Below are 72,089 nucleotides of genomic sequence, written 5' to 3' on the forward strand. Positions count from 1 at the left end.
GGACATTGAACCCTTGGACACTACCTCACTTTTTTTAATATGCAGTATTTCTGATTTTTGCACATTTTAATCTATTCAATATACATATATTGTAATTGTTTTATTTATTCATTATTATTATTATTATTATTGTTATTATTATTATTATTATTATTATTATTATTATTATTATTATTGTAGATAGATAGATACTTTATTCATCCCCATGGGGAAATTCAACATTTTTTCCAATGTCCCATACACTTGCAGCAAAACTAATTACATACAATACTTAACTCAGTAAAAATATGATATGCATCTAAATCACTCTCTCAAAAAGCATTAATAATAGCTTTTAAAAAGTTCTTAAGTAGTTTACTTAAATACATTAAATACAATCAACCCCGGCACTTTAACATATCTTACTCCTGGCGGTTGAATTGTAAAGCCTAATGGCATTGGGGAGTATTGACCTCTTCATCCTGTCTGAGGAGCATTGCATTGATAGCAACCTGTCGCTGAAACTGCTTCTCTGTCTCTGGATGGTGCTATGTAGAGGATGTTCAGGGTTTTCCAAGTATTTTTTCTTCTATATTATGTATTGCATTGAACCACTGCTGCTAATTTAACAAATTTCACGACACATGCCGGTGATAATAAACCTAATCCTGATTCTGATTCTGTACATTTTGATGTTTCAATATATACTGTACATGACAACTAAAGCTAAAACAAACTCATTTTCTGTGGGAGGCATTACTAGTGAAGCCCCAAGGATCCACAAACTATCTCCCAGATGCCCTATAAATGGTCAAAGACAGTGAATGTACTCTCAAGTGAAAATCCTACCAACAGTGTCAGATGCTGGTCACTTGACGATTGTCCCACTATGCACTTGCTAGCACTCTCATGTCCCGATGAAGGGTCTTGGCCTGAAACGTTGATTGTCCATTTCCCTCAATAGATACTGCCTGACCTGCTGAGTTTCTCCAGCATTTTGTGTGTGTTAGTCTGGATTTCCAGCACCTGCAGACTCCTGCTTTTCTCTGAAAATCAGAGCTTCCATTTAGTGTTCACTAACACACTTAGCACTGTCAGCCATATCACAGAACAGGCGCACTTCACAGAGCACATTCAATCCTGAAACCTCATCACATCACCTGAACATGCCACACAACACACCAGGTGACACATTAGCAACAGCTAATAAAATTAGGACGGGCATATTACTGAGTGCTCACTTTCACTGGAGATTCAGGAAGTACTGCCGAGGAACTCTACCGCCCATCCACAACCTCTTTGAGCCACTACCATCAGGAAGCGGGTACAGAAACACCAGGAAGATGACTGGCAGACTGGGTGACAGCGTCTTCCCTCAAGCCCTGAGAGTAATGAATACCCTGCTACCACAAGAACAGCGAGCTGTTTACTGTTAACTGTTTAACTGTGCTGCATACTACATGCATTTTGAATTATATTTTTTTAATGTATTTCTGATATATGTTCTGTGGGTGCACCTTGGTTTGGAGGAGTGTTGTTTCAGTCTATTAAAACAAAAACCTCACACCATCTTTAAGGTTCTACCCCCTGGTGGTTAATCTGATCAACCATTCTGATTAGACACCCCCACCCCCTCCATCTATTACTACAAACATTGTCAACCACTGTTTATAATGCTGTTTACATTGTAAATATATGATGGTATTTTCTGTACCTGTACACATTTTAATCCATGTCTATACTTTACCCTCTATTTTATATGTATTTAACTCATATAATTGTTGAATTTTGTTGTCTTTTTATTGCATTTTGCTCCAAATCACCACAACAAAATCATAATACCTGTAAATGTATAGAGTGAATAAAGTTGATGCTTGATCCTTGAGCAGGGGTTATTAACTTTTTTGGGAAAGATTTTACATCTAACTGAAATTTAGCATTTCCTTGAATTATGAATGTAGCCACCTTTTAAAAAATAATTTGATAACTTTATTTTCAATATAATTGATGTCTTTTGTAATCCTGTGTATTTTATTTCAATGTATTATTCTCAGAAGGGACCATAGGCTTCAAAGGACTGCCAAAGAGGACCATGGCACGATGATCCTGTCCCAGAGCAACGTTTATATTGTCCATGTCTAGCCATCAGGCAAAAATCATCGAAAATGATTGTATTCCTTTTATGCCTCTCAATATTTCGGCACATTTTGTTCTACTGAAATACCAACATCACTTTCCCACAAGCAAATATTCTAGATGATTTGAAATTCCTCATCACAGTGGGAGAAATACCCGGCAGGCCAGACCATCATTTTGGCAAGAAAATGTCTGGATTAATGTCTTAGGTGGAACTTCTGCTCGAACCAGGCGAACAGTTTCAGGATTTTCTGTTTTGACATCATACTTTCAAAATTTATCGTATTTTAGTTTTTACAAAATAGCACAGAACTGTTTATATAAATAGCAAACTGCCAAACATTACTTTGAAGAATATTATATTGTTTATATATTATATAAATGTATACAATTTATGCCAAAACATGGAATTTAGCTCAAAATCTTTATGCTCCTTCGAAAATGTGAAATTATGCAAATTGCCCTAATCCTTTAAAGCTATACTCTGTAAATTGGAAGATAACAGTGTGCAAATGCTCATTAAAATACAGATTACATGACATCTGTAACACAGCTAAGCACCTCTATAATGTATTCTTTGAAGATTTAGAATGCCTTTTCCTCCCTGTTGCCCTTCATCCTATACAGTAACTACAATTACAAAGAGAAAACTGCGCAAATATAGTATTTGTACTCTGAAAAGGCTGTTACAGCAGAATATTGACTGAAATTCTGATCATCTTATTCAGGTAGAAAATGTTTTATTTGTTGATTTTAAAATATTTTTTAAAAATAACAAGGAAATACTTTAATTTCTTTGACTTGCTTGTGGATATGTCTGGTAATTACCCAGTATTTCCCTACTAATAGTTTGATGTGCAAATGAGCACTGACATGTCATCCTACCCTCCATCACAATCATTATTTGTCAGTCAAATCAGGATATCAAATCTGAGTCAGGTTTAATATCAGTGGAATATGTTGTGAAATTTGTTAACTATGTGGAAACAATAAATGATAATAGAGAGATAAAGAAAACTGAATTACAATAAGTAGACATAAAACAATTAAATTAAATAAGTAGCGCAAAAATAGAAAATTTAAAAATCAGTGAGGTAGTGATCATGGGTTCATTGTCCATTGAGAAATCTGAAAGCAGAGGAGAAGAAGCTGTTCCTGAATCATTGAGTGTGTGTGTCTTCAGGCTTCTGTACCTCCTTCCTGATGGCAGAGGGGAAGAAGCTGTTCCTGAATCACTGAGTGTGTGTCTTCAGGCTTCTGTACCCTCCTACCTGATGGCAGAGGGGAAGAAGCTGTTCCTGAATCATTGAGTGTGTGTCTTCAGGCTTCTGTACCTCCTTCCTGATGGCAGAGGGGAAGAAGCTGTTCCTGAATCATTGAGTGTGTGTCTTCAGGCTTCTGTACCTCCTTCCTGATGGCAGAGGGGAAGAAGCTGTTCCTGAATCACTGAGTGTGTGTCTTCAGGCTTCTGTACCTCCTTCCTGATGGCAGAGGGGAAGAAGCTGTTCCTGAATCATTGAGTGTGTGTCTTCAGGCTTCTGTACCTCCTTCCTGATGGCAGAGGGGAAGAAGCTGTTCCTGAATCACTGAGTGTGTGTCTTTGGGCTTCTGTACCTCCTTCCTGAAAGTAGCAATAAGAAAAAGGCATGTCCTGGGTGGTGGAGGTCCTTAACGATGGACGGTGTCTTTCAGAAGCATCACTCCTTGAAGATGACCTGGATACTATGCAGCTAGTGCCTATGATTGAGCTGGCTAATTTTATAACTCTTTGCAGCTTACTTTGATCCTGTCCAATAGCCCACTACCCCCATACCGGACTGTGATGCAGTCAGTTAGAATAGTTCCATACACTTGAGAATATTTAAAAACATCAGTAAGTGCTCTGACACAGTCTGACCAATGATAATATTTCTACTCCTGCATGATTTGTAAATAACATATCAACCAAACTCTTTACCTTTAGGGATATTGGTTAAATTCTGCAGTGATGTTTCATTCAGTTAAATTACTTTGTGCATAAAGATTAGAAACTAACAATTAACAATAATAATTAAATGTAGTGGATACAACCCAGTCCTTCCCAGGTAAAGTCCTCCCACCATTGAGCAGATCTTCATGAAATGCTGTTGCAAAAAAGCAGCATCCATTATCAGGGACAATCATCATCCAGGACATGCTCTCTTCTCACTGCTGCCATCAGGAAGAAAGTACAGGAGCCTCAGGACTCACACTACCAGGTTCAGGAACAGTTACTATCCCTCAGCCAACCAGCTGTTGAACCAAAGAGGATAATTTTGCTCAATTTCACTTGCCCCATCATTGAAATGTTCCCACAACCAATGGACTCACTTTCAAGGACTCTTCATCTCATGTTTCAATATCTATTGCTTATTTATTTATTATTATTGTTTCTTCTTATTCTATTTGCACAGTTTGTGGTCTTCTGCACACATGATGAATACCCTAGTTGGGTGGTTTTTTATTGATTTTGTTGTGGTTGTTATTCTATAGATTTGCAGAGTATGCACACAAGAAAATGAATCTCAGGGTAGTATATGGTGACATATATGTACTTTAATAATAAAATCTGTTTTGAACTTTGAACTTCTTCAATGTACAAACTAGCAACATCAAATATTATAAGATCATAACACCATGAGATACAGGAGCAGAAGTCGACTATTTGGCCCGTCGATTCTGCACCACCATTCCATCATGGCAGGTTTATTATCCCTCTCAACCCCATTCTCCTGCCTTCTCCCTGTAACCTTTGAGTCCCTGATTAATTAAGAACCTATCAAGTGAATAAATATATCCAATGACTTGGCTTGCACAGTTATCCGTGGCAATGAGTTCCACAGATTCACCTCCTTCAAGCTGAAGAAATATTTCCTCATCTCTGTTCTAAATGGACATCCCTCTATTCTGAGGCTCTTCCTTTTGGTCCTTAACTCCTCCCCACATCCACTTTATCCATTCCTTTCAATATTCGATCGGTTGCAATGAGCTCTCCCTCATTCTTCTAAATTCCAGTGAGTACTGGCCCGGAGCCATTAAACACTCTCATTCTTGTGAACCTCTGCAATGCCAGCACGACTTTTATTGGACAGAAATCGGAATGAATAATATATTTGTTTGCAATATCCACCTTCCACCAGGATATTCATTTTAATGGTCTTTAACCATGATTTTTCTTGGCAAATTTTTCTACACAAATGGTCTGCCTTTGCCTTCTTCTGGACAGCATCTTTACAAGATGGGTGACCCCAGCCATTATCAATACTCTTCAGAGATTGTCTGCCTGGCATCAGTGGTCACATAACTAGTACCTGTGATATGCACCAGCTGCTCATACAACCATCTACCTCTTGCTCCCATAGCTTCGCATGACCCTGTTTAGGGAGGTTAAGTAGGTGCTATACCTTGCCCAAGGTTAGTGGATGGGAGGAGCACCTTACACCTCCTTTTGTAGAGACGTATCCCTACCCTGCCAAACCACACAGGGCAATACTCAGTCACATTGGTGGAAAGAAAGGGTTTATTGACAAACTGAAAGACATTGATGGGAAGTGAGGTTGAATGATAAAATCCAGCAGTGATATTGTAGGATAGAAACCTGAATGTCTAAACTTATTACTAGTGACAGGAGATACAAGTCCCAATGATAAAGTCTAGCAGTGGCCATGGTGTATATAAAACACAGGGACAGTGATGGGGACACAGTCTTGTGGCAGTGATTGGAGATATAAACCTGAGAGAAGAATGAATTTGGTCAATGCCAGGAGCACAAACCTGTCTCACAGTAAATTGGTGATACACCCAATTTAATGTTATATTGTCACTGTGAAAGAAAATCAAGACAGCTGTCACTACCACCAATGCCGATCACTTTCACTCCCAAATGTCAATAATGAGTGAAAAGAATTCCAGACAACATCCTGTGACAAAATACATAACGAGACATGAAGAGGGAAAACAAGCCTATAAAATGATTCGGGTTATTCTGGCTACCTACTAAGGCCCCCATACACTCAGTGACCACTTTATAAGTCACCTCCTGTACCTAAAAAAGTGGCTACTGAGTACATGTTCATGGTGTTCTGCTGCTGTAGCCCATCCACTTCAGGGATTCGACATGTTATGCACTGAGAGATGCTCTTCTGCAAGCTACTGTTGTAACGTGTGGTTATTTGAGTTACTGTCACTTCCCTGTCAGCTTGAATCAGTCTGGTCATCCTCCTCTGATCTCTTTCATTAACAAGACATTTTCACCCACAGAACTGCTACTCGCTAGATGTTTCTTTAATTTTTGCACCATTCTCAGTAAACTTTGCATGAAAACCCCTGGAAATCAGCAGTTTCTGAGATATTCAAACCACCCTGTTTGGCACCAACATTCCATGGTCAAAATCACTTAGGTCACATTTCTTCCCCATTCTGATGTTTGGTCTGAACAACTATTGAAATTCCTGACCATTGCTGTGTGCTTTTATGCAGTGAGTTGCTGCCAGATGATTGGCTGATTAGATATTTGCATTAATAAGCTGGTACACAGGAGTACCAAGTAAAATAGACACTGAGTGTAGTTTGTGAGCACAGGGCACATGCCTAGAGGCCAGAGCCCTTGAAGCTCGCAATAAGCTCCCCAACCAGGGAGCCTAGAATAAGGCATTTCAAAGTTCAAAGTTCAAATTTCAAAGTCTATTTATTATTAAACTTGGAGAGAGAGAAAGAGAGAACTTGATGAACATTGATCAGACTCCAAGAGCTCCGTGGTTTACTGCAGATCCTACTTCATATATTCTTAAAGGATTTGACCATTTAACTTCAATGTGACAATGGGAAAAGCAGGACGTAAGTAATAAACAGTAGAAGTGGACCGGCATGTAGCACAGCAGATACTTACCGTAGATTCCGGATTTTAAGCCGCTACTTTTTTCCCACATTTTGAACAGCTTTGAACTTTGCGGCCTTTAATACGGAGCGGCTAATGCATGATTTTTTTTCATGCCGCCTCGTAAACATTTTGCCTCGTAACAGTAGACCAATAAAATTGATGAGTAGTTCACAGAGGTCCAATGAAATTGTACGATAAATCAAGCGCACTTTCACAATTAAATTATTGTAAATCAGTCATTTGTACTCACCCTCATCAACATGGAAAACACTCGAAGAAAAGCATTGTGCTGCCTTTATGGCAGTTATTTAGTTTATAATATTTTCGCTTAGTAATTCATTTTCTAGTTAAAGTTAGAAGAGTTTTAACTATATTTGTTTTCTGTACTACATCGCGGGATGCTATGACGTCACACCCGGTTTCGCCGCGTCTTGTGGGAAAACGCCGGTTTGCGATAAACAGGACAGTGGGGGGGAGCGGCATTACGCGAGCGGAGCGGCGGAGCCAAAACGCTGCTTTTAAGTTAAAGGCGATCAATAACTTTTCCTGGTAGGCTGCAGTATATATATTTTTTACCAGTCGTTAGGAGATATTGGAATGTTGTTCAGTAAAGAAGTATACGCAATGTATATTTAAAAGTAGCCGCGTTACGGGCACGGTTCGAAAAAAAGCATTTGCAATATGTATTTGTTTTTGTTACCATATGGATTTAATTAAAAGTTAAAAAATCCTCACGTGTAATATCTTTCTGTGTAAATATCTCATATTACAACGTGGGACACCTGCGGCCGAAAATCCGGTGCGGCCGAAAATCCGGTGCGGCCTAAAATCCGGTGCGGCCTAAAATCCGGTGCGGCCTTTACAAGTAAAAAATTGATTTTATTTCTAAAATTAGAGCCAGCGGCTTTTAATCAGGTGCGCCCTGTAGTCCGGAATCTACGGTACTTACTTACTGTCCATTCCACTGCTGCTATTTAGGCCAGCAATGAAGGTCCTCCATCTCTGCCTGTGCAAATTGGCCAAAGTCAATTTTGGTTTTGGTTGTGGCTGCATACAGGTTTCCACTACTGTCAGCCGTGCAAGTCCCAGATGGAGACTCAGGAATACCATTGCACTCAGATATAGAAGGATTCTTCATTGCTGTTTCAGTAATGGTTTTGTTTGACCAGTCAGGGTTGTTAGTTCTGAGCTGAACCCCCAAAACTAGAAGACCGGTAGACCACCTTAGTCTGGCCTCTACCCTTTGACCTGTTTGATACAAGTGACCCTACCAAGAACCAAATCATAAAGGTTTGACACCAGCCAAACGGTTTCTCCGGGTCATTGAGGCACACAAGCCTCCAAACCATGACAAGGTTGGGCTTCTCTTGGAGGTAGGGTAGCAGTTAGTGCAACTCTATATGGTGCCTGTGTTCTCTGATTGGAGATCAATTGCTTCTGCTGTCTGTAAGGAGTTTGTACATTCTCCCTGTGAATGCACAGATTTCCCCTGCGTGCTTCAGTTTCCTTCCACAGTCCAGACAAGTGTGGGTTAGGCTTAGTGAATCAGAATCAGGTTTATTATCACCCGCATGTGACGTGAAATTTGTTAACTTAGTAGCAGCAGTTCAATGGAATACATAATCTAGCAGAGAGGGAAAAAAATAATAAATAAAATAAAACATAATAATAAATAAACAAGTAAATCAATTACATATATTGAATAGATTATATTAAAAAGTGTGAAAATAGAAATACTGTAAATTTTAAAAAAGTAAGTTAGTGTCCAAAGCTTCAAAGTCCATTTAGGAATCAGATGGCAGAGGGGAAGAAGCTGTTTCTGAATCGCTGAATGTGTGCCTTCAGGCTTCTGTATCTCCTACCTGATGGTAACAGTGAGAAAAGGGCATGCCCTGGGTGCTGGAGGTCCTTAATAATGGACGCTGCCTTTCTGAGACATTGATCCCTAAAGATGTCCTGCATACTTTGTAGGCGAGTACCCAAGATGGATCTGAATAGATTTACAACCTTCTGCAGCTTCTTTCAGTCCTCTGCAGTAGCCCCTCCATACCAGACAGTGATGCAGCCTGTCAGACTGCCCTCCACGGTACAATTATAGAAGTTTTTGAGTGTATTTGTTGACATACCAAATCGCTTCAAACTTCTAATAAAGCATAGCTGCTGTCTTGCCTTCTTTATAACTACATCAATATGTTGGGACCAGGTTAGATCCTCAGAGATCTTGACACCGAGGAACCTGAAGCTGCTCACTCTCTCCACTTCTGATCCCCCTTTGATCCCCCTTCCCCTGTCAGGAAGCAGCCTGGTTGAGGAAAGTGCCTGGTGTGAAAAGTGCTAGTCTTTGGCTCGAGAGTCTTCGGCGAGGAGGCTGAGGGAGAAGACTACGCCGCAATTGGAGAGGGTGAAGACATGACCGCTAAGCTGATTCAGTGTGCTACGTGCATGATGTGGGAGGTCAGGGACACTGATGGTGCCCCCGGCTGCTACAGCTGTGGAAAGTGTGTCCAGATTCAGCTTCTGAAGGAGCATGTTGCAGCACTGAAGAAAGAACTGGATGACCTCAGGTTTATCCGCGAAAATGAGAATTTTCTGGACAGGACCTACAGTGAGGTTGTTACACTGAGGATACCGGAAGAGAGAAGGGGGGCAACGATGAGGAAGGAAAGGATGCTTGAAGTACAGGAGACCACAGGGGATGTACCTCTCGTAAACAGGTTCACCATTTTGGAAGCTGTCAGGACAGAAGATACTGCCAGTCTGCGAGCTGTCAGGACAGAAGATACTGCCAGCCTGCGAGCCGACAATTGGTACTGAAGCAGAGCTGAGGAGTCAGACATCAGGAAGAGCCGTGGAAGTAGGGGACTCCATAGTGAGAGGTACGGAAAGGGGTTTCTGTGGCAACAGACGAGATTTAAGGATGGTGTGTTGCCTCCCTGGTGCTAGGATCCAGGACATCACGGACCAATTGCAGGGAATCCTCAAGGGTGAAGGTGAACAGCCAGAAGTGGTAGTGCATGTCGGCACAAATGACATCGGAAAGAAGAGGAAGGACATTCTGCAGCGGGACTTCAGAGAAGTCGGAAGAAGGCTGAAAAGCAGGACTTCCAGGGTGGTTATCTCCAGTTTGCTTCCAGTTCCTCGTGCTGGAGAGGGCAGGAAAAGGGAGATAATGGATCTGAATGTGTGGCTGAGGAACTGGTGCAGGAAATAAGGATTTACATTCTTGGACCACCGGGGTATGTTTTGGGGTAGGGATAAATTGTACAAAATGGACAGGTTGCACCTTAATAGGCGGGGGACCAGCATTCTGGCAGACAGGTTTGCCACTGCAACACGAATGTGTATAAACTAAGTAGTGGGGGGGAGGGGATGAACTGGAAATATAAAGATGGAGTTAAAGGGAAAGTGAAAATAAGAAAAGTTAAAAAGGACAACAGAATCACTGGAGCAGAAACTTCAAGAAGAGATCATACAGTATGGTCAAATGAAATAGGAATTGATATGAAAGGAGAGGGGAGTAACGAATTAAAAGTATTATATATGAATGCACAAAGTATAAAGAATAAAGTAGATGAGCTTGAGGCTCAGTTGGAAATTGGCAAGTACAATGTTGTGGGAATAACAGAGACATGGCTTCAAGCGGACAGGGCCTGGGAAATGAATATTCAAGGGTATACGTCCTATCGAAAGGACAGACTGATGGGCAGAAGGGGTGGGGTGGCTCTGTTGGTGAGGAATGATATTCAGTCCCTTGCGAGGGGGGCCATAGAATCAGGGGATATAGAGTCAGTATGGATAGAACTGAGAAATTCTAAGGGTAGAAAGACCCTAATGGGAGTTACCTACAGGCCCCCAAACAGTAGTCTGGATGTAGGGTGTAAGTTGAATGAAGAGCTAAAATTGGCATGTTGCAAAGGTAATGATACAGTTGACATGGGGGATTTCAACATGCAGATAGACTGGGAGAATCAGGATGGTACTGGACTCCAAGAAAGGGAGTTTGTGGAGTGCCTCCGAGTTGGATTCTTAGAACGGCTTGTACTGGAGCCTACCAGGGAGAAGGCAATTCTAGATTTAGTGTTGTGCAATGAACCGGATTTAATCAGGGACCTCGAGGTAAGGGAACCATTAGGAGGTAGTGACCATAATATGATATGTTTTAACCTACAATTTGAGAAGGAGAAGGGAAAATCAGATGTGTCAGTATTACAGATGAACAAAGGGAACTATGGAGCTATGAGGGAGGAGCTGGCCAAAGTTCAATGGAACAATACCCTAGCAGGGAAGACAGTGGAACAACAATGGCAGGTATTTCTGGGAATAACGCAAAAGATGCAGGATCGGTTCATTCCAAAGAGGAAGAAAGATCCTAAGGGGAGTAAGGGGCGGCCGTGGCTGACAAGGGAAGTAAAGGACAGTATAAAAATAAAAGAGAAGAAGTATAACATAGCAAAGATGAGCTGGAAACTGAGAGGACTAGGAAGCTTTTAAAGAGCAACAGAAGATAACAAAAAAGGCAATATGTGGAGAAAAAATGAGGTAGGAAGGTAAACTAGTCACGAATATAAAGGAGGATAGTAAAAGCTTCTTTAGGTATGTGAATAGCAAAAAAATAGTTAAGACCAAAATTGGGCCATTGAAGACAGAAATGGGTGAATTTATTATGGGGAACAAGGAAATGGCAGATGAGTTGAACAGGTCCTTTGGATCTGTCTTCACTAACAAAGACACAAACAATCTCCCAGATGTAATAGAGGCCAAGGGAACTAAGGTAATGGATGAACTGAAGGAAATTTATATTAGGCAAGAAACGGTGTAGGATAGACTGTTGGGTCTGAAGGCTGATAAGTCCCTGGGACCTGATGGTCTGCATCCCAGGGTACTTAAGGAGGTGGCTCTAGAAATCGTGGACGCATTGGTAATCATTTTCCAATGTTCTATAGATTCAGGATCAGTTCCTGCAGATTGGAGGGTGGCTAATGTTGTCCCACTTTTCAAGAAAGGAAGGAGAGAGAAAATAGGGAATTATAGACCGGTTAGCCTGATGTCAGTAGTGGGAAAGATGCTGGAGTCAATTATAAAATTACGACACATTTGGATAGTAGTAGAAGGATCAGTCTGAGTCAGCATGGATTTATGAAGGGAAAATCATGCTTGACTAATCTTCTGGAGTTTTTTGAGGATGTAACTATGAAAATGGACAAGGGAGAGCCAGTGGATGTAGTGTACCTGCACTTTCAGAAAGCTTTTGATAAAGTCCCACATAGGAGATTAGTGGGCAAAATTAGGGCACATGGTTTTGGGGGCAGAGAACTGACATAGATTGAACATTGGCTGGCTGACAGGAAACAAAGAGTAGCGATTAACGGGTCCCTTTCGGAATGGCAGGCTGTGACCAGTGGGATACCGCAAGGTTTGGTGCTGGGACTGCAGCTGTTTACAATATACGTTAATGAATTAGATGAAGGGATTAAAAGTAACATTAGCAAATTTGCCGATGACACAAAGCTGGGTGGCAGTGTGAAATGTCAGGAGGATGTTATGAGATTGCAGGGTGACTTGGACAGGCTAGGTGCATGGGCAGCTGCAAGGCAGATGCAGTTTAATGTGGATAAATGTGAGGTTATCCACTTTGGTGGCAAGAACAGGAAGTCAGATTACTATCTAAATGGAGTCAAGTTAGGAAAAAGGGAAGTACAACAAGATCTAGGTGTTCTTGTACATCAGTCAATGAAAGCAAGCATGCAGGTACAGCAGGCAGTGAAGACAGCTAATGGCATGCTGACCTTTATAACAAGAGGAATTGAGTATAGGAGTAAAGAGGTCCTTCTGCAGCTGTACAGGGCCTTGGTGAGACCACACCTGGAGTATAGTGTGCAGTTTTGGTCTCCAAATTTGAGGAAGGACATTCTTGTTATTGAGGGAGTGCAGCGTAGGTTCACAAGGTTAATTCCCAGAATGGCAGGACTGTCGTATGTTGAAAGATTGGAGCGACTGGGCTTGTATACACTGGAATTTAGAAGGATGAGAGGGGATCTGATTGAAACATATAAGATTATTAAGGGATTGAACATACTGGAGGCAGGAAGCATGTTCCCACTGATGGGTGAGTCCAGAACTCGAGGCCACAGTTTAAGAATAAGAGGTAGGCCATTTAGAACAGAGATGCGGAAAAACTTTTTCACCCAGAGAGTGGTGGATATGTGGAATGCTCTGCCCCAGAAGGCAGTGGAGGCCAAGTCTCAGGATGCTTTCAAGAGAGAGTTAGATAGAGCTCTTATAGATAGTGGGGTCAAGGGATATGGGGAGAGGGCAGGAACAGGGTACTGATTGTGTATGATCAGCCATGATCACAGTGAATGGTGGTGCTGGCTAGAAGGGCCAAATGGCCTACTCCTGCAGCTACTGTCTATTGTCTATTGATCGGTATGTATTCGTTCGTCTTACCCTTCCTGAAGTCCACAATCAGCTGTTTCGTCTTACTGATGTTGAGTGCCAGGTTATTGCTGTGGCGCCATTCCACTAGTTGGCATATCTCACTCCTGTACGCCCTCTTGTCACTACCTGAGATTCTACCAACAATGGTTGTATCGTCAGCAAATTTGTAGATGGCATTTGAGCCATGCCTAGCCCCACAGTGATGTGTATACAGAGAGTAGAGCAGTGGGCTAAGTGTGGATCATCAACGAAGAGGAAATGTTGTGGGCATTTGATGCTGCCTCTGGAAACATGGTGACACTTGCAGGCTGCCATCAGCACAATAGTTGACACAAACTTCACATTTCACGGTAAGTTTCAATGTTTTGATGCACATGCAACAAATAAAACTAATCTCTTTTCAATCTATCTCACCTCTGTTACCATGGAGATATATAGGGCAGAAACCAGCCCTTTGGATCAAGCTGTTTATGCTGGTCAATGAGAACCCATCCATCCTGATCCCACCTCCCAGCTCCTGACCTGTATCCTCCCCCCCTCGGCAGTTATCCGTTGTGTTTGACAGTGACAGGAACTCTGTGCGGGAGAGGGAAGAACCCAATGCACCGAGGCAGTTCCACTTGCTGCACCTTGCAAGTCTGGGTCCAGTGGTACGAACAAATGTCTCACTGGGCTGTCCCTTGGTTGCAGCGGATGACCGTGATGTCTTCTGTGCCCCTGTTGCAGAACTGGTTCAGCCTGCCTGTCCAAGTATTGTACTGGGGTGTGGCTGCTGTTGCATGCATAACAGTTACTTCAGAGTAAAGTCAAAGTAAAATCTGTTATCAAAGTTCAAAGTACATGTATGAGCAAAGTATGTGTAAATTATACAGTCTTGAGATTCGTCTGCTTACAGGCAGCCACAAGGCAAGAAACCCAAAAGAACCTAATTTTTAAAAAGTCCAACACCCAATGAGAGAGAGATCATGCAAACAATAAAAGCAAGCAACATCATTCAGAGTGAAAATGAGTCCGCAGACATGAAGCCCACAGCACCAAGAGCAGGTCCACAGCAACCAGAGCAGGCCCACAGCACCAAGAGCAGGCCCACAGCAACCAGAGCAGGCCCACAGCACCAAGAGCAGGCCCACAGCACCAAGTGCAGGCCCACAGCAACCAGAGCAGGCCCACAGCACCAAGAGCAGGCCCACAGCAACCAGAGCAGGCCCACAGCACCAAGAACAGGCCCACAGCACCAAGAGCAGGCCCACAGCACCAAGAGCAGGCCCACAGCAACCAGAGCAGGCCCACAGCACCAAAAGCAGGCCCACAGCTTCAGGCTCAGTTCATCACACAATAAATTTCACAGAAACGAAGTCCAATGCAGGATTAAGCCCCGAGAGAGTTGAATAAATGTCACAGAGCAAGGAGCTTTGCCTGACCCTTGTTTCCGATCCTTACACCTTGCTCAAAGTTTCAATTGTCCAAACATGCGTCATTCTCCGCACTAGGATCCATGCCCCACTGCTCAGGTTGGCTTTTATGGTTTTTTTCCTCGCCATACACAGTGGAATATTACAGTTATTTAATAATGGGGATGATAAATGTGTATATATTTTTGTGTACTGTATTTAATGTTGATACTTCTGTTTATTATGTAATACGATTGTAATTACATTTTTGGATGTATCATATTCTAATTCATGTGTAGTCTTTAGTTAACTTTGTTGGTAAGTAAAAATGTTATGTCCTAGTGAAAAGAGGGACTGATCGCCCTCAGTAGGGGAGAGAGAGAGAAGGGCTGTCAGTTGTTCACACTGGACAAGAATATGTGAGTGAGTGAGTGAGTGAGTGAGTGAGTGAGTGAGTGAGGCCTCCGTTGGTCAGTGATGATCATGGGTGTTACTCCCCAGCTGTCTAGATACTGTTTGTAAGCCTGGGCAGTACGATATGGAGAGTAAGCTGTTGCCCATGTAGCAAGCTCCCCCCTCACCATGCCTCTGATGAATCCAAAGGAACAGCGGAGACCGCTACAGTTTGGTACCAGCAGTGTTGCAGGAGTTGCCAGTTGGCATTGAATTCAGTGTAGAACTGCCTCAGGGACTCCAGCTCTGGATTTTTCTCTGGGGGTTTACTCCCGAAGCCTTCCCAATGAGTGAGTATAGCTACGAGGCAAAGAACATAAGAAATAGGAGCAGGAGTTGGCCATCTGGCCTGTTGAGCCTGCTCTGTACTCAATAAGATCACGGCTGATCTGGCCATGGACTCATCTCCACCTACCTGCCTTTTCCCCATGACACTTAATTTTCCTACTATGCAAAAATCTATCCAACCTTGTCTTAAATATATCTACTGAGGTAATCTCCAAGGCATAGAGGTTTGAGATCAGAGTTTTCCTCCTCCAAGATGAGCTGCCAACACTGGCTGACAAGACTCATCTGCCTGAAGTGATTGGTTTTAAGACATAACCATGAATAAAAATAATTTAATATATATAAGATGCTAGGCCTGTACATGCTAGATCCTTGCAGTTTCCACCCAGCAAACCCACTTCCAACTCATGGATTTCAGCAAGGCATTTGACAAAGTACCCTATGCGAGGCTTATTGAGAAAGTAAGGAGGCATGGGATCCAAGGGGACATTGCTTTGTGGATCCAGAATTGGCTTGCCCACCGAAGGCAAAGAGTGGTTGTAGACAGGTCATATTCTGCATGGAGGTCGGTGACCAGTGGTGTGCCTCATGGATCTGATCTGGGACCCTTACTCTTCATCATTTTTATAAATAACCTGGATGAGGAAGTGGAGGGATGGGTTAGTAAGTTTGTTGATGACACAAAGGTTGGAGGTGTTGTGCATAGTGTGGAGGGCTGTCAGAGGTTACAGCGGGACATTGATAGGATGTAAAACTGGGCTGAGAAGTGGCAGATGGAGTTCAACCCAGATAAGTGTGAGGTGGTTCATTTTGGTAGGTCAAATATGATGACAGAATATAGTATTAATGATAAGACTCTTGGCAGTGTGGAGGATCAGAGGGATCTTGGGGTCTGAGTCCATAGGACACTCAAAGCTGCTGCGCAGGTTGACTCTGTGGTTAAGAAAACATTGGTCTTCATCAATCGTGGGATTGAGTTTAGGAGCTGAGAGGTAATGTTGCAGCTATATAGGACCCTAGTCAGACCCCACTTGGAATACTGTGCTCAGTTCTCGTTACCTCATTATAGGAAGGTTGTGGAAACCATAGAAAGGGTACAGAGGAGATTTACAAGGATGTTGCCTGGATTTGTGAGCATGCCTTATGAGAATAGGTTGAGTGAACTCGGCCTTTTCTCCTTGGACCGACGGAGGATGAGAGGTGACCTGATAGAGGTGTACAAGATGATGAGAGGCATTGATCGTGTAGATAGTCAGAGGCTTTTTCCCAGGGCTGAAATGGCTAGCACGAGAGGCATAGTTTTAAGGTGCTTGGAAGCAGGTACAGAGGAGATGTCAGGGGTAAGTGGTGAGTGTGTGGAATGGCTGCGGATGCCAATGGTGGAGGTGGATATGATAGGGTCTTTTATGAGACTCCTGGATAGGTACAAAGAGCTCAGAAAAATAGAGGGCTATGGGTAACCCTAGGTAATTACTAAGGTAAGGACATGTTTGTCACAGTTTTGTGGGCTGAAGGGCCTGTATTGTGCTGTAGGTTTCTATATTCCTTTGTTTCTATGTTTCATCTCCTTCAGCCTGTTTAAACCCAGCTCTCTTTCAATGTCCTTGTTCACTCATTGAACCGACCAACTTCAACCAGTTGTCTTGTTGTGTTAAGTGTCTGTTCTCTCTTGTTTTGTGGCCCCTTGTGGCTTGTTATCATTAAAATGATCCCTCACAACTTTATTGTCTTGGCTGCTCTGCAGTTGAGTCAAGCCTCTTCTACATTCCCTGACATCAGGGGAAAGTAAAGAGGAAATGTTTTTTAAAAAATCAGTCAAAATCTAATTGAATTGCGAACTGGATTTGTGCAACTGAATGGACAATTAGGAATAAGCAATGAATGCTGGAAATCCACAGTGGATGGTCTCAAACCTGGCTCTGAAAGAAGGAGGGTTGGGCATGGTGCTACCAAACTCATCCCATAAAAACCTAGAGCTACAGAAATCCCAACAGAAGCTCCAAAGACCTCATCCCTGGGAGAGGAAGGATCTTCAAAGGTGGGCTACGTGTATGGCTAACTTGACAAACTGGACCTGGACAGAGGACTCTGGCAAGCTGATGTTGGCGCCTATGCCTCAGTAAGGGTGATGGGCTAAAGAAGAATGAATGAACGCTAGCCTTGTCAAGGTTGCTCACACCTCATTAATGAATAAAGTGACCTATTGCTGTTTCTATCAATCCGGTTAAGTATATTATTCTATAATTTACCATTATATTTCAAAGGATATTATTTCTGCATTACATATGTAAATGCTTTTTTTCTTAAGTGGATCTTCCATTGTTCAACTGACCCACCTTCTTGGGCAAATGAGATTCTAATTATGATTGATGTCTTGTTGACCTGCAATTCTCTCTGGTTTTTTTCTTCAGCAGGAACGAAGACAAACAGATTGTGGTAAGTGAATCTGCTGCCATCTGACAAGACCCGCTGTATTCAATAAACTCATCTGAAAAAAACAGGTTACGTGTGGCAGTTGTCTGCTTTAATCTTACTCTAATTCATTTCCATTCCAATTGACTTTTACTGAGTACTAATAAACTCCGATTCAGTCATTATGCCGTACTGAATTCTAGGGATAATTTGTCTACTCTCTCCTGTCCTACCTGAAGTATGGACCGTTTCAAGACCACATACTTTTTTAATCTGCTATTTTCAAAACTAGTGTGAATTTTGTCAAACTCATTTGATTCTTTAAATTTTAAACTTCAAAATTGGGGTTCAGGTCCAACAGAAAGGATTATTGTTTAGATATTTAAGTAATAATATTTATCAAGACCAAATGCTAGTCATAGGAGACAAACAATACTTTGAAGAACACTCAGAGAGTTTTCTGGATTTAAAAGGCAGTTGTGTAGAAATTCAAAATCAGAATTAGCTTTATTTTCACTGACGTATGTAGTCGGGGGTAAGGTGCTCCTTCCCTCTGCTAGCTTACATCCCGGCCACCCGCACCCCCCCCCCCTCACAATCAGGGTCTTGTGAAGCCATGGAAGCAGCTGGTGCATATCACAAATCCTGGTTATGTGACCACCGACACCAGGCAGACAATCTCTGGAGTATTGGTAATGGTTGGAGTCACCCATCTTGTAAAGACAGTGTCCAGAAGAAGGCAATGGCAAATCACTTGTGTAGAAAAATATGCCTAGAACAGCCATGGCTATACATGAACCATGATTGTTCATGTCATAGGACAAGGCACATAATAAACAACCGAATGACATGTCATGAAATGAGTTGTTTTGCTGCAGCAGTACAATACATAAAATAAAAATTACTGTAAGTTACAAACTGAATAGTGCTAAGTAATTTGGAGGTCATGTTCACAGATTCACTGACTGTTCAGAAATCTGATGGTGAAGAGAAAGATGATGTTTCGAAAACATTGAGCATGGATCTTCAGGCTTCTGTACCTCCTTTCCGATGGTAGTAATAAGAAGATGGCCCCTCCCATATAGAGGGGGTCTTTAGTGATGGATACCCTGTTTCTGAGGCACCGCCTTTTCAAGATGTCCTTGATGATGGGGAAGGTTGTGCCTGTGGTGGAGATGGCTGAGTCTACAACCCTTTGCAGTCTCTTTCAATTCTCCACGTTTGGAGCCTCCATACCGGGCAGAGTCTCAGCCCAAGATCTCAACTGTTTATTCCTCTCCACAGATGCTGCCAGAACTCCTGAGTTTCTCCAGCATTTTGTGCATGTTGATCAAAATTTCCAGCACCTGAAGAAACTCGTGTTTATGAGGAATCCATGTTTCACATCAAAGGATATGTCAGCAAGTTTACATTGCCCACCCCTCACATCCAGCAAGGAGAGATTTACCAGCTACACGGATTAGAATAATATAAAAGGATTAACAAGATTTCTGACAGATTTAATTTCTTTTTTTTGCAAATGCTGAGGCTGTTAGTTCATCCAGTGTCTGTAAATGAGCTGACCCAATGCATTTGGTTTACCTTTCAAATTCAGATCCAGGCAATCAGCAATTAAGCTCTTTGGAGCAAAATATCAAGGTGATGATTGTAGCTCATATGCAGCCCTTGAATAGGATCTGCATATTCTTAACAATCTCTAAATGTATACCTGTATTATTTTTCAAAGAACTAATATAATATTAGCTTTTGAAGAATAAATCACAGGATATTTATGAAATAATCTAAAATGGGTGTTAGCAAATCAAAAACTTTGTGTTTATGTGTGTAAGCGTTTCTGCCTGTGTGCATGTGTGAGTGTGTATCTGTGTCTGTGTGTGATAAAACCATAAGAAATAGGAGCAGACTTAGGCCATCAAGGCTGATCCTGGATCTCACTCAACCCATATCTCTTGATGCCCTGATCTATCAGCTTCTGCTTTGAGAATACCCATGAACTTTGCTCCACTGCAGTCTGTCGTAGAGCATTCCACAAATTCACTGCACTTTGGCTAAAAAACTTCCTCCTTACTTCTGTTCTAAAAGGTTGTCCCTCAATTTTGAGGCTGTGCCGGATACTACCACCATAGGAAACATCTTCTCCACATCCAATCTATCTAGTCCTTTCAACATTTGGTAGATTTCAATGAGATTCCCATGCATTCTTCCAAGATCAAGTGAGTACAGGAACCTCTTTCAAGACTCTGGACTGTCGTCCATCTGGTCCAGGTGACTTATCCACCTTCAGACCTTTCAGCTTGCCAGCACATTTCCCTTGTATAGCAATGACACTCACGGACCTCTGGCAAACAGCTGCTGTCTTCCACAGTAAAGACTGAAGCAAAGTACTTATTAAGTTAATCTACCACTTCTTTGTTCCCCCATTACTAACTCACTAGCAACACACACAAAATGCTGGTGGAACGCAGCAGGCCAGGCAGTATCTATAGGAAGAAGTACAGTCGATGTTTCAGGCTGAGACCCTTTGTCAGGACTAACTTGGCATGATTAACTTATTATTATTTAATTATTTATGGTTTTATATTGCTATATTTCTTCACTATTCTTGGTTGGTGCGGCTGTAACAAAACCCAATTTCCCTTGGGATCAATAAAGTATGTCTATCTGTCTGTTTGAAAGGAAAGATAATAAGAGATTTGAAAGTGGGAGGGGGAGGGGGAGGGGGAGGGGGAAATCCAAGATGATAGGAGAAGACAGGAGGGGGAGGGATAAAGCTAAGAGCTGAAAAGTTGATTGGCAAAAGGGATACACAGCTGGAGAAAGGAAAGGATCATGGGACGGGAGGGAGCACCAGAGGGAGATGGAGAGCAGGCAAGGAGTGACTGTGAGAGGGACAGAGAGAGAAAAAAGAGAGAAAAAAAGGTGGGGGAATAATAAATAAATAAGGATGTTCCCCCTGCCATATTAGCTTAAACCACTCCCAACAGCTCTGGTAAACCTGCTCGTATGGATATTGGTCCCATTCATATTCAAGTGCAACTTGTCCCTTTTGTACAGGTCACAACTGCCCCGGAAGAGGTCCTAATAATCCAGAAATCTGAATCCCTACCCCCCGCTTCAGTACTTCAGCCACGCTTTTATCAGCCATCTTATTCTATTCCTGTCTTCCCTGTCGTGTGACACAGGCAGCAATCCTGAGATTACGACCCTTGAGGTCCTGCTTCTCAGCTTCCTTCCTAACTCCCTGTATTCTGTTTTCAGGATCTCTTCTCTTTTTCTGCCTATGCTGTTGGTACCAATTTGTACCACGACTTCTGGCTGCTCACCCTCCCTTTCCAGAGTACTGTGGACATATCCAGAAATATCATGAATCTGGCACTTGGGAAGAAAACTACCATCCACATTTCCTTTTTGAGTCCACAGAATCGTCCATCTGTCCCCCTGACTATGGAGTTCCCTTATCTTTCGCCATCCTCTTCGGTTGTCTTCCCTTCAGAGCCACAGGGCTAGACTTAGTGCCAGAGGCAAGGGTGCTCTTTTTCTCCCCAAGTAGGTCATTCCCCCATCAGTACTCAAAATGGAGTACCTATTGTTGAGAGGGGCGGCCTTAGGGGTGCTCTCCTCTGTCTGACATTCTCCCTTCCCTCTCCTGACAGTCACCCATTTATCTCTCTCCTGTAGCCTTGGGGTGACTACTGACCTGTACCTCCTGTCTATCACCTCTTCACTTTCCCTAACAAGCCAAAGTCCTCGAGCTGCAGTTCCAATTCCCTAACTCGGTCTCTATGGAGTTGCATCTCGATGCACCGGGTGCAGATGTGGCCATCGGGGAGGCTGGTGTCTCCTGGAAAGTGTGTGTGTGTGTGTGTGTGTGTGTGTGTGTGTGTGTGTGTGTGTGTGTGTGTGTGTGTGTGTGTGTGTGTGTGTGTGTGTGTGTGTGTGTGTGTGTGTGTGTGTGTGTGTGTGTGTGTGTGTGTGTGTTAGTGTTAGTGTCGATTTCCTTCCTTTTCCACATTCTTACACAAAGCTGAAATGAACCTCTTTGCCAGTGGTTTTCTGGACAAACATAATAGTGTCCTTCTGTTTCCCCCCAGTATGAGAAATTTATCTTCTAAGATCTTGTGGAAGTCAGTGAATTGTGGTAAATATCACAGCACTACCGCTGATGGCAAATGTGAAGATCATTGTGGTCCGAATGTTTTTATTTAATTTCCAAAGAGAATCACTCTTTGTTTATGAGACAAGTAAATTCATCAGTTAATTTAGAAATACTTGTCACAATGATAATTAGACATTAATTGAAAGACGACTTGCATTTAAGAATTTAAGATTTCCTGAAGCACTTTAAAGCCAATGAGGCTCTGTGAATTCACCATTGTAATATCGAAAATGGATATGCATTCACTTTTCTTAAGCACTACCTTTCTTTTAATTGCATGCATTATAAATTAACAAGATTTAAAATGTGCAGACCATAGAACAGTTCAGTAATTACTTTGAAATTATGCTTCTGTAAACCTGCACAGTACTTAATTCTGCTGTGTGTATGCCAGGAAACGACTTCAAGATCCAAGATTCACCATTCAAATTTATTTATCACATGTGGACCGAGAGATAAAGTGAAATAGATCGATTGCATCAATAACCAACACATCGAAGGATGTTCTGGGCACAGGCCACAAGCGTTGCCACACATTCGAAGTTCAAAGTTCAATGTAAATTTGTTATTTCCGTATGCTATCCTGAGATCCATTTTCTTGCAGGCATTCATAAAGAAATACAATTGAAACAATGGAAAACTACACACAAGGACTGACAGCCATTGTGCAAAGTACCTCACTAATATAGCATGTCCACAATGCTCAACAGAACAACACAGAACTCAACAAGCAACAAAACAAAACTAGCCAAACAAGCCCCCATTCCTCCCATCCTCCCATCCATGGACATACACAGTCCTCAAGCCCAGGACATGCCTCTGGCCTCCAGCCTCAGTATACACTGATGAGGAAATGCATTGTGCATAATACTATTACTTAAGTAAATATAATGGATAACAACAGGAAATGGAAATATTCCTAAATTCTCCTGCCTTTTTATTTTGGGGTCTCTGCCGTTCCTTTCCAATCCTGATGAAGGGTCCCAGCCCAAAACACCAACTGTTCATTCCTCTCTATAAATGCTGCCTGACCTGCTGATTTGCTCCAGCATTTTGTGTGTGCTGCTCTAGGTTTCCAGCATCTGCAGAATCTCTTGGTCTTTGAACAAACTGCTGATACTTTTTTACATGAACTCTGAGGGTGAATTTCATAGGTCCCATTTTCAGTGGCCTCAGACTGGAAAATTAGTTGCTTGAACACCTATTTCCGTGATTTCCTGATAGGTGATGTCTACTGAAATAATGAGGTTATACTTCTGCATTCTCAGCCATGGTTTAATGCCTGAATCCCACTGGTTTTTGATTTTATGACTTTGGGCTAAGTTCTACCTTTAGTACAAGTCTCATCCATCAGGACCGACACAACACAGTACTGTAGAAAAGGCACTAGTAGGCCACAAACAGCAGGAAGGAATGCCCTGTGGTTATCTTGGATGAACAAGTGAGCTGCTTTTTCATAAACCTGTTGTGCTTTGTGCATTATTTGGTTCTGGCTGGATAGTTTCTGCTCCTGACACAATAGCACTCTGGCTCCACAATAAAGCCATCAGTTTTACCACATTGTCACGAATCCCAAAGTGCATTTTTGGCAAGTGCTTGACAGAATCAGTGTACCAAATTTTCTGTGGGGGAGACTTTTTGATTTCTACCGGGTCTTTGTTCTATAATTGCAGCAGCACATCTCTGACCTAATCTCAGGCCTCTCTGTGCTTGAGCTACTGGGAACTCATTACCATATATTAAAATTAGCGCCAATGGCATTGGAGTCCCCAGCTCCCAGAGTTTGTTCTCCCATTGCACCAATGGTAATTAATGATGAGTTAAAAGAAGCAAATCTGTTGCCACGATCAGCTGAGAAGAGTGCAATTGCTTTCCTTTAGAGCCTGGAGCTGAGAGAAACTTCCAAAAGAAATGACATGCTTTTTCTTTACCTATATTTCACTAGGCTCACAAATATCCAGCACGTTTGATTTTTGAGATCAGCAGATATATTTTATCATGACTAATTGTAACAATAAAGAGAGATCCATGTGGGCTACCTCAGTATCACCTGTTCGGACGATAGCACAATGAACATTCCCAATAGATTCTGGCTCACGGAAGAACAAATTAAATCCATAGCTGCTTATCCCACTGAGAAAACTTAAAACACTGGAGGAGCTATTTGATTTGGGCCTCTCAGCATTTGTTTACTCTCTTGTACCTGCCGCTTCCACTTTCTACAAAACTGCTCTGTGCCGCTTCGCAGCAGGGGGTTGTAGACTCAGCCGGTTCCACAATAGGTACTAGCCTCCCCACCATTGAGGACATGCTTCAAAAAGCATTGCCTCAAAATGCTTCAATCCATCATCAAGATCCCCTGTCTCTCAGGACATGCTCTCTTCTTATTACAGCCATCAGAAAGGAGGTACAGCAGGGGTTCCCAATCTTTTTTATGCCATGGAGGCCTGTCATTAACTAAGCGGTCCATGGACCCCAGGTTGGGAAATCCTGAGGTACAGGAACCTGAAGACACACACTTAATGTTTCAGGAACAGCTTCTTCCCGTCCACCATCAGATTTCTGAACAGACCATGAACCCCTGAACACTACCTTAATATTTTTGCTCTTTGTTCCACTTATTTAATTTATATATATATTTCTTACTAAAGTTGTAGCTCATTTGAAAAATATTGCATAGTACTATTGGCATAAAACACGACATATATCAGTGATAGTAAATCTGATTCTGATTCTGGATACGTATGATTAAAACTGGCTCCTCCCACACACTTCAGCAGTTCACAACCTAGAATTTCACAGGCTTAATAATTCCGTATAAAGATTGCAATGTGTACAGTAGTGGTGTCCATAATTGAATACAGAGTCATAATTCACAAGAGATTCTGCAGATGCTGGAAATCCAGAACAAAAGCACACACCGAATACTGGAGGAACTCTGAAAGTCAGGCAGCATCTATGGAAACGAATAAATAGTTGACTTTTTGGGTTAAGACCCTTCACCAGGACTGGAAGGAAAGAGGGAAGAAGCCAAAATATAAAGGTGGGGGGAGAGGGAGGAGGCTGGCTGGAAGGTGATAGGTGAAGCCGGGTGGGTGGGAAAGATAAAGAAATGGAGAAGAAAGAATCTGATAGGAGAGGAGAGTGGACCATGGAAGAAAGGAAAGAAGCAGGGGTACTGGGGGAGGTAATAGGCAGGTGAGAAAAAGAGATAAGAGACCAGTGTGGGAAATAGAAGAAGAGAGAAGGAAGAGAAAATGAAAAGATGAACGAATAAGTAAATAAATAAATCATCCATAATGTCTTGAAAGTGACATCATAGGTAGATAGGGTTGTAAAGAGAACTTCGGGCACATTAACTTTCATAAATTGAGTACAGGAGTTGGGAATTTAAGATGAAATTGTATAAGACATTGGTGAGACCTAATTTGGAGCATTGTGTGCAATTTTGGTCACTAACCTAGAGGAAAGATATCAATAAGATTGAAAGAGTACAGAGAAAATATGCAAAGCTGTTGTAGACTGGTCATATTTGGTTGTAGATGGGTCATATTCTGCATGGAGGTTGGTGACCAATGGAGTGTCTCAGGGATCTGTTCTGGGACCCTTACTCTTCATGATTTTTATAAATTACCTGGATGAGGAAGTGGAGGGATGCATTAGTAAGTTTGCTGATGACACAAAGGTTGGGGGTGTTGTGGATAGTGTGGAGGGCTGTCAGAGGTTACAGCAGGACATTGATAGGATGCAAAACTGGGCTGAGAAGTGACAGATGGAGTTCAACCCAGATAAGTGTAAAGTGGTTCATTTTGGTAGGTCAAATATGATGGCAGAATATAGTGTTAATGGTAAGACTCTTGGTAGTGTGGAGGATCAAAAGGAACTTGGGGTCTGAGTCTATAGGACGCTTAAAGCAGCTGTGCAGGTTGACTCTGTTGTTAAGAAGGCGTACGGTGTATTGGCCTTCATCAATTGTGGAATTGAATTTAGGAGCCGAGAGGTAATGTTGCAGCTGTATAGGACCCTGGTCAGACCCCACTTGGAGTACTGTGCTCAGTTCTGGTCGCCTCACTACAAGAAGGATGTGGAAGCCATAGAAACGGTGCAGAGGAGATTTACAAGGATGTTGCCTGGATTGGGGAGCATGCCTTATGAGAATAGGTTTAGTGAACTCGGCCTTTTCTCCTCGGAGCGACGGATGATGACAGGTGACCTAATAGAGGTGTATAAGATGATGAGAGGCATTGATCGTGTGGTTAGTCAGAGGCTTTTTCCCAGGTCTGAAATGGTTGCCACAAGAGGACACAGGTTTAAGGTGCTGGGGAGTAGGTACAGAGGAGATGTCAGGGGTAAGTGTTTTACTCAGAGAATGGTGAGTGCATGGAATGGGCTGCTGGCAACGGTGGTGGAGGCGGATACGATAGGGTCTTTTAAGAGACTTCTGGATAGGTACATGGAGGAGGAGGGTTGGGCATGGGGCTAGCAACTCCATCCAGTAAAAAACCAGAGCTATGGAAATGCCAACAAACTCCAAGGACCTCATACCTGGTAGAGGAAAGATCAATGCTCAGAAGAACTATGAAGTCATGTAGTGAAAGTGGAAGCCACAGAGCTGATCAAATTTGAGCCCAGGACAGGGGGCTCTGGTGAACTGCTGCCAGCTGCCTGTGCTCAGTAGGGTTGACGGGCTTAAGGAGAAGAGATGAAGTCACAAGGATCTTTATCTCCTTCCTGTACTCTATCTTGTCATTATTTGAGATATGGCCCATTGTGGAGGTCACATGTGCAAACCTGTAGATAGATGAAGATAGAGCAGAATCTAGCCACACAGTCAGGAGTGTACAGGGAGTAGGGTAAGGAGCTGACGACTCAGCCTTGTAGGGCAACAGTGTTGAGGATAGTAACATGACTACATTGTAATTATGAAACAACTTATATATGAAACATCGATATATAAGGTAGCTTCCAAAATGATCTCATCTCAAAATAGTAAAATAACAATCATTTTAATGAGGCTTTGAGAAATCATAATTTTCAATTAGATCGGTCAGCAGCTACGCAGAGATCTTCCATTCCATGGAATCTAATGACTATTCCCTCTAAGAGGACCACAAACTTGTCATGGTGCTTGAAGGTTTGCATGCCTCAATGCCATGCTGGCTGGAGTCAGGGCTTTATGCCTTGGTTCTTTGTAGGGTCACCCGTACCGAAAAGGTCGAAGTGCAGGGGCCAGACTGAGTATGCTCTCCTCGTCCTCCAGGTTTGAGGGTTCAGCTCAGGGCTTACAACCCTGACTGGTAAAACAAAACTGCAATGAAGAATCCTTCTACATCAGACTATTATGGTCTTCCTGTGTCTCCACCCAGGACTTGCCTGGCTGACCGCGGTGAAAACTGAGAGGGAGCCCTGGACACTGCAAGACCAAGACCAAGAGCAGAATAGATTTTGGCCAAGGACAAACAGAGATGAAGGACCTTCATTGCTACCCTAAACACCAGCAAGCTGTAAAGGACAGTGAGTAAGTAATTAAGTAATGACTTTTCATCTCCATTTTACAATTTATTAAATGCACAGTTTCTCAAATCTAATGAGGTAACGTTATCTAGAAAGACAATCTCCAAATGTCCTTTAGTTAAAAAAATAAGGCACTCAGAATTATTCAGTGTACACAAAACCATATTATGTCTTATGATTAATCACAAATGGTGTGAATGTCTCTTTGGTAATTCAAGGCAGCACCCGACACACAATGACTAATACTATACACTGCTTTGTTTCCCTTATGAGGTACTCAGCTGCATGTCAGTGCTCCCAGTGCATATTAATGGCTTTAAAATTAAAGGGTCATACTTTTTTTCTGCACTGCACGTCACCCAGGGATTTGCGTAGCTCTGGTCTAAAGTGTCACACTACTTGCTTCAACAATGTTTGATATTCACCAAAGGGACAGAAAATAGACCTGGTTCCACAGGTGGGCAGGTTTGGCAGCAGAGTTGAAAATTACACTTCTTAAAACAAAATGATGTCAATGTTCACATTTAAGTCTGCAGTGGAAGTTTGTTCCTTCTAGAAACATAAAGGACAGCAACGATGTCAGACTAGGACCACCACAGAACAATCAGATTCTTAACCAGCACATACAAAATGGTGGAGGAACTTAGCAGGTCAGGCAGCATTGGTGCAGGAAAATAAACTGTTGATGTTTCAGGCTGCGACTCTTCAGCAGGACTGAAAAGAAAAGGGTTAGAAACCAGAATAAGAAGGTGGGGGAGGGAAAGGTGTTGCAAGCTGGCAGGTGACAGGTGAGACCAGGTGAGGGGAAAGGTAGCTGGGTGCTGGGAAGGGAGTTGAAGTAAGAAGCTGGGCAGTGATAGATGGAAGAGGTAAAGGGCCTGAACAAGAAGGCTAAAGTACTAATCTGGGCTTAATGGCAGTGTCCACATCTCTTAACCGGAGAGTTGTAGCTTCAAATACCACAGTAGCATAATAGTTAGCATGATGTTATTACAGCTTGAGGCATTGGAGTTTTAAGTTCAATTCCAGCACAGTCTGTAATGAGTTTGCATGTTCTCCCTGTGACTGCATGGGTTTTCTCTGCTGCTTCGGTTTCCTCACACATACCAGTTAGTAGGTTAATTGGTCTTTGTAGATTGTCCTGTGATTAGGCTGGGTTTAAATTCGGGGTTGCTGGGCAGAAGGGCCTTTTCCACACTGTATCTCTAAATAACAAAATAAAACCTTTCTCCCATGAGATTAGACTAACACCACAGTGCAATACACTGTTTAGTCAGAAGCATCATTCATAGCTAAGAAATTAGGCCTGAGGTAATGTAAAAATTCAATAACATTTTAACACAAAGAATTGTAGGGGAATTCTTGCAATTTCTTTCTGAACAGTTATCCACAACCTTCATTATTCAAACAAATTATTCAGTTAATCATTTCACTGATATTTGTGGGACGTTGCCAGTAAAACAGAATGGGGGCCACATTCACCTACACAAAAGTGATGACTTCAGTTCATGAACCACAGAAAATAGAAAAATACGGCCCACAATTTTATGCTGATCTTTTCTCTTCTCTAAGATCAATTTAACCCTTCCTTCCTACATGGCCCTCCATTTTTTTCTATTATTTATGTGCTTCTCAAAGAGTCTCTTATAGGTCCCTAATGTATCTGTCTCTACCACCAACCCTTGCAGGGCATTCCAAACACCCACCACTCTCTGTGTCAAACAATTACATCTATTTAATTTACTCATGTCATTTATTTCAAGTTCATTTCTATGAAATGCTTTGTGAAAGACATAATATAATTACCACATAGCATAAGACGCAGGAGCAGAATTATGTTGAGTGAACTTGGCCTTTTCTCCTTGGAGCGACGGATGATGAGAGGTGACCTGATAGAGATGTATAAGATGATGAGAGGCATTGATTGTGTGGGTAGTCAGAGGCTTTTCCCCAGGGCTAAAATGGTTAACATGAGAGGGCACAGTTTTATGGTGTTTGGAATGCTTGGAAGTAGGTACAGAGGAGATGTCAGGGGTAAGTTTTTTACCCAGAGAATGGTGAGTGGTGGAGCTTAGAAAAATATAGGGCTATGGGTAACCTTAGGTAATTTCTAAAGTAAGTACATGTTCGGCACAACATTGTGGGCTGAAGGGCCTGTGTTGTGCTGTTTCTATTCAGCCCATCAAGTCTGCTTTGCATCATTGGCTCTATTTGGGAACAGTGGATATGCATTTTATGAATAAAATTAAGAGAGTCATAGAGAAGTACAGCACAGAATCAGTGCTTTGGCCCATCTAGTCTATGCTAAACCACTTAAACTGCTGACTTCCATTGACCTGCACCAGGACCATAGCCCATACTCCTACCATCCATGTACTTATCCAAACTTCTCTTAAAGGCTGAAATTGAACTCGCATGCACCACTTGTGCCGGCAGCTCATTCCACAATCTCACCACCCTCTGAGTGAAGAAGTTTCCCCTCATGTTCCCCTTAAACTTTTAAACTTTTCATTATCATTAACCCATGACTTCTAGTTTGAGTACCATCCAACTTCAGTGGAAGGAAACCTACTTGCATTTACCCTATCTATGCCCCTCACAATTTTGTATTCCTCCATCAAATCTCCTCTCAGTCTTCTACATTCTAAGGAAGAAAGTCCTAACCTAGTTAATCTTTCCTCATAACTCAAATCCTCCAGACCCAGCAACATCATTGAAAATTTTCTCTGTACTCTTTCAATCTTATTTACTTCTTTCCTGTAGGTAGGTAATCAAAACTGTGCACAATACACCAAATTAGGCCTCACAAGAAGAGTCAGAGCCGTCTCTATTTCCTGAGGAGACTGAGGTCCTTTAACATCTGCCGGACGATGCTGAGGATGTTCTACGAGTCTGTGGTGGCCAGTGCTATTATGTTTGCTGTTGTGTGCTGGGGCAGCAGGCTGAGGGTAGCAGACACCAACAGAATCAACAAACTCATTCGTAAGGCCAGTGATGTTGTGGGGGTGGAACTGGACTCTTTGACAGTGGTGTCTGAAAAGAGGATGCTGTCCAAGTTGCATGCCATCTTGGACAATGTCTCCCATCCACTCCATAATGTACTGGTTAGGCACAGGAGTACATTCAGCCAGAGACTCATTCCACCGAGATGTAACACTGAGCGTCATAGGAAGTCATTCCTGCCTGCGGCCATCAAACTTTACAACTCCTCCCTCGGAGTGCCAGACACCCTGAGCCAATAGGCTGGTCCTGGACTTATTTCCACTTGGAATAATTTACTTATTATTATTTAATTATTTATGGTTTTATATTGCAATATTTCTACACTATTCTTGGTTGGTGTGACTGTAACAAAACCCAATTTCCCTCGGGATCAATAAAGTATGTCTGTCTGTCTGTCTGACTATTTTCAACTCAACATCCCATCTCCTGTGCTCAATACATTGATTTATGAAGGTAATGTACCAACATCTTTCATCATGACCTGATGTAAATGTGATGCCACTTTCAATTAAGTATGGACCTGCAATGTTCTACCATTCACTGTGTAAGACCTACCCTGGATGGTCCTACTGAAGTGCACTACTTCGCACTAAACTGCATTAAATTCTATCTGCCATTTTTCAGCCCATTTTTCCAGCTGATGCAGATTCCTCTGCAAGAAATGATAGCCTTCCTTGCTGACTTATACACCTCCAATGTTGGTGACATCTGCAGATTTGCTAATCTACTTAACCACATTATCATCTAGATCTTTGATATAGTTGTCAAACAATAACAGGCCCTACATGGATCCCTGCGGCACACCACTTGTCACAGGCCTCCAGTCAGAGAGGCAACCCTCTACTACCACTCTCTGTTTTCTCCCACATAGTCAATGTCTAACTCAACTTACTACCGCATCCTGAATGTTGAGGAACCGAACCTTCTGACCAACCTCCCATGCAGAACCTTGTCAAATGCCTCTCTAAAGTCCATGGAGGCAACATTCATTGCCATGCCTTCATCCACTTTCCTGATAACTTCCTTAAAAAAACTCTATAAGATTGGTTACACATGAACTACCACACACAAAGCCATGGAGACTACCCTTAATCAGTCCATGTCTATCCAAATACTTAAATGTCCAGTGCCTTGGAATATCTTTCTGTAACTTTCCCATAAAGGATGCCAGATCCACTGGCCCACAATTTTGTGGTTTATGTTTGGAAACTTTCTTCAACAGCAGTACAACGTTGGCTATCCTCCAGTCCTCTGGTACCTCTCCTGTTGCTAAGGATAATTTAAATATCTCTGCTAGTGCCCTGGCAATTTCTGCACGCCTGCTGTAGGGTCTGAGGGAACTCCTTGTCGGGCCCTGGGGTTTGCCTCAGGGTAGCGAACACCTCCTTCTCTGTAATCTGTAGCTCACTTCTCTGGATTCTGTGTATGTCTTCTGTGTAAATACAGATGCGAAAAAATGATTTAAGATCTCTTCCAAGTCTTTTGGCTCCACACTTTGATTACCATTCTGATCTTCCAGAGGACCAATCTTGTCACTGGCAATACTTTTGTTCTGAACATATCTGTAGAATCCCTAAGAATTCTGCTTCACTTTGTCTGCCCAAGCAACTTCATGCCTTCTTCTAGCCCTTCTGATTTCCTTCATGTGTGTTCTCTTGCATTTCTTATCCTACATAAGCACCTACCTGCCTATACCTGCTATGCACCTCATTTTTTCTATTAACCAGGGCCTCAATATCTCTTGAAAATCAAGGCTCTCTACACTTGCTATTTTTACCTTTTATTCTGACAGACACAAAGAAGCTTTGTGCTCTGAAAACTTTGTTTTTGACGTGGAAGAACTTACCAAGTACTCCCTGGCTGTCCCAGTCCACACTTGCCAGATCATTTCTGATACCATCAAAATCGGCCTTTCTCCAATCTCAACCCGTAGACTGCACCTATCTTTTTGCATATTTCCTTTAAAACTAATGGCATTGTGGTCACTGGATGCAAAGTGTTCACCCTTCACAAACTCTTGTCACCTGCCCTGTCTCATTCCCTAATAACAGATCCAGTATTGCATCACACACAAAATGCTGGTGGAATGCAGCAGGCCAGGCAGCATCTATAGGGAGAAGTACAGACAATGTTTCGGGCCGAGACACTTCGTCAGGACTAACTGAAAGAAGAGATTGTAAAAGATTTGAAAGTGAGGGGTGGGGGAGATCTGGAATGATAGGAGAAAACAGAAGGGGGAGGGATGAAGCTAAGAGCTGGAAAGTTGATTGGCAAAAAGGATACACAGCTGGAGGAGGGAAAGGATCATGGGACGGGAGGCCTAGGGAGAAAGAAAAGGGGAGGGGAGCAACAGAGGGAAATGGAGAACAGGCAAGGAGTGTCTGTGAGAGGGACAGAGAGAGAAAAAAGAGAGAAAAGAAGAAGGAAAAAAGGGAAAATAAAAAATTAAATAAATAAATACATACATACATACATACAAAAGGGATGGGGTAAGAAGGGGAGGGGTATTAACGGAAGTTAGAGAAGTCAAAGTTCATGCCATCAGGTTGGAGGCTACCCAGATGGAATATCAGGTACTGTTTCTCCAACCTGAGTGTGGCTTCATCTTGACAGTAGAGGAGGCCATGGATAGACATATCAGAATGGGAATGGGATGTGGAATTAAAATGTGTGGCCACTGGGAGATTCTGCTTTCTCTGGTGGACAGAATGTAGGTGTTCAGCAAAACGGTCTCCCAGTCTGCGTCGGGTCTCACCAATATATAAAAGGCCACACCGGGAGCACCGGACGCAGTATACCACACCAGCCGATTCACAGGTGAAGTGTCGCCTCACCTGGAAGGACTGTCTGGGACCCTGAATGGTAGTGAGGGAGGAAGTGTAAGGGCAGGTGTAGCACTTGTTCCGCTTACAAGGTTAAGTGCCGGGAGGGAGATTGGTGGGAAAGGATCAGGGGGACGAATGGACAAGGGAGTCGCATAGGGAGCGATCCCTGTGGAAAGCAGAAAGGTGGGGGGAGGGAAAGATGTGCTTGGAGGTGGGATCCTGTTGGAGGTAGCGTAAGTTACGGAGAATTATACGTTGGACCCGGAGGCTGGTGGGGTGGTAGGTGAGGACAAGTGGAACCCTATCTCGAGTGGGGTGGTGGGCGGATGGGGTGAGGGCAGATGTGCCAGCAATGGGAGAGAGACGTTTGAGAGCAGAGTTGATGGTGGAAGAAGGGAAGCCCCTCTGTTTAAAAAAGGAAGATATCTCCTTTGTCCTGGAATGAAAAGCCTCATCCTGAGAGCAGATGCGGCGGAGACGGAGGAATTATGAGAAGGGGATAGCATTTTTGCAAGAGACAGGGTGGGAAGAGGAATGGTCCAGGTAGCTGTGAGAGTCCGTGGGCTTATAGTAGATATCAGTAGACAAGCTGTCTCCAGAGATAGAGGCAGAGAGATCAAGGAAGGGGTACTTCATCACAGCAGTAAAAGCCAGTGCCGCGAAGTTTGAATAAACCAGTCTCGAGTGCAACTTACAGACTGCGTGTCGTTATTTCTAGCTCTGTGTGTAGCACATCGCTACAGTATTACTCCTCCAACCTGAGAGTGGCCTCAATATGGCAGTAGAATGGGAATTAAAGTTGTTGGCCACCGGAAAATCCTGCTTGTTGCAGATACAGCGAAGATGCTCGACAAAACTGTCCCCCAATCTCAAACTGGGTCTTAAACCAGAGATCAGCCATGAAATTACAGAGATTTTATTACATGCATTTTGCTTGCTGAAGCTGTATGTTTTGTTTTTGTTTTTGAGTGAAGATAAATATAACTACAATGTATTAGTCAGAATATCACCAATTTGAGCCATTTTAACACATGTAGGAATGTTGATTTTTTCATACAAAATGTTATAATGGCTAATGAAATATAATAATTAAACTTTTTAATAACTAAATAACTTTTAATGAGCAATCAAACGCAGAGTGGAGCTTTGAGTAAATGAGACACTCCTGTGACTCGTTGACAGAATTTATTTGGGTAAGTTTCCTTTTTGCACACAATTGTATTGCAGAACTGAGAAAAATACCTACAGAATTATTTCCATCTTGAAAACTATTTCCGAAATAGGCAAATTTAAATTTCTTGAAAGCCTGGATTTAATTTAGGATATGTTTATCTTTCAAAAAAAGAGATCTGCGCGTGCAACCGAGTGTTCTCTTTATGGTCAATTGGATTCTCTGTGACAGTACGATAGCTAATTGCTAATATCACCAACAGAAATTTCATGCTATTCTTCTGACTGCTACGTTAACAGAGACATTAACCTGTCTAAAATAATTTACTTACCAATATTATTTTCATTTGTGAATGCAAGATGCTGAGCAAACATTTGATTTCCATTAAATTCAGTAATGCTGCATTTCAGAAGCACAGCAGAGCATGTGAGAACATACACTCAGTGATACGTTTGCATCTGTTAAAGTGGCCACTCAGTGTATGTCCGTGATCTTCTGCTGCTGCAGCCCACCCACTTCAAGGTTCGACGTATTATGCTTCCTGAGCTGCTGTTCTGCACACCACTGTTTAACGTGTGGTTGAGTTACTGTCACCTTCCTGTTAACTTGAACCAGTGTGGCCATTCTCCTCTGACTACTCTCTTTAAAAGGTGTTTTCACCCACAGCATCTCTGCTCAGTAGATGCGTGAAAACCCCTGGAGATCATCCTGCACCTAATAAAGTGGCCATGGAGTGTATGTTCGTGGTCTTCTGCTGCCGTAGACCATCCACTTCAAATCTGGTGTTATATGTTCAGCAAGGCTCTTTTGCACACCATTGTTGCAATGCATGGTTATTTGAGCTACTGTCATGCTCCTGTCAACTTGAACCATTCTGCCCATTCAGCTCTGACCTCTCTCACTAGCAAGGTGCTTCCGCCTCAGAACTGCCCTTTAATGGATCTGTTGTTTTGCTTTTTACTCTATTCTTTGTAAACTCTAGAGACTGCTGTGCTTGAAAATCCAAGATTAGCAGTTTCTGAGACACTCAAACCACCCTGTCTGACACCAACAATTATTCCTCAGTCAAAGTCACTTAGATCACATTTCTTCCTCATTTTGAAATCTGGTCTGAATAATAGCTGAATCTCTTGCTGAACCAACGCTTTTATGCATTGAGTTGCTGCCACATGATTGGTTGATTAGATATTTGCATTAATGAGCAGATGTACAGGAGTACCTAGTAAAGTGGCCACGAAGTGTACTTAGTGCTAATGACCGGGCTGAATTGCTCAGTGATCAAGCATTAATTGCTAACAATTATTTCTTCTTATAGGTATTAACATACATCCATTAGTCAGTTAAACAATCATTCTGCTGTTTAAATGGCTCAGCATGGACTAGATGGGCCAAAGGGCCTGTTTCTGTGCTGTACCTTTCTATGACTCTAGTATTGATGGTATGTAGTATGCACTTTTTCCTTGCTGGGTGTTTTATCCCCAAATTACTTTTTTTCTTCAGCTTTTTGCTCTTAAGAGTTCTGGAATCATAGAGTTTCTTTACTGGAAACAGGCCCTTCAGCCCAAATGGTCCACTGCTGGTCCCCTTTACCAGCATTCTATCCATACGCCCCAAGCCCCTACCTTCCATGCACCTCTCAAAATTCCTCTTAAATGTTGCAATTGAACTCACCTGAACCACTTCCTCTTCCAGCTCATTGCAGCTACTCATTGCCCAGTGCTTAAGGAAGCGACCTAGATCAGCAGTGTTGAGATTGAGAAGATTAAGAACTTCAGGTTCCTAGGCGTGAACATCACTGTCAGTCCAACGGTTAAGAAAGCTCACTAATGCTTCTATTTGCTCAGGAGGCTGAAGAAAGCGTTCTGTCTGGACGCGTAATGGCTTGGCAAGGCAACTGATGTGCATGTGACCACCGGAACCTGCAAAGAGGAACCAGCTTCTCTCCATGGAGTCTGTCTGTATTTGGCATTGTCTCAGTAAAGCAGCCAGCGTGATCAAACACCCTGGACATTCTCTCTCTTCTCCTCTCTTCCACTGGGCAGGAGATACAAAAGCCTGAAAGCACACACTACCAGTTTCAAGCACAGCTTAAAGTCTAAAATATACCGAGGATGTATTCTCGAATGGACTAATTCTTCTGGAATTCTTAACTATCTTTTATGCTTAACTTTGCTGCCATTTTTGGATAATGTGCTTGCTTGCTTTGTGGCAGTGGCTACCCATTATAACTCCACTACCCATCTCTGTTCCAACACGTCTGCCCATAGCCTCCACTACTACCATGATGAGGCCACTCTCAGGTTGGAGGAGCAACACCTCAGACTCATTTTGGATAGCCTCCAACCTGAGAGCAGGACCATCAATTTCTTGAACTTCTGGTAATTTCTCCCTCTCGCCCTTCACTCTTTTTCTATCCCCCATTCTGACTCCCCTCTTACCACACTCCCTTTCATCAACTGCTTCCTTTTCTCCCATGTTTCACTCTCCTGTCCTATCTGATTCCTTCTTTAGCAGTTTACCTCTTCCCCCATTACTTCCCAGCAGCTCATTTAATCTTACACACACACACACACACACACACACACACACACACACACACACACACACACACACACACACACACACACACACACACACACACACACACACACACACACACACACACACACACACACACACACACACACGTGGCTTAGCTATCAAACCTGCTGGAACCATTTCTACTGACAGTAGAAGGGGCAAAGATGGGTTACTGGTGCCTTAAATCCAGTTGCTTTGGACAGATCGGGCTTGTCAGCTGTGATTGGCAACTCATCTAGGAGAAGGAAAACTCTGATCTCAAACCTCCGCTGCCTTGCAGCTATACCCATTCACTTTGGGAGTAAACCCTGAGGTAAAATCTGGAGCTGGAGTCTAAGGCAGTCCTATGTTGACTGACAACTCCTGCAATGTCCCTGATGCCTAACCATATTGGTTTCTGCCGTTGGATTCATCAGCTGTGTGGAGATAGGGAGCCTCTTACATGGGCAACAGTTTGCTCTCCATATTGTACAGCCTTGGCTTGCGTATCACATGGAGAGCTGGGCTGCACGTTCAATGTAGACCCTGACCAATGGGCGGCCTCAATTATTTTTTTGTGTATTTACATAGCTCGTCTTTTTTTTTGCACATTGGTTGTTTGTCCATTGCTGTGTGTAGCTTTTCAATAATACTATTGTGTTTCTTTGCATCTACTGTGAATGTCCACAAGATAATTAATTTCAGCATAGTATATGGTGATATAAATATGCACTTTGATAATAAATTAACTTTGAACTTTGAACTTTGAATTTTCCCTACCAATGAAGTACAAAGAGCCACAGTTTGAGTTATCTTACAACATCAACCATGTAAAATCTTATTTGTTTGATATGTGTCTTTGTCTGATAACTGGTTATGTGCAGTATGAATTCAACCTTCTAGCTGCTGAAAACACAGAAAAGTTGAAAGTTTGCACTGAGGGAAACAATGTAATGAAAGGCCAGGCTTTCCACAGTATGATGCATGCTGTAATAATTCTCATTCAGTGAAGGGTTTCCAAACCCCGTGCTTAAACTTTTTTGTACAATAGATCAAGTTTCAGGCATTGAGTCACCTCCACCTGCAAGAACAGTTAATGACAAGTTTCATTTATACAGTATAAACTTTCCTAAAATCAACATTTCTCTTGAGCGTTTAGTAAAATGTAGAAGGATAATCCAGACCCACTACCACTAGAAGGATGAGAACAGCAGATAACTGGGATCACCACCACTTGGAAATCCCTCTCCGAGTCACTCACCATCCTAACTTGGAAACATATTGCCGTTCCTTCATTGTCGCTGGGTCAAAATCATGGAATTCCCTGCCGAACAGCATTATGGGTGTACCTACACCTCAGGGACCACAGTGGTTCAAGAAGGCAGCTTCTCACCACCTCCTCAAGGGCAAATAGGGATGGGGAATAAATGTTAGCTCAGCTGGCGACACCCACTCCCGTAAATGAATAAATTATTAAAAAAATGTATTTTAAAAAGTCATAAAACAGAGCTGGAGTCATAGAACACTACAGCATAGAAACAGGGCCTTTTGCCCATCTAGACCATGTGACCTGCACCCCGGCCATATCTCTCCATACCCCTCCCATCCATGTACCCATCTAAATTCCTCTTAAACATTGAAATCGAACTCACATGCCACACTATCACTACCCTCTGATTGAAGATATTCCCCCTCATTTTCCCTTTAAACATTTTATCTTTCACCCTTAACTCATGACCTCGAGTTGTAGTTTCACCCAACCGCAGTGCAAGCAGCCTATCGATACCCCTCTTAATTTTGTATTATCATGAAGATCATCATTATGTGCCATGTCATATGACGTATGATGCCTTTCCATGACCATGATTGTTCTTGGCAAATTTTTCTACAGAAGTGGTTTGCCATTGTCTTCTTCTGGCCAGTGTCTTTACAAAACGGGTGGTCCCAGCCATAATCAATACTCTTCAGAGATTGTCTGCCTGGTGTCAGTGGTCACATAACCAGGACTTGTGATATGCACCAGCTGCTCATCTGACCATCCACCACCTGCTCCCATGGATTCACCCTGTCTGAGGGTCTAAGCAGGTGCTGCACCTTGCCCAGGGTGACCTGCAGACTAGCAGAGGGAAGGAGCACCTTACACCTCCTTAGATAGAAACATATCTCCAACACGACACATAATTTTGTTTACCTCTATCAAATATCCTCCCATTCTCCTATGGTCGAGAATCAGAGGGCACAGTCACAGAATAAAATAACTCTGCTTTATAATGGGAAGAATGATGAGGAAGAATTGCCTCAGCAAGATTATAGTGAATCTGTGGGATTCATTGCCACACACGGCTGTGGAGGCAATTCACTGAGTATATTCAAAGTGGAGGCTGATAGGTTCTTGTTTACTCGGGATGTCAAAGGTTACAGGGAGAAGGCAAGAGATGGGGTTCAGAAGAACAATAAAGCAGCTATGATGGAGTGTCAGGATTCAATGGGCAGAGCGGCCTAATTCTTATCCTATGTTCTATAGCCTTATGGTTTTATAAAGTCTTAAACCATTCAGTCTTTCCTGCTTCTCAGGAAAAAAATTACAAAAGGATTTTAGGAAGGGTGACAGATAGAATACAACTCTTTCTGGAGAGCTCTGCACGAAGGCACTTTAAATGAAGAACGGTTTGGCTGAAATCCTGTTAGCTAAATTCCCATGGTTTCCCAGCGCTCAGTGCATTAAAATGCAGTGGATGAGAAATTGTGAAGTGGAACACATCCGGGCTATTAGGCCTCAGGCCATGGTGTTTCAGTCACATCAGCACCCGTGCTCCAGTGCTTCTCTATGGGAAACTGTTGATGCATTTCCATCCTGCCAATGTTTCCAAGTCTCCTTTAAACATGCTCTGAGAATGGATAGAAAGCATTCACACAATTAGTTTTTTTTTTATTTAGAGGTGCAGCACAGAATAGTTCCTTCCAGACCTTCGAGAGTGCCGCCCAGCAACCCATGATTTAACCCTATCCTGATCATGGGACAATTTTACAATGTCCAGTTAACCTACCGACTGGCACGTCTTTGGACTCTGGGAGGAGACTGAAGCACCCGACGGAAACCAACAGATTCCACAGAGGTACAAACTCCTGATAGAGACGCCGGGACTGAACTCTAAACTTCAATTCCTCAAGTTGCAATAGCGTTGCACTGACCACTATGCTGCCATGGCACCCATGCACAATGCTGGTTTTAATCGTTTTGCACACCATTTTCAGTTGTGATTTTTAAGTCACTGGAACATTGTCATTTTAACGCACCATCAGAACATAGCACGTCATAGGCCCTTCAGCCCCCAATGACCATACTTGAACCTTCCCTGACCTAGACCTCTAATGAAAGGAGTAATTTGAAGTAGCTCCCACATTTTTATTTTACTTGAAAGCACTAGTACGTTGAACCACTCAATAACTTGGCTTCATGATAATACCTTCATTCTTTCCTCACCTCCATTAAGGGCCCCAAGAGACCTTCCAGCTGAGGCGTCACTTCTCCTGTGAATCTTTTGAGTGTCCAATGCTCTGCTGAAGCCCTTCCACATTGGTCAGACCCTTCGTAGATTGGGGACCACTGTGTCAAGCAGCTCCAATCTATCTGCAAAAAAGTGGAACTTCCTTGTGACCAACCATTTTAATTCCTCTCCTATCAGATTCTTTCTTCTCCAGCCCTTTATTTTTCCCACCCACCTGGCTTCACCTATCACCTTCCAGCTATCTTCCTTCGCCTCCTCCCAATGTTTTATTCTGGCATATATCCCCTTCCTTTCCAGTCCTGATGAAGGGTCTCAGCCTGAAACATTATAAGACCATAAGACCAGAAGACATAGGAGCAGAATTAGGCCATTCAGTCCATCAAGTCTGCTCCACCCTTTCATCATGGCTGACCCTGAATTCCACTCAACCCCATACACCTGCCATCTCCCCAGGTCCTTTGATGTCCTGACTAATCAGGAAACTATCAACTTATGCCTCTGTGACAGTACATTTCACAGATTCACTACTCTCTGGCTAAAAAAAATCCTCCTTACCTTTGTTCTAAAAGGTCACCCCTCAATTTTGAGGCTGTGCCCTCTTGTTCTCTAGTTCTGGATACCACCACCATAGGAAACATCCTCTCCACATCCACACTATCTAGTCCTTTCAATGAGATGCCCCACATTCTTCTAAATTCCAGTGAGAACAAGCCCAAAGCTGCCAAACGCTCCTCATATGCTAACTACTTCATTCCTGGAATCATCCTCGCGAACCTCCTCTGGACTCTCTCCCATGACAACACATCCTTTCTGAGATATGGGGCCCAAAACTGTTAACAATACTCCAAGTGCGGTCTGACTAGTGTCTTATAAAGGTTCAATATATCTCCTTGCTTTTATATTCTATTCCCTTTGAAATAAATGCCAACATTGTTTTTGCCTTCTTTACCACAGACTCAACCTGTAAATTAACCTTCTGGTATGAGGACTCCTAAGTCCTTCTGCATCTCTGATGATTGAACCTTCTCCCCATTTAGATAATAGTTTTAACTATTGTTCCTTTTATGAAAATGCATTATCATACATTTCCCAACACTGTATTCCATCTTCCACATTTTTGCCCATTCTTCCAATTTGTCTAAGTCCTGCTGCAATCTCATTGCTTCCTCAGCACTACCTACCCTCCACCTATCTTTGTATCATCCACAAGCTTTGCCACAAAGCTATCAATTCCATTATCCGAATCATTGACAAACAATGTAAAAAGTAGCGATCTCAATACTGACCCCAGAGGAACACCACTAGTCACCAACCGGGAAAGGTCCCTTTTATTCCCACTTGCTGCCTCCTGCTGTCAGCCATTCCAGTGTCCATGCCAGTATCTTTCCCGAACACCATAGGATTTTATCTTGTTTGGCAGCCTCTTGTGTGGCACTTTATCAAACGCCTTCTGAAAATCTAAATAAATGACATCCACTGCATCTCCTCTGTCCATCCTGCTAGTTACTTCCTCAAAGAACTCTAACAGATTTGTCAGGCAAGATATCCCTTTACAGAAACCATGTTGACTTTGACTTATTTTATCATTAATCTCCAAGTACCCTGAAACCTCGTCCTTGATAGTGGATTCCAACACTTTCCCAAACACTGAGGTAAGGCTAACTGGCCTATAATTTTTTTTCTTTTGTTTTCCTCTCTTCTTTAAGAGTGGAGTGACATTTGCAATTTTCCCATTTTCTGGGACCATGCCAGAATCAAGTGATTCATGAAAGATCATGACCAATGATTCCATGATCACTTCAGCAACCTCTCTCAGGACTCTGGGATGTAGTCCATCTGGTCCAGGTGACTTATCTACCTAAAGACCTTTGTGTTTGCCTAGCACTTTTCCTTTTGTAAAAGCAATGGCACTCACTCCTGCCCCCTGACACTCATGGATGTCTGGCACACTGCCACAGTGAAGAGAGAAGCAGAGTACTCATTAAGTTCATCTGCCATTTCTTTGTCCCCTAAAACTACTTCACCAGCATTATTTTCCAGTTGTCCAATAACAATTCTCACTTCCTTTTTACTCCTTATATAACTGAAAAAACTTTTAGTATCCTGTTTTATATTATTGGCTAGTTTATCCTCATATTTCATCTTTTCCCTTCTTATTACTTTTTTAGTTGCCTTTTGTTGGATTCTAAAAGCTTCCCAATCATCGAATTTCCCACTCACTTTTGCAACCTTATGTAGCACGCTGTAAGGTTTCACTGCTAATGTAATGGCCTCTCTGTAATGTTTCACTGCTAATGTAATGGTTTCTCTGTAGCAGCAATGTTTGGGTTATGACTGGAGATAACAGGGCTTGGAATATCGTGGGGGGGGGGCCTACCCAATGAGAGACATGTTGTTGTTTCTTGTGAGTCTGGAAGAGAGATTTTTTGCGGTCTAGAGTTAGTGAGAGAAGTAGAAGGAAGAAGCGTGAGGAGAGAGCTGGTAGACCACCAGATGGAGTGGACTGGGAGCAAGGGTCCAAAGGTCAGCGACACTTGGAGAAGGTCAATGGTTGCTGAATGGACGTATTCATGAGCTCCAACGTGCACTTTTGACTTCTCTTAAAATGGGCTCTTTTTCTTTTTCTTTTCATTACTAACCCTATATTTAGATTAAGATTTACAAAGTTTAATCTGTTAATTGCATATGGCGTACTGTCTGATATTCTGCGGTGCAGATTTGTAACTGAGCAACACATCACACAGCATCCACACAAATGAGATTTCCCCTGATTGGCTAATGAGCTTTGATGAAAATAATTTCTGATTGGCTAATTGTAAGACACATCAATCAATAAAGGAAATAAAGGCTCCAGCAGAGTGGGCATTTACTTGAGAAGTAGGTTAAGAGATGTGTGAGGCTTTGGTGAGCAGAGGTGTGGGTAAAGTTCATTTTCTGTCTTGGAGAATTCCACTGTAGGTTTGGCAGTGGTATGCTTCTCCTGTAGCTCTGTGAGATCAGGGAGTCTTTCCGTGTCCATGATGACCCCATCTGTGGAAAGTGTGTACAAATACATATCCTGACTGACCACATGAAGGAACTGGAGCTGGAGCTTGATGCATTCAAGATGCACAAAGATGTTGATTTTCATAGATGTTTAGTTTTAGCACAGTGAACAATACAGCAATGTTCAGGCCCTTTGGCTAATGATGTTGTGTTGCATTGGAACCAACTGTAAGATCAATCTAAACCTCCCTCCTACATAACCCTCCATTTTTCTATCATTCATGTGCCTATCTAATAGTTTCTTAAATGTCCCTAACAAGGAGTGATTCCCTTACTGGGGACATTTAAGAAATTCTCAGATAGGCGTACAGGTAGAAAATTGTTGGGTGACCATCAGGGAAGGAAAAGGGAGTGGGCGTATAGTCTTCTTGAAAACAAATTGTTCAGTTCAGTAGCCAAGTCTGTGGCTGTGAGGCCCAAGAGGGAAGGGAGAAGGCAGAAAAGACTTGAGTGATCGGGGACTCAACAGCAGGATGGTCAGGATATTCTGTAGCTGCAAAAGGGACTCTAGAATGGAGCAGGTTGGAGGACCAATTTCTCATACTTCGTCTGGCCAGCCACTTATCTCCATTTCCATTCCAACATGTCAGTCCATGGCCTCCTCTTCTGCCACAATGATGCCGACCTCAGGGTGGGGGAGCAACACCTCGTATTCCATCCAGGTAGCCTCCAACCTAATGGCATGAATATCAATTTCCCCAACCTCTGGCAATATTTTTCCCCTTCTCAATTCCCTCCTTTTCATTTCCCCACTCTGACCTCTTATTTCATCCTTAATGGCCTATCACTTCCCCCAGTGCCCCTCCTCCTGCCCTTTGTCCCATGGTCCACTCTCCACTCCTATCAGATTCCTTCTTCTTCAGCCTTTTTTCTTGCCCACCTATCACCTCCCAGCTTCTTACTTCATTCCTCCTTCTCCATCCACCTGGCTTCACCTATCATCTTCCAGCTTGTCCTCTTCCCCCTTCCTTTCCAGTCCTGAGGAAGAGTCTTAGTCTGAAATGTCGACTGTTTATTCTCTTCCATCGATGCTGCTTGACCTGCTAAGCACCTCCAGCATTGTGTGTGTGTGTGTGTGTGTGTGTGTGTGTGTGTGTGTGTGTTGCCTCACTGATGCCACGGTCCAAGATGTCACAAATCAGAAACATAGCATTCTCAAGGGAGATCATTGTGCACGTTGGCACATTTAACATAGGAGGAGGAAGGGATGAGATTCTGCAGAGTGAATATTGGGAAGAAGTTGAAAAGCACCTTAGGGGTTACCTCTGGGTTATGTCTGGTATCATGTGATTGTGAGGGTAAGGAAAAGAGGATATCGCAAATGAAAGTGCGGTATGGTGTGGTGGACAGGAATTCACTTTTGGATCATTAGGATTTCGTCTGGGGTAGAGTTAACCTGGACCTGAAGTGGAGGGGCACCAATACCCTAGCAGGCAGTTTCCTAGTGCCACTGGGGTGCTGCTAGGTAGTAGAGGAGCTTGCAAAGATCAGGTGGAGCAGGTTGTCTGCTGGCAAAAGCACCACAGGCAGGTGGGAAGCTGTTGAAGGTGAGATAAAGTACGGTTAAGGTTTACTAAGTCCATTTGGCCCATAGTCTTCCCCACCTTTCCATAATGGCGGATTTATAATCCCCCTCAACTCCATTTATTTAGAGATGAAGTGTGGAAATGGCCCTTCCTGCCCAATATGCTGCACTGCCCAGAAACCCAGCTATTTCAAACTTCAAAATTCTAAGTAAATTTATTATCGAAGTTTATGCAAGTCACCATATACAACACATGGAGGTGTATATATTCACATGGATGTGCTCAAACCTAGCCTGACCCCAGGGCAATTTACAATGATTAATGACCCTACTAACTGGTACATCTTTGGATTGCAACAGGAAACCTGAGGAAATCCACACATTTCATGTGGAGAATGTGCGAAGTCCTTACAGACTGCACTGGTCCGACTCCAGAGCGCCCTAAGTTGTAACAATGTCACACTAACTGCTGCACTACCATGACTTGCATTCTCCTGCCTTCTCTCTGTAATCTTTGACAACTGACCAATCAGGAACCACTTTAAATATACCCAATAACTTGGCCTCCACAGCAATCTGTGGTAATGAATTCCTCAGATTCACCACCCTCCGGCTAAAGAAATTCCTCCTCATCTCCATTCTAAAGAGGTGTCCCTCTATTCTGAGAGTGTGCCCTCTGGTCCTAGAATACCCCACTATAGGGAATGTCCTCTCCACATACAGTCTATCCAGACCCTTTCAATATTAGATAGGTTTCAATGAGATCCTCCTTCGTTCTTCTGAACTCCAATGAGTACATGCCATGAGCCATCGAACATTTCTCATATGTTTATGCAGGTTCTTGTTGGAATGAAGGGCATAGCTGGCAGGTGTTGGGATCCTTGGGTGATGAGGGATATTGAGGCCCTGGCCAGGAAATTGGAGATATGGCTCAGGTACAGGCAGCTGGGATCAAGTGAATCCTTGGTGTATAAGGGCGGGGTGGGGATACATCTCTATCAAAGGAGGTATAAGGCGCTCCTTCCCTCTGCTACCCTGCAGGCCACCCTTTGGCAAGGTGTAGCACCTGCTTAACCACCCCCCCACCCCGCTGATCAGGGTCACATGAAGCCATGGGAGCAGGTGGGGGATGGTCGTATGAGCAGCCGGTGCAGATCATAAGTCCTGGTTATACGACCACTGATGCCAAGCAGACAATCTCTGAAGATCCATCTTGTAAAGATGCTGTTCATTAGGTGGCAACTGCAAACCACTTCTGCAGAAAAATTTATCAAGATCAATCACAATCAGCACATCACCATGATGATAAGGGAAACAGGAATGTACTCAGGAAGGGAAACAGGAGGGCAAAAAAGGGACATAAGATAACTCTGGAAGAGAAGATTAAGGAAAATGCATGTGAATAACATGTAAATTAAGGGAAAAAGAGAGAGAATAGGGCCACTCAAGGACTAAGAGGGATACCTTTGTGTGGAGCCACAGGTGGTGGGGAAGGCCTTCAGTGAATTTCTGCTCTGGTTTGTTTCAGTGTGGGGGAAAACATGAAGAGTTTGGAATCAGAAAAACTAAATAAGAAGGCCTTGAATAGTCTACATTCAATTTCTCTGCTGTGTTCCTGATTACAGCTTACAATGATCAAGGGCAGATAGCAAGCAACTGCTTGATGTACTGAGTACCATGGTTAACAAACAAGAAACAGCCTACCCTTACACCTCTCACCTTCTTTCCAGGGACTTCAGTCAGGTTAGCTTGAAGAAACACACCCACAAAATGCTGGAGGAACTCAACAGGCCAGGCAGCATTTTATGTGTGTTGCTCAGATTTCCAGCATCTGTAGATTCTCTCTTGTTTGTAGCTTGAAGAAATCTCTGCCAAATTACCTTCAGGGTGCTGGTCACATCATGACAAGCATGGAAACACCCCAAAAACTAAAAAATCTACAAGGAATGGTGGACACAGTCCAGTCCATCACAGAAAAAGCCTTCCCACCATTGAGCACAGCTGTAAGGACTCCATGCTCTCTTCATACTGCTGCCTTCAGGAATGACATACAGGAGCCGTATGTCACATACCACCAGGTTCAGGAACAGTTAATTTCCTTCAGCCATCAGGCTCCTGAACTAGTGTGGATAATTCTTCTCACTTGAACACCGCTCTGATCACTGAACACAGCCAATGAACTCACGTCCAAGGAACTCTACAACTCATGTTCTCAGTATTGTTTACATACTTATTTATTTTTTATTATTTGTCATTCTTTGTATGCAGTTTTTTTGTTGGATCTACAGCATTTCTTTGATCTTCTGTGAGTGCTTGCAAGAAAATGAATCCCAAGGTATTATAAGGTTACATATACATACCTTAATAATAAAAGTACTTTGAACTTTGACAGGGTGCTGGAAGTGTTAAAATGTTATGAAGAATGACAAATCCTTGGAGTCATTCCACATTTATCCAGGAACTCTGTGGGAGGCTAAAGAAGAACTTGAGGGCCTGAGTTATAGGGAAAGGTTCAGCAGGCTAAGATTTTATTCCTTGGAGTGTAGGAGAATGAGTGACGAACTTATTCAGCTGTATAAGTGAAGTAAATAGGATGAATGCAATCACTTATTTCCCCCCAGAGTTGGGGGGTGGGGGGGCGGAATGAACTAGACAAGAATGGTAGGGGGTGGAATCTCACTGAAACCCATTGAATAGTGAAGGGCCTGTATAGAGTGGCTGTGGAGAGGATGTTTCCTATAGTGAGGGAGTCTAGGACCAGAGGCCATAGCCTCATAATAGAAAGATATTCACTTAGAACAGAGATGAGAAGGAATTTCTTACGCCAGAGGGTAGTAAATCTGTGGAATTCATTACCACAGACAGTTGTGGAGGCCAAGTCATTGCGTATATTTAAAGTGGAGATTGATATGTACTTAGTTAGTGAGGGCATCAACAGTTATGGGAGAAGATAGGAGAGTGGGGTTGGGAAATAATAAAGTTAGTTTTGATAGAATGGTGGAACAGACCCAATGGGCCAAATGGCCTAATTCTGCTCCCAAGTCTTACGGTAACTTGGAAGGCTGTTAGCACTTAGCAGTGGGCTGAGCATGCATCTTTGACGTGTGCCAGTGTTGATTGTGAGCGAGGAGATGTTATTTCCAATCTGCATTGACTGTGGACTCCTGATGAGGAAGTTAAGGATCCAATAGTAGAGAGAGGTACAGAGGCCCAGGATTTGAAGCTTTTTGATTAGAGGGTATGATTGTGATTAACATTGAGCTATAAACAGCAGTCTGACATAAGTATTACTATTGTCTTGGTAACCCAAGGTTGAGTGGAGAGCTAGTGAGATTGCATCCATTGTGTAACTTTTGTGGCAACAGGGAAATTACAGTGGATTCAGGTCCTTGCTTGGGCAGAAGGTGATACTAGCTATATCTGTTCTCTCAAAGCTGTCCATCATAGTAGATGTGAGTGCCACTGTGCAATAGACATTGGGCAGCTCATCCTGCTCTTCTTGGGCCCTGGTGTTTATAGGAGAATGGGTTTGAGAGACAGAAAAAAATCAACTGTGATGGAATAGCGAAGCAGACTTAGTGGGCCAAATAGCCTAATTCTGCTCCAATATCTATTAGTCTAGAGGAGATGTGTTTAATGTGAGACAGTGAAGATTTAACAGGAACTGGAGGGGGCAACCTTTTTTCATAAAGGTGAATTCAGCTGCCAGGGAAAGTGGTTGGGGCAGGTAAAATAAACTTTAATGGACAGTTGGATGGGTACATGAATTGGAAAGGTTGTGAATTGCTGGCAATTGGGGCAACCTTGGATGAGGCATCTTGGTCAGCATGGGCCAGTTGGGCCAAAAGGCCTGTTTCCATATCCTATGACTCTGTGACTAAAGAATGGAAAATTCTGTTAGGTATGCGATCTAACTGGAAAACACAGATGTGTGGAAGAAATAGGGTCAAATGTGTGCCCTGTTCATGATCAAAAATGCTACTGACTCTGATTGGCTAAGTTCATATTTGAATACAGTCCCTTTTGCTGTGGTAGTAACATATACTCTGTTAAAAATATCCCCAGCAAGTGTCAATGCCTTTAGGGAATCACAGAGAAAAACTAGAAATAGGAAATAAAACATTTAAAATAATGAACTAGTTCATTTTCAGGACAGATGGAAGTAATAATAATACAAAGAATATTTACATTTAATAACTGCATTCTTTAATCCAAATCAGTAAAGAATACATACATTTTAAGAAAAAGAAATCTATATTTACATTTCCATCCAAATTTCATGAATACTATGGGACTTAAAAAACACATAAGTTTAAAAGTTCATTTTCCTGTCTTCATTCAGCAAGACAGTTATAGGAAGCCCTTGTCATTATAACAAGATATCTTAAATATGCCTTACACCTGTGAAAAAATAACCAAAATATTGCCAAAAAGTTGGATCATTAAACATAGCAGCTGGGTGCTAACACAAAGGGCGAATTAGAAACTTCAAAATAAAACTTAGAAGTTCCTTCAGAGATCATGATCATGGTTTGTAATGATTTAGGATCAATGAAGTTCAATGTTCAAAGTAAATTTATTATCGAAGTACATATATTGCATGTCCCCATTTACAACCATGAGATTTCTTTATTTTGTGGGCATTCACAACAAATCCAAGAAACACGGCAGAATCCATGAAAGGCCGTTCCCAACAAGACAGACAAAGAACCAGAGTGCAGGAGACAACAAACTGTGCAAATACAAAAAGAAAGAAAAGCAAAATTAATAATAATAAACAATAAATATTGAGAATGGGAGGTGAAGAGTCCTTGAAAGTGAGTCCAAAGGTTGTGGGAACATTTCAATGATGGGTCAAATGAAGTTGAGTGAATATATTCACTCTGGATCAGGAGCCAAATGGTTGGGGGGTAATAACTGTTCCTGAATCTGGTGGTGTGAGTCCTGAGGCTCCTGCACCCTCTTTATTTTTTCCTAATATCTCACCTGTGCCTCTCACGAACTCTAGCTTACTTGCTGTTAGTGTCTGTGGTTGCCATTGAAATGGGTGTGGGTTGTGTGGGAAGTGGGAAATTGACACTCTTCCCTTGACAACCCTCACTGCCCTCTTTTGTCCAGTACATCACTGATAAAAACCTCCCCACCATAGAGCATTTCTATGAGAAATGTTTCCATAGAAAAGCAGTATCCATCATCAAAGATCCTCACCACCAAGGCCATGCTCTTTTCTGCTGCTATCGGGTAGAAGGTACAAGAGCCTCAGGACTCACACCACCAGTTTCAGGAACAGTTACTATCAGGGTCTTCAACAAAAGGGGATAGCTGCACCCATTTAAGGACTCTTTTATCTTGTTTATTTATTGCTATTTAGTTATATCAGTTTGTTGTTCATTGTTTACAGTTACTGTTCCATAGATTTGCCAAGTATGCCCAAAAAAATAGAATCTCAGGGTTGTATGTGGTGACATGTATGTACTCTGGTAATAAGTTTCACTTTGAACTTTGGTCAGACATGTCCTCAAGCCTCTACAACCTCTGAAACTTGTAAATGTAAATGTTATGGGGGGGGGGAGGTTATCAACAGGGTAAATGCAAGCAGGCTTTTTCCATTGATGTTGGGTGGGATTACAACTAGATGTCACGGGTTAAGGGTGAAAAGTGTAAAGTTTAAGGGGAACATGAGGGGAAACTTCTACTCTCAGAGGATTGTGAGAGGGTGGAATGAGCTGCCAGTGTAAATGGTGCATACAAGCTCAATTTCAATGTTTAAAGAAGTTTGGATAGGTACATGGATAGTAGGGATTATAGAGGGCTATAGTCCAGCTGCAGGTCATTGAGAGGAGGCAGTTTAAATTGGTTTGGCAAGGACTAGATGGGCTGAACTGCCTATTTCTGTGCTGTACGACTCTATCTCTGGCATCATTAGGTCCACAGATCGAAGGCTTCAGTGGGAAGGTCACAGACCTCCACCTTCACTGAAGTTTGCCATTGATATTTGATGATTAAAAATTTCAGGAGATCCTTTTTTTTAACATGTAAAATGATGTCCCCAGGGATTTCACTGTAATGCATGCAGAGCTCACTATGTTCAGCAAGGTATATTCCTCACTCTACAATGAATTATTTATAAAAGTCAGGATGTCCCTTTTGATCCAGTTCCTGTCCTGCTTAATTAAACTGAGCTGTGCATGCTGATGACATCACCAGGCATTGGAAATATGATAAGCAAATAAAAGTTTCATTTGGGTCAAGTCCTGGTCCAATTTCCCAATGGTGAGATTTTAACCAGAATGTGGAACAAAAGAAAACTTTAAAACAGGCACATTTCATCTTTTAAACATGGACTTGTTTTTTAACATAAAAACCGATTCAATTTCCAGGCATATGTAAAATTTAACATCTGAATACTAAAGTGCCCCCTTTTGTCTAAGTACAATGGCATTTTGAAAGGTTTGATAGTAGCTCTGTTTGTAGACTTCTGGGAAGGAACTAACCTGATCCATAACTTCAAAGGTTCTATGGTCATGCCACTTTATTCAGTACAGCTGTACACCTGCTCATTATTGCAACATCTAATCAGCCAATCATATGACAGCAACTCAATGCATAAAAGCCTACAGACATGGTCAAGAGGTTCAGCTGTTGTTCAGACCAAACATCAGAATGGGGAAGAAATATGATCCAAGTGACTTTAACTGTGGGATGATTGTTGGTGCCAGATGAGGTGGTTTGAGTATCTCAAAAACTGCTGATCTCCTGGGATTTCCACAACAACATTCTGTAGAATTTACAGGGAATGGTGTGAAAAGAAAAAAAATACATCTGGTGAGTGGCAGTTCTGTGAGCAAAAATACCTTGTTAATGAGGTCAGAGGAGAATGGCCAGACTGGTAAAAGCTTACAAGAAGGCAATAGTGACTCAAATAACCACACGTTACAACAGTGGTGTGCAGAAGAGCATCTCTGAATGCACAACATGGCAAAACTTGAAGTGGTTGGGCTACAGCAGCAGAAGACCACAAACATACACTCAGTGGCCAACTTATTAGCTACAAGAGGTAAATGGCTATTGAATGTAAAATTTCATCAGGGTCACATTCCAGTCCAATTTCACAATGGTGATATATTAACCAGAATTTGGAGCAAAAAGAAACTTTAAATCAGTCACAATTCATCTTTTAAACATAGACCTGTTTCTTTTCTGCATATAAAAACCCAATTCAATTTCCAAGCGTTTGTAAAATTTAACATCTGAATACTAAAGTGCCTATCTCTGTCTAAATACAATGGGATTTTGAAAGGTCTGATAGTAGTGCTGCTCGTAAACTTCCAGGAAAGAACTAAACCTATCCATAACCTCAAAGAATCCGTGGTCATGGCAGATAATACAGTATGTAGAGGCATTTCCTATGAGTAATGTTATCATCCTAATTAAATGGCAAAGTACACTAATCCGATAAATGTAGTGGAATGAAGTGTTTGTATTGCTGTGGTTTTCCAACCAGGTGTGACTTCAAATTACAGTCATTTGTAAAAACACGTATTTTGATCTGATTTCAAAGCTGTAATTCATTTTGTCTGCTATTTGTAGTGTCTGACAACAGTTGCTTGATCTGAAATATCATTGTGCATTCATGAGTTGCTTAATCCTTTTGCCCTACAGTAGTCAACCACTTTGACACCCAAATTTTCCTATCATGTTTCAATTGCAATTGTCCCAATCATGAATATTTAAAAAGGATTACGTACTACAGCATAAAATAATCAGAATCTCTGCCATTATGATCTTGCTATAAACAAATTTTATCAGAGAAAAGCAAAACTGTAAAAAGGCCAAAACATGAAGGCCTTTATTTTTATTTTATTTTATTGAGGTACAGCGTGCAACAGGCCCTTCTGGCCGTTCAAGCCAAACCTCAAAGAATTTGATTTAATCCTATCCTAGACACGGGACAATTTACAATGACTAACTGGCACGTGGGAGGAAGCCGGAGCACCCGGAGGAAATCCACAATGTCATGGTGAGAATGTAGAAACTCCTCACAGGAAGCAGTGGGAATTGAAACCAAGTCGCTTGTACTGTAGATCATTGTGTTAGTCACCATGCTACTGTATCGCCCCAGATCTCAAAAATGGAATCTTATAAGTTTCTGAAATATTAATTAAACTACTTAGTTGGTATTTTGTTGATACAACAATCTTACAAAGCCCAAAGTAATTAATTCTACCTTCAATGTTCTTAAGTGTTAATAGATATGCATTTTGGTTCTAATCTGAGGAAGGATGATTCTGTGTTGTTTTCACGTTTTTATGTGGCATTTCTTGAGACTTTTCTTCCCACTACGGTGTCAAAGTTAACACTTCAGGAGATGCTTCAATAAAGTCTGTTAGATTATGAAAATGACTGCATTTTCAGCTCCAGAAATTCTCACACGTGTGAATGTTTGTGATGGAAGATTCCCTGTGAGGTTCTGAGCCCATATTAAACATGTCTGGAAAAAGTTGCATTGCTAACTTGAAACTCTATTGTTAGTTACTTGCTGAAAGTGAGAGAACTGAAGTTAAGAGTGGACTGACGAGACACAAAGAGTGAATTGGTGAGCAGCTCCCACTCAAAAGACCTCTTGTGAGGGAACTTTTAGCAGGCAGTGGGATTGTAGCTTCTTGGAAAGGGCAGCCATTTATCATCGTCCCAAATGAAAGCATTCTTTGGACACAAATGTCTTTCGTTGCCTTTGTCCAATTACTGGGAGGAAAAGTGAGAAGGAAATGTCAAAATGCTGAAAGAGTGATGTATGGTGAGTAGTCAACCATCCTTTGTGCAGGCCTGGACAGTTTGTCAAATGGACGGGGCATGAGTCAAGCCCTAAGGTTGAAAGGTCATGACCTCAGGAGTGCTACGATCAGACTGTATAAGTGAGAGGATAACTACAAGTTTCAGCCGCAGTGGAAAGGAACAATGGTGAGAGCTGGACACAACAAAAAGCACATTTACATAATTCAGGTAAGATCCTTTATTGGAACTGACAGGGATGTGACAACATGAAAAGACATTGGAACATAATATGTCTCATTACTGAGAAACATTGCTGCTACGCAGTCCGAAGATGGGAATATAAATGAGGACCAAATCTCTAATAACATTTTAAATAAAATTGCAAGCAACTCCTTTGTTCAAGTCAGGCCTTCCTGTGTCACATTGAAAGTTACCTCAGCAAAGACAATTTGCATTTCACAAGACAGCAATGAGATATGTCAATTCACATCAGATCTACGTATAATGCTTAATGAGAAAATGATACAGTATTTAATTATATGCTGTACCAATGTCAATATTACCAGCAGATTTGAGTTTGTTCTGTGAAAATGTGTTTCATTATGTCTCCAGCAACAACAATTATGGACTAAGAAACAAAAACATACAAAGGTGAGGTGTACAAGATTCAAGATTGTTTAATGTCATCTCGGGCACACAAGTGTAAAAAAGAACAAAATTATTGTTACTCCAGATCCGATGCAGGAAAAAATATAATAAGATATAGAACACAATAATAATAAAACAGCATAAATATAAATTGATAAGTTAGCTTATATAAGATAGTCTATAAATAATAGAAACAATTCAAGCAGGTTTTAGAGAAAACCACAGCACGGAGACAGCCCTAAACAACATTTTCAGTGATCTCAGGCTCAGCAGCAAGGCCAACAGAGTTTCAGTTCTAACTCTCCTCGATCTTCGACACAAATGACCACACCATTCTCCTAGGTCGCCTTGAGAACTGGCTTGGCCTTTCCGGTAGTGCCCTTAATTGGTTTCCGTTCATATATCTTGGAGAGGAATTTTCTAGAGATGCAATGTACCTTTTGGTATTGCTTGGGAAGCTGGCTTGGTCCCCTACTTCTCTTCTTATAAATACTCCGCTTAGGAGATATCATTAGAGACTATAAACCTCACTTCCATGGTTACATGCACAACACGCTGGAGGAACTCAGCAGGTCGGGCAGCATCCGTGGAAACGAATAGTCAACGTTTCAGGCCAAGACCCTTCATCAGGACTGAAGAGGGAGGGGGCAGGGGCCCTATAAAGAAGGTGGGGGGAGGGTGGGAAGGAGAAGACTGGTGGGTGCCAGGTGAAAAACCAGTAAGGGGAAAGATCAAGGGGTGGGGGAGGGAAATCAGGGAGGGGATAGACAGGAGAGGTGAAGAAGGAATGTAAGGGGAAAGCACTATGGGTAGTGGAAGGAGGTGGAACCATGAGGGAGGTGATAGGCAGCTGGAGGAGGAGGCAGAGTGGAACTGGGTTGGGGGAAGAGAGGGGGAGGGAATTACTGGAAGTTGGAGAACTCAATGTTCATGCCAAGGGGCTGGAGACTACCAGACAGTATATGAGGTGTTGCTCCTCCAACCTGAGTTTGGCCTCATCATGGCAGTAGAGGAGGTCATGTATGGACATATCTGAATGGGAATGAGAAGCAGAATTGAAGTGGGTGGCAACCGGAAGATCCTGTCTGTTGTGGCGGACGGAGTGGAGGTGCTCGACGAAGCGATCCCCCAATCTGCGTCGGGTCTCACCGATGTAGAGGAGGCTGCACCAGGAGCACCAGATGCAATAGACAACTCCAGCAGACTCGCAGGTGAAGTGTTGCCTCACCTGGAAGGACTGTTTGGGGCCCTGAATGGTGGCAAGAGAGGAGGTGCAGGAACAGGTGCTTTCAGTGATAAGTACCAAGTGGGAGATCCATGGGGAGAGATGTGTGGACAAGGGAGTCGTGAAGGGAACGATCCCTGCTGAAAGTGGAGAGGGGTAGAGAGGGAAAGATGTGCTTAGTGGTGGGGTCCTGTTGAAGGTGGCAAAAGTTGCGGAGGATAATATGCTGGATCCGGAGGCTGGTGGGGTGGTAGTTGAGGACAAGGGGAACTCAGTCCCTGTTGTGGTGACGGGAGGATGGGGTGAGGGCTGAAGTGCGGGAAATGGAGGAGATGCGGGTGAGGGCATCATTGATGATGGCAGAAGGGAAACCATGATTCTTAAAGAAAGAGGATGTTTGTGATGTCCTGGAACGGAAAGTGTCATCCTGGGAGCAGATGTGGTGGAGACAGAGGACCCTAATGCATGTTGCTTTGACCCCAGCATCTGCAGACTATGTTGTGTTTATGATTTCCATGGTTATGCAGATGACACACAATTGTACATCTCAGCTGAGCCTGATGATGATAACACCCTATCTTCTCTGACTTCTGGTCTGGTTGCAATAAACAAATGGATGAGCAATAATTTCCTAAAAGTAATTAAAGATAAAACAAATATTCTTGTTGGTCCCAAAGCCAAAAGAGATAAACTTTTTGTTGAACTTGGGAACGTGTCTACATTTGTAAATTCAGAAGTAACAAGTCTGGTGTTACCATTGATTCAGATTTGAATTTTAAATTCCACATAAAGAAACTCACTAGAGCAGCTTTTCTACACTTGAGAAATATTGAAGAGGTACGTCCATTTCTGGCACGTAATGATGCTGAAAAACTAATTCACACCTTTATATCGAATAGACTCAATTACTGCAAAGAACATTTTACTGGCTTTCCAAAGCAATCTATTGACAAACTTCAACTCATTCAGAACACCACGCTAGACTTTTAACTAAAATCAGGGTGAGGGAACATTCCACTTCTGTAGCACCTCCTCTACATTGGTTTCCTGTATCTTTTAGAATTGACTTTAAAATTCTCTTATAACACGAGTGAATCTGCAGATGCTGGAAATAAATAAAAACACAAAATGCTAGCAGAACTCAGCAGGCCAGACAGCATCTATGGGAGGAGGTAGTGACGACATTTTGGGCTGAAACCCTTCATCAGGAGAGTGAAAACTGATGAAGGGTTTCGGCCTGAAACGTCGTCACCACCTCCTCCCATAGATGCTGTCTGGCCTGCTGAGTTCTGCCAGCATTTTGTGTTAAAATTCTCTTACTTGGTTTTGAAGTTCTCTATGGTCTGGGACCAGAGTACATCATAGAATAATTTTTGTTTTATAATCCTGCTCAAGTTCTTAGGTCTTCTTCTGCCGGTCTCTGAAATTTAAACAATCTCCCTCAAAAGATAATTTGGTCAGCTTTTTTAAACTACACTGTGAAACTGTGGATTTTAATACCTAAATCTATAAGGGATGCAGACACAGTTGACACTTTTAAACACCAACTCAAGCCCTATTTATTTAAACTCACTTTTAACTAACATCTTTTTGTCTTTTATTTTCATGTTTAGTTTTTAAAAAAATTTTATTTTCATGTTTGCATTTTTTCCCAGTGCAAAGCACTTAGAATGACATCATCTGTTTGAAAAGTGCTAAGTCAAGATATTATTTTGATTGATGATAGGTACATAAAGTGACGCTATGTACAGGAGTGTCTCTATATAAGATGACTTCGACAGGAAATGATAAAGTAGTGGTGGTTGTAGATGTAGAAGGCTCAGTTAGTAGGTGGAGCTGTTGATCATTCTTACTGCTTGGGGAAAGTACCTGGTTTTGAGTCTGATGGTCCTGGTGTGGATGCTAAGTAGCCTCCTCTATGGTGGGAGCGGACAAACAATCCATGAGGAGGGTGGGTGGGATTCTTCATGATGTTATTGGCCCTTTACTGGCACTTTTTTGAATTTAAGTCCTTGATGGTGGGCAGGCTGGTGCTGCTGATGCATTGAGCAGTTTTAACTACCCGGTGTGGAGTCTTTCTGTCCGCCACAGTGCAATTTCCGTACCATGCTATGATGCAGCATGTTAGGATGTTCTTTACAGTGCATCTATAGAATGATATGAGTATAGATGTGCAAAGGCCAGCTCTCTTCAGCCTCCTCAGAAAGTAGAGGCATTGGTGACCGTTCCGGATTGTGTTGGGTGTTTTCTGAGACCATGTGAGCTCGTATGAGATGTTCACTCTCAGGAGTGTGAAACTGCTCAGTTTCCACTGCTGTGCCACCGATGTAAAGGGGTGAGAGTGGTACGAGTTCTCCTGAAGTCAACAGCCATCTCCTTTGTCTTGTTGACATTGAGGAAGAGGTTATTTGCTTGGCACCAGGCCTGGAGTAAGAGGGTATTCCTCATCCTGCTGCATGATCAAGAATGTAAGATGAAGAATTCTTGAAAAAGGGTCTAGTTCTCAGTTGGGGTGAGTGAAGTTCAGTGAAGTTATCCTCTCTGTTTCATGAGCCTGTTGGTTCAGGGATAATAAAACTTGCAGAGAGATTTAGGCCAGTTAGAAGAGTGGGCTGAAAGATGGCAGATGGAGTTTAATGGTGATAAGTGTGAGGTGCTACATTTTGGTAGGAATAATCAAAATAAGACATACATGGTAAATGGTAGGTCATTGAGGAATACGGTAGAACAGAGTGATCTAGGAATAATGGTGCATAGTTCCCTGAAGGTGGAATCTCATGTGGATAGGGTAGTGAAGAAAGCTTTTGGTATGCTGGCCTTTATAAATCAGAGCATTGAGTATAGGAGTTGGGATGTAATGTTAAAATTGTACAAGGCATTGGTAAGGACGAATTTGGAGTATTGCGTACAGTTCTGGTCACCGAATTATAGGAAAGATGTTAACAAAATAGAGAGAGTACCGAGGAGATTTACTGGAATGTTACCTGGGTTTCAGCACCTAAGTTATAGGGAAAGGTTGAACAAGTTAGGTCTTTATTCTTTGGAGCGTAGAAGGTTGAGGGGGGACTTGATAAAGGTATTAAAAATTATGAGGGGGATAGATAGAGTTGAGGTGGATAGGCTTTTTCCATTGAGAGTAGGGGAGATTCAAACAAAAGGACATGAGTTGAGAGTTAGGGGCAAAAGTTTAGGGGTAACACGAGGGGGAACTTCTTTACTCAGAGAGTGGTAGTTGTGTGGGATGAGCTTCCAGTAGAAGTGGTAGAGGCAGGTTCGATTTTGTCATTTAAAAAAAATTGGATAGGTATATGGACAGGAAAGGAATGGAGGGTCATGGGTTGAGTACAAGTAGGTGGGACTAGGTGAGAGTATGCGTTCGGCACAGATTAGAAGGGCCGAGATGGCCTGTTTTCATGCTGTAATTGTTATATGGTTATAATAACTGTTTCTGAACCTTATGGTGTGGGTCATGAGGCCCATTGATGGCAGCAGTGAGAAGAGATTACGACCTGATGTATTATACAAGAAGTAAAATAACAGACAGGCAAATGATGTAGAATGGCTTGAATTCTGTTTCAATGAAGCAATTTCTGTCAATTAGCTGATTTGAAATTAATGTATTTTTAACAGTTGGAGCAGAGAGAGGTGAGATGCCTATCTGTGGTCAAGTGGAATCAGACCGCCATTTTGTTATTGCCAGGAAGAGATCTGATGACCACTATAAAGCAGAGCAGGACATCAACTGAGTTGCCATGTGAAATTCTCAGGCTACATTAGATAAACCTCTTAAAAGTGGACTATACACTCAGTGGCCACTTTATTAGATACACCCCTACATCTGCTCTTTAATGCAAATGTCAAATCGGGTAATCATGTGGTAGCGACACAATGCATAAAATCATGCAGACATGGTCAAGAGGTTCAGTTATTGTTTAGAAAAAATATCAGAATGGGGAAGGCATGTGATCTAAGTGACTTTGACTGTGGAATGATTGTTGGTGCTAGATGGGGTAGTTTGAGTATTTCAGAAATTGCTGATATCCTGGGATTTTCATGCACAACAATCCCTAGAACTTACAAGGAATAGAGCATCCAGCGAGCTGCAGTTCTGTGGATGAAAAAATCTTGTTAAAGAAAGAGGTCAGGGAATGGCCAGACTAGTTTAAGCCGACAGGAAGGTGACAATAACTCAAATAGCCACGCGTTACAACAGTGGTGTGCAGAAAAGCTTTTCTGAACACACAACACATTAAACCTTGAAGTGGATGGGCTACAGCAGCAGAAGATCACACACATACACTCAATGGCCACTTTATTAGGTACCTGATAAATTGGCCGCTGAGTGCATTAATTCATGTTGATGGGAAACATGATCATTGTACCGAGGATAGATAGAAAGATTTTTTTATTTGCATAGAGCAGAATTTGTGACTCTGTGCAAGCAGGACAGAAACCAGATAAGCATTTATGTTCTGCTCTCTACCTCATTCAAACTTGTGACAAACTCTCAGCTGTACTCAACCATAGAGAGAATACTCCTTTTGCTCATCCATCCCCAATGCTGTTTTCATGCACTTCACATATTGAGCTGCCTCTACTGATGCCATACATCTGAGTCATCATGTCATCTTCAATCAATTACTTCTACTACTCCATTTACACTCAGTGGGCACTTTATTATGTTCATGGTCCTCTGCTGCTGTAGCCTAGCTGCTTCAAGATTTGCCATGTTGTGCATTCAGAGATGCTCTTCTTCATTGTAATGAGTAGTTATTTGAGTTACTGTCATCTTCCTGTCAACTTGAACCAATCTGGCCATTCTCCTCTGACCTCTCTTATTAACGAGGTGCTTTCACCCACAGGAAACTCTAGAGACGGTTGTGCGTGCCAATCCGAGGAGATCAACAGTTTCTCAAACTACCCTGTCTGGAACCAACAATTATTTCACAGTCAAAATCACTTAGATCACAATTCTTTCCCATTCTAAACAACAATTGAACCTCCTGACCATGTCTGCATGCATCGAGTTGTTGTCACATGATTGGCTGATTAGATATTTGCATTAAAGAGCAGGTGTATGGGAAAGTGTCCACTGAGTGTTGATGAAGGTAGATTGATTATTGTAATTCTGTTTTGTTGATATCCATTGCAAGTTTGACCCCACTGTGATACTGTACAAATGATTGTTGTGTTCAAAGTATGTACACAGTTATTATGGAAGTTTGTATACCATGTACAACATTGAGATCTCTCTTCATGCAGGCAGCCACAAAACAACGAAACACAATAAAACCCATTAAAGAAGACCCACACAACAAAGACCGTCAAACACCCAATGTGTGGAAAGTTAAATTAAATTGTGCAAACAATAAAAAACGTAAATAACACACAGAACTTGCACCGTCAAAGTGAGTCCTCAGCCTTGGAGCCAGCTCGGTGCTGAGGCGAGTAAAGCCAGTCCAGGACTCTGATGGCTGCAGTCCAGGGCTAGATGATGGCAGAATGGTTGCATTCTTAGGCGAGTAAACCTTATGGAGTAGTGAGCTGAAGACTGGCTCGTCCTTCACCCTTGGTCTTGATAATTTTATATTTTTAATCCAGCTCAGCACTTAAATTGTTCAAACCAGTTTGTTTTCACTCTTGGGTCTAAGCTCTGCCACTTTGATCGGCCCTAGTTCCACTCCAACAATGAGCAAACATGTCAAAGAAGCAAGACTTTTCAAAGAGCAAACCCTCTTAACCATACGAGAGGAAGTGAGAATGAACCAGCTTTCTTATCAAGAACAGGTGTCCCCATCTACAGATCCCTCAAAGTTGCCGTGCAGATTGATAGGGTGGTTAAGGTAGGGTGTGTTGGTCTTCATTAGTCAGGAACTGAGTATAAGAACCATGAGGTAATGTTGCAGCTCTCTAAAACCCTTTTGAGACCACACTATGTTCAGTTCTAGGAAGGATGTAGAAGCTTTAGTGTTAATGCAGAGATTTACCAGGATGCTGCCTGGGTTAGAGAGCATGTCTTGTCAGGATAGATTGAATCAGCTGGGGCTTCTCTCTCTAGAGTGAGAGAGGATGAGAGGTGATTTTATAGAGGTGTACAAGATGATAAAAGGCAGAAATCGAGTGGACAACAGGAGATGGTTTCCTACAGAGGAAATGACTAATGCACAGGGTATATTTAAGGTGATTAAAGGAAAGTATAGTGGGGATATCAGAAGCAAGTCTTTTTACAGAGATCCATGAATGTGTGGAATTCCCTGCTGGGGCAGTGGTAGAAGCATATAAATTAGGGACATTTAAAAAACTTTGAAATAGGCAATGGATGATTGAAAAATGAAGGGCTACAGTATGTGTGATGGAAGTGTTAGATTAATCTTAGAGCAAGTTAACATGTCAGCACAACATTATGAACGAAGGGCCAAGACTGCGCTGTACTGTTTCTACGTTCTCTGAAGCACACTACACAAGACTGCGCTGTACTGTTTTCTACGTTCTCTGAAGCACACTGCACAAGACTGCGCTGTACTGTTTTCTACGTTCTCTGAAGCACACTACACAAGACTGCGCTGTACTGTTTTCTACGTTCTCTGAAGCACACTACACAAGACTGCGCTGTACTGTTTTCTACGTTCTCTGAAGCACACTACACAAGACTGCGCTGTACTGTTTTCTACGTTCTCTGAAGCACACTACACAAGACTGCGCTGTACTGTTTTCTACGTTCTCTGAAGCACACTACACAAGACTGCGCTGTACTGTTTTCTACGTTCTCTGAAACACACTACACAAGACTGTGCTGTACTGTTTTCTACGTTCTCTGAAGCACACTACACAAGACTGCGCTGTACTGTTTTCTACGTTCTCTGAAGCACACTACACAAGACTGCGCTGTACTGTTTTCTACGTTCTCTGAAGCACACTACACAAGACTGCGCTGTACTGTTTCTACGTTCTCTGAAGCACACTACACAAGATTTGTCTCCAGATTTCACCATTTTTCTAGTTTAATTCACCTAAAACTGGTAAACGCGATTTTGACTTTAAAAAACCCAAAGTACATTTATTATCAAGGTACGTATGCAGTATACAACCCTGAGATCTTCCTACAGGCACTCACAGAAGAAAGAAAAACCATGGAATAAACTGGCCAAGCAAAACGTCATACATTAAATACACAGAAAAAAAGTGAAAATATAGAATATAAAATAGATGTGATCCAGCAAGGAACAATAATTTCTGAATCAATTGATTTGTACTGTTTAGGAATAAGTTGAGGTGTGAATAAGTGATTGCAATGTATTATAAATCTTGATGTTGGCTGCAGGAATTTGATCACACCTCATGGCCAGAGATGTGCCACTCTTTCACGAGCACCATGGATGGACAGTGGAGAGCATTTTAACTGGTTGCGTCACTATCTGGTGCGGAGGAGCCGCAGCACAGGATCGGGAAACGCTGCAGGAAGTTGTAAACTCAGCCAGCTCCGTCATGGGCACTGGCCTCCCCAGCATCCAGGATATCTACAAAAAGTGATGCCTCAAAAAAGTGGCATCCACCATTAAGGACTCCCCTCACCCAAGGTATGATCTCTTCTGCTACCATCAAGGAAGAAGTACTGGAGCCTGAAAACACATGCTCAACATTTCTAGAACAGCTTGTTCCCCACTGCCATCAGATTTCTGAAGAGACATTGAACCCATGAATACTACCTCATTATTTTTTCCTCTCTTTTTGCACTATTTATTTATTGTAATTTCTGGTTTTTATTACTATGTATTGCAATGTATTGCTGCCGCAAAACAACAAATTTCACAAGATACGCCAGTGACACTAACACTGACTCTGATTGTGAAGGTTTAGATTTTGGAGTTCTATGTCTGGCAGGTAAGATGAATGTTGTTGTGCCATTTTTCTTGGCCACAAACGATGTTTCCTCACTACCATGACATCACGACAGAAGGAGAAAACATCTCCCTTTTGTGCCAGGCTAATTTAATTTGTACCTTCCACCCAGGGGTAAATATGTTTGACTGTCCATCGAAGCTCGCTTTACCCACTTTCTGTTCTCACGGGAAACCCAGCTGATAAAAGTCAAACAGGCAGGATATTACTTAGAGCATCTCTTAACTTTATTTAAAAGTAATTTAATTTCGAGCAACTCACACCCAGTCTAATTTGAACAAACCATACACATAATCCCCTGGGATGAAACTAATGATCTTTGCATGTCTGCTGTACATCAGGATGTTGGTTGCTATGGAGTTACTTGCATTCTACTGTAAATATTTCCAGATATTATTTAACATTTCCTTTTTGGCAACTCAAAGATGAAAAATACATGATCCAACTTTGTCTAAACCTATTTGTTTCATTTACAAATCTAGAACTTTCATTATTATTTCACAACTGACAGGGGTGAACAATGACCTACAACCTTTAACACGCAGTGTTGGAAGCCATTGACCTCTACTCCCACAGATCTGGTTTGCCTATTTATGGTTTGACCTTGTTTTGTCTGGAAACTTGGTCATGAGATACAGAACAAACAACCGACACACAGGCAAACCCTTAAGTGGGAATTAAAGTGAAATATGATGCAAACCCTCTATTCTTCAGAAAATCTACATCTGTCACGTCTGCATTTCCCCATTAAATTTGCCCACTTATTAAATTGATTATATTGTTATTTTCCATCACTTAATTCAAAGGACAAAACATATGGATTACGTATTTAACTTAAAAGAGAAGGAAAAAAACACTAATTTGTTCAGTCTGAGCACTTTAATTCTCAAGCATTCATCTCCTTACCAAAAGCTTCAATGAACGGACATATTTGAATACTTAGCACCAAAGATGTAATTAGATACACATTTTAAAAAGAGAGGAATAGTAAATGCTTATGAATTAAGCAGGAATATGGGATTTGAGCACAGCTGGCCTATGTGAAGAAAGTGATGATATAAATTTGATTATCTAAAAAAAACTCTCTGAGAAAACACAGCATGAAATGTGGGTTGTTTTATTGTAAACAAGGTTATGGATTAAATTGCCAATGAGGTGCAAAGAGCCTTCGTTCAGACTGAAAGCAGAAAAAAAGTAAGATTAGCTTTATCTGTCAAATGTACATCAAAACATATAGTGAAATGCATTGTTTGTGTTAAATCAAATCAGTGAGGATTGTGCTGGGGGCAGCCTGAAAGTGCTGCCACAATTCCAGCACCGACATGGAATGCCCACAACTCACTAACCCTAACCCATTTGTCTGTGGAATGTGGAAGGAAAATGAAACATGCAGTGGGTACCCACACAATTATGGACGGAATGTACAAACTCCTTACAGACAGAGGTGGAATTGCACCCCAGTCTGTGGTCAATGGCACTGTGAAGCAGTGTGGTAACCATGCAGCCCTGTAACTGAATGTTTTCCGTAAGAGACCTACAAAGCCAATTCGACGTTCAGTATGAGAATCAGAATCAGGTTTATTATCACTGACATGAATTTCGTGGTTTTGTGGCAACACTACATTGCAATACATAATAATAAAAACTGTAAAAACTTATAAACTAAAATAAGGAATATATATATATACAAAATTAAATTAAATTAACACTGCCAAAAGAGAAAAAAATAGTGAACTAGCATTCATGGGTTCATTGTCCATTCAGAAATCTGATGCCAGAGGGGACGAAGCTGTTCCTGAAAAGTTGAGTGTGTGTCTTCAGGCTCTTTGGTGGTAGCAATGAGAAGAGGGCACGTCCTGGGTGATGGGGGTCCTTAATGATTGGTGCCATCTTCTTGACATAGCACAAATTGTTTTCAGGCACCAAGTTAAAAATCTGCTTCCATGTTCTTGGCCGACTTTCACTTCTGTGGTGTCCCTGTGTCAGTCTGCATAAGTGGCATAGTGCTTGGATGTTTATCTGCAGCTCATGCTGATGGATGCAAGGAGGTAAATGAGCAAAGCTTCAAATTACATGATTGTCGATTCTTCCTTTGCAGAGTTGCACTTTGGGAACCCACTAAACAAAAACCCAGAGCCTACTGTTTTGAATGCCAAGCCCTGTACTGCATGACAACTCGATCCAAATCATTGTATGATGTTACTGGAACGGAAATATCCTTTTGTTTCTAAAAAAAATCTTTAATGCATTGTTTTCACATAACAGAAATTAAAATGTAAGTCTTAAAAATGAATGCTCAATCTAGATTATTGCCCATAAACTTATGCTCCTTCGTTTACTGGCAAATTTATATTGCTTCCTCACTCTCAATGATACTTGCCAGTAACGATGTGATGAATTAAATTTCAGACACACTTTATCTTTTCAGCAAATAACATGGTTTGAAGAAACAACGTCATGAGAAATATTTAAGGAATATTTAACTATTTATTCGAGTATTAAAAAAAGATAATTTGGAGTGTGTTATTCCAAGACTCTTGTTGAAGTTAATCTTCAAGAAGAACTGCCTCAAAAGGGCAGTGTCCATCATTAAGGACCCCCACCACTCAGGATATTCTTTCTTCTCATTGTTACCATCAGGAAGGAGGTACAGAAGCCTGAAGGCACATAATCAATGGTTCAGGAACAGCTTCTTCCCCTCTACCATCATCTGAATGGACGTTGAACCCATGAACACTTCCTCACTACTTTTTTATTTGTTTTTGTACTGCTTATTTAAATTAACTTTTTAATATACTGTATATACACTTATTGTAATTCAGTTTTTCCCTATATTATCATGTACTGCATTGTACTGCTGCCACAAATTTAACAAATTTCTCAATATAATGTCACCGGTGATAGTAAAGCTGTTTCTGATTCTGAGTTAAGAAGTTTTAGCTTGTAGCTTACCATTTCAGGTTCCAGAAGAATTTCCTCAATTCCAACATGCAAAGGGATTCCATTTAAACTTCCAGGCAGCCTCTGTTAGTTCTGGGGAGCCCCGTTAATCATGGGTGTAGATGATTTTAGCCAACCTGGCATTTTCAAGAACTAACAATCATCCCTCAATACAATGATTGTTTTTTGGATTCTCTAATGTAGCTGTTTACTGTAGTGACTCTTCAGGAACTATCCTGTCAACAGAATGGATCACAGCAGGCTAGGAAAACCCCAGCGAAAACCTGTCAGCCTACAGCTGTATTGATCATACTCTGCCATTTGAAAGTCTGAAAATTATCAAGATGACAAAATCTCTTTTTCAACATGTTAACTGCTCTGCAGAGCAGCAGAACAACTTGCTTTCTGAAAGCATTGACAAGTCTTTTTTTTATACTATCTTGAAACAAGTTTTGACAAAATTTGATCTATCCCCTTGTAAAAAGTAATGAACATTATCGTGGGTTTTAATTGATACCCACAAATAAAAGGGGGCTTGGCAGCATAGTGCACAGGGTTTTACAGTACCAGCAACCCTGGTTCAAATCCCACTGCTGCCTTTAAGGAGTTTGTGTGATCTTCCCGTGACAAGGTGGGTTTCCGCCGGGTGTTCCAGTTTTCTCCCACAGTCCAAAGACGTCCCAGTTAGTAGGTTAATTGATCATTGTAAATTGTCCTGTGATTAGACTTGGGTTAAATCGGGGGACTGCTGCACGGCATGGCTTGACGGGCTGGGAGGGCCTATTGCACGCTGTATCTCAATAAGTAAGTAAATAAATAAATGATCTATCCTCTTGTAAAAATAACTAATATTACCATGGATTTTAATTGATATCCACAAGTAAAGCTACATCATGATAGCACTGCACTTTACTGAATAACAAATTACTGTTTTAGTCTGACCTTCAAGATCTGCTTTATTTCATGCAACCATTATGTTTTCTAAAATATCAATCTAATTATCATTTGGTGTGAAGCTCTTTGAAGAAAGGGAAACTGGGCCACCATTTGTCTGTGATAAGTAATAACATTTCTGAACCCACAGACAAACCAATAAGCAGACACAAGAGGGTTGTTTGTTACACCACTTAATATGGATCATGGCTGCTGAAAGATGCTGATTTAGGAGATGGGCGACTGTTCCTATTGCTCAAATTATAAACAGTGAACAAGAACAAGGAGGCAGGTCAAACCTTTTAGATGTATTGATTGAGAAGAACACACCGGGCTGAGGGCCTTCCAGACAGCCAACTGAAAAACATTTGAATGCTATGGTATTAAATGTATTAAAAGTCAAAAATCTCTATCAGCCATCATTTAAAAATCACCATAATTTCTGAAAAAACTGTTCAGCTTTTGACAGGATGGCTAATAATAATGGCACTAGCAGGGAAAAAAGGCTAGAAATGTATGGCATTCCCAGGAAATGTGTAGATATCGGGGATGATAAAGGAATCTTGTAAAAGACTGTGAAGCCAGAGAAGAAATTCTCATTACATTATGGCCCATAAAGTGGTCACTAATGCTTACCTGTCAGTAGATTATTATCTGTGGGGTTATAAAAAAGGCATTTCAGCCACATTCATGGATTTGTGTAAATAAAGTCCACCCCTAGTCCATTAGACTCTAAGCTCTTAAGGCCTACATGGACAGAGGCCTAGATTGTTTATATAACAACAACATCTGCTTACACTCAGTCTTGTTGTCAGAGAGACTACTCAACTGAAAGCCTTGGAATCTTTTTTTTCATCCACTTGATGCCGTATTGTGTTTCATGAGGGAATTTTTTCCCTTGTCTCAAAGACCAGACCAAACCTTTAATCCACAAGAACTTGTACGCTTAGCTGCTCTGATGAGAATGAATGCTTCACTTGTTGATCACTCTGACAGGCTAGAACAAAGACCAGCTAACTAATTAATCAAAATTACAGACACTCAACACTTTTTGACACGCTACTTTACCTTGCCTTTTAAACACTGCAAACTGGCATAATTGAAAATACTAGAAAGCACTTTAAGCACTGAGTAATGTTTTAGTTCAATTAAACTTTACCAATATAAAATGTGTTGAGCTATTTATTATTAATGTCAAATGAATATGTGTCCAGTAAAATTCTCTAAACTGTGGATTTCCTAGGCTATATTTTATGAATTTATTCCCAGTAAAACTGACACATAATGGCCTTCCTTTATTACCCCTTTAGAAGGCAGTGGGCAGCCTGTGAAGTACAGAGCAGCTACAGTACCTTGGGTAAGAAATATATAGATGGTATTCACTGAAAACAAAGGAACAACAATATGCCACCCAGTGGTCTCTTACTTCTGTACCTCTTGTACCTAATAAAGTGGCCACTGAGCACAGGTTCGTGGCCTTCTGATACTCCAGCTCATCCACATGAAGCTTCTGTTGCCCTCTTGTCAGCTTGAACCAGTCTGGCCATTCTCCTCTGACCTCTCTCACTAACAAGGTGCTTTTGCCACAAGGTGTGACGGGTTCCAGGGAGAAGGCAGCAGATTGGGGATGAGAGGGAAATGGATCAGCCGTAATGAAATGGTGAATCAGACTCAATGTGCCAAATAGCCTAATTCTGCTCCGATATCTTATGGTCTTGTGGTCCAACTGCCACTCACTGGATGCCTTTTGATTTTTGCACCATTCTCTGTAAACTCTAGAGACCGTTGTGTGTGGAAATCCCAGGAGATCAGCAGTTTCTGAGATACTCAAACCACCCTGTCTGGCACCAACAATCATTCCACAGTCAAAATCACTTAGATCACATTTCTTCCCTATTCTGATGTTTGACCTGAACACCAACTAAACCTCTTGACCATGCCTGCATGCGTTTATGCTCTGAGTTGCTGCCACATGATTGGCTGATTATATACTTGTATTAAAAATCAGGTGTACAGGTATACCTATATAACACAGAGAAGAGAGGATCTGGCGAGTAATAGAGTCCCCAGTGTCCATGAACTTTAAGTTATCAATGTTTGGAACAAAGTGCTGAGAACACATGGCAAGTTGCAGAATGCATTCTATGGACATGGAGTGTGTGTGGAGACTGGTAATTAAGTAGGCTGCTTTGTTCTGAGTGCTGTTGAAACATTTGAGAATGGTTGGAGTTTCACTTCAATTTCATTTCCTTGTGACTTGGTTATTGGTGGAAGTCTCAAGGAGACGGGCTTAGTCTCTTCCCTGAGATACTAGTAAGGACTAGATAGGGTGGGTGTGGAGAGGATGTTTCCTGTGGTGGGGGTATCCAGAACTAGAGGGCACAGCCTCAAAATTGAGGACCAACCTTTCAGAAAGGAGGTAAGGAGGATTTGTTTTTAGGCAAACAGTGGTGAATCTGTGGAATGTTCTGCCACAGACTGCGGTGGAGGCCAAGTCGGGGGGTATATTTAAGGCGGAAGTTGATAGTTTTCTGATCAGTCAGGGCATCAAAGGATATGGTGAGAAGGCAGGTGTATGGGATTGAGTGGGATGGGGGATCAGCCATGATGGAATAGTAGAACAGACTCGGTGGGCTGAATGGCCTAACTCTGCTCCAATGTCTTATGGTCTTATACCAAGAAAAAACCTGATTTGTTTTATTTAGTAGGTAAACTGGCTTATGGAGCAGTCTGTTTAATCTTTATAGAGTTCAAAATTCGATTTAAATTTATTATCAAAGTACATATATGTCATCATATATAACTCTGAGATTCATCTTCTTGCAGGCATTCATCGTAGATACAAGAAACACAATAGAAATGAAAGACCACATCCAATAGAATGGACAAACAAGCACTGTGCAAAAGACAACAAACTGTGCAAATACAAAAAAGAAAGAAAAGAGAATTAATAATAATAATGAATGGATAAGCAGTGAATATCGAGAATATGAGATGAAGAGTCCTTGAAAGTGAGTCCATAGGCTGTGGGAACGTTTTAGTGATGGGGGCCAAGTGAAGTGAAGTTGATTGAAGTTATCCCCTCTGGTTCATGAGCTTGATGTTTGAGCGGTAATAACCGTTCCTGAACCTGGAGGTGTGAGTCTTGAGGGTCCTGTATCCACAACGTTTTATAGGTGGTGTTTCCTTACCAGACCAATATAGCTGGCATAGTTACCAATAATATGCCCTCTTGATCCATTCAGCACTTAGAGTAGAGTTTTCTGCAAATTCACATTGTACTCTGACCTTTTCTTATAACCATTTATGTGCTCATTCCACTTCAATTTTTTCAGTTTTATTTCTTCAGTTTTACTGCAAGATTCTCCACATTCGAGACCATAAGACCTTAGGAGCAAAATTAGGCCACTTGGCCCATCGAGTCTGCTCTGACATTGTATCATGGCTGATTTATTAACCCTTTCCATCCCATTCTCCTGCTTTCTACCCAGATTCCACAAATTTATCACCTTCTGGCTAAAGATATTGCACCTTATCTCTGATCTATTGGGTCGTCCCCCTGTCTGTGGGGATTCTGAGGCTGTGTCCTCTGCTCCTAGACTCTCCCATTACAGGAAACATCCTCTACACATCCACTCTGTCAAAGCCTATCAATATTCGATAAGTTTCAAGGAGATCCCCCCTCATCCCGCTGGATCACCCACAATGTTAATGGTTATTGTGCATCACTGTCAGGACTTACAGGAATCCTTCTCCTACAGTTAAGAGCTGTTTTTCAGAAAATAGCAAATCAAAATGGTAAAAAGGAATTTGCAGAAGAATTACATTGTAAGCTGTTATTTCCACTCAAAATTCAGTGCTGCTTTTCAGGCAAGGATCATAAAGCTATTGAAACCATGGTAATTAATAACAATGAACAAAGGTAAAAGTTATGTTGTCACTAACACAAAAGTATATTCCATAATAATGAAACCTGAAGTTTCAAATGATAATTTCAGAACGCTTTAGAAAATTGAGCGGCAGACATCACAATTATTAAGGTAAACATGACAATTATATTGCAGCTCCTAGTGCTTTAATATTTGTACATAGTACACCAGAGATCCTATAACGTTAGAAATTGAAGGAGATGTAGGCTATACAATCCCATAAAGCTTTCAACAAGGTCATAGCTGAGCCTCTAAAGTGTATTTTTCCTCTCTGATTCCTTTGGTTCTACCAATCACAAACTTTGAATACACTAGTGACTAAGAAGCCACAGCACTCTGGGGTAGCTTGTTGTCAAAGTTACAAGAAAAGTTCAAAGCAAATTTATTATCAAAGTACATATACGTCACTATATGCTACCCCAAGATTAATTTTCCTACA

The sequence above is a fragment of the Hemitrygon akajei genome, chromosome 2, assembly GCF_048418815.1.
Source record: "Hemitrygon akajei chromosome 2, sHemAka1.3, whole genome shotgun sequence".
NCBI classification, from domain to species: Eukaryota; Metazoa; Chordata; class Chondrichthyes; order Myliobatiformes; family Dasyatidae; genus Hemitrygon; species Hemitrygon akajei.